At 44.8% G+C, this 72,089-nt stretch overlaps 1 protein-coding gene and 1 long non-coding RNA gene across 2 annotated transcripts in view; both read left to right on the forward strand.

Moving 5' to 3' along the window:
* The first annotated feature begins 23,536 nt into the window (after positions 1 to 23,536).
* Positions 23,537 to 58,236, forward strand: LOC146170959 (uncharacterized). The gene is made up of 17 exons (XM_084586617.1): positions 23,537 to 23,548; positions 29,693 to 29,713; positions 30,166 to 30,216; positions 30,740 to 30,767; positions 30,846 to 30,978; positions 31,076 to 31,166; positions 31,258 to 31,403; positions 31,655 to 31,725; positions 32,995 to 33,068; positions 33,169 to 33,269; positions 37,048 to 37,165; positions 42,271 to 42,421; positions 43,488 to 43,524; positions 53,182 to 53,221; positions 53,329 to 53,421; positions 53,637 to 53,753; positions 58,008 to 58,236. Exons 1-16 carry the CDS (start codon positions 23,537 to 23,539, stop codon positions 53,673 to 53,675), a joined length of 1,206 nt encoding a protein of 401 aa, XP_084442743.1. The 3' UTR covers positions 53,676 to 53,753; positions 58,008 to 58,236.
* A 13,188-nt stretch (positions 58,237 to 71,424) lies between these two features.
* LOC146170960 (uncharacterized) overlaps positions 71,425 to 72,089 on the forward strand; it is a 1,492-nt gene continuing 827 nt past the window's right edge. Inside the window, exons 1-2 of the long non-coding RNA XR_014703030.1 lie at positions 71,425 to 71,823; positions 71,991 to 72,089. The exon at positions 71,991 to 72,089 is cut by the window's right edge and continues 45 nt beyond it. This is a non-coding gene — a long non-coding RNA (uncharacterized LOC146170960). The remainder of the gene's footprint in view (positions 71,824 to 71,990) is intronic.

The following is a 72,089-nucleotide window of genomic DNA, read 5'->3' on the forward strand; positions in this document are numbered from 1 at the left end:
GGTGAAGTCATCGGTCATGACCGGACATGATGTCATGTGGTGACCTCAGTTCTGGTTATTAGACATGACTGGATGTGACGTCATGATGATGTCACATCCGGTCATGGTGACATTACTGCGAACACATTAAGCTGCACAATAGATGAAACAACCTCCAGCTTAAACAGCATCACTGTTGAAAGTGGGCGTTGTGCAGTCTAGTTGAAGATTTGGGCGGCTGTATACGAGCAAGGAACTGAGTGCTGTGATTTAACTTCCCAAAATAAATGCCACTGAGTGGTACTTTTTTCTTAATACAGGTCATACATTTACTAGAACCACCTTACTCTGTATTTGACAGCTGTAAATGCTGCAAAAAGCAAATTTTCTAAAGTTGAGAATTTTATTCTGGCATGGCTTATATTCTCCTCCAAAACAATTTTCTTGGGTTCCTTTACTTCTAGAAAACTTGGGATATTGTTGGAACTACGATGAGAACAGCAAATTTTACAGATTTGAAATTAAAAGTGTATGAGAACATGCAAGATGGCGACCATGGCACAAACTTTTTTTTTTCCGCCTAAAACAAGCTGGGCGTAGTAACCCAATACAGTCCTTTTCTGAACTGAAGGCGGTCGAACATAAAGTTTGCGTCAAATGGCATGATATGGGTCTGTGTGCAGGCTTCACACAACTCATACCCTCAGGCAAGTTCAGTAAAAGAATCTGACTGCTGAGCTGCTACCCGGCACAACAGAACCCAGAATGCAACCTAATCCTACGTTAGCCTGCATACTTAATATTTTTGAGACAAAGCATTCATAGAAGGTTGAAAAAACTCGTACATGCAGAATGCGATCAAAAAATCGAACAAGTTTCATGACACGCATGCCATTTTTCACGGCATATCACACAACTTGGAAGAAAGTCGACAACTGCACTTTGAAAGCAAATTTTTGTGAAAATGTACAACACCACTGAGAAGGAAAACAATTGAAGCAGTTGAAACAAAAAAATTTGGTAGCGTATGTGTCGGTGAACCCTCAATGTATATTAAAGAAAGTGAAATCAATGATCTTCGACACTAGTAGAACCTGAATAGCGCTGTGTGATTAAGGCTGTCCACAAGTGGCAATAAACAAAGTTGTTAAAATCAAAACAAAACCAAACTTGACAGAACTTGCACCAATATCACGGCTACGCTAAAATAAAATACACAGACACCATATAACCACTGTTCACAATACAAGTTCTACAAACCTGATGCGAATTTTTATATCATAGCTGTAACGATACTAGCACAGTCTGATAATTACAGTACACTTAAACAATCACTCTACCTGCCTCTATGCATATATTGTATGCATATAGGCACTATGCACATATTGTACTTGACTACAAAGTTCAGCATGGTAGTTAACAACCATGCACATGAAACAGCTCAGGTATTGAAAAACCTCTTCCAATCATGTTCAAAACCAATATATTCTGATCAAATCAACATGCAAAATGTAAATCTTTCGTAAAAATTTTCATTTTGCACACAAAGACAAAGGTAGCTTTACTGCACATACTGTAGCACGAGTTGAATGCTCCGGGTAAATTTTCATAGTGCTGCAGGGTTTTATGTGTTTATTATATGAACAATGCAAAAAAAAAAAAATCGGTGAACTCCATAAAAGGTGCCACATTAGAACAAAAATTAGCAGTGCTATGCCTAGATAATTCCACTGCAAGAATGCATCTGTGCTGACTCATGTTCTGTTGCCATAAACAAAGCACAGTATGTGAGGAATACAAGGGATGGAGGTTTGATTCCCAGTGGAGACAGAGTTTATTTATTTTATTTACCCCATTAATCACACGTGCTCTGTGCTGTCGTACAGTACAGCAAGTAACGGCACATGGTACCTTATAGTAAGACATAGTTCATGCTGGTTACATCGGCTGTCATGCAAAGATGTAATCAATGCAATTCACACTTTTTGTAGTGGCTTGAAATTGTTGACTGCGACCCTGAGCGGTTCGCATGTGAACACTGGCAACCACTGTGATTTCGTAGTTTCGATGACAGTCGCCGCAGATGATGAGGGGAATGTCTGGTGCCCTCACAATGCATCAGCCATCTCGCAGATAAGTGCTGCCATTCAGCGCCACCATTGCAATTCTTGTTTAAATGGCTATGGGTTGTACAAACTGGAAACTCTAGCAGACTAACAATCTTGTGCATTCGCAATGCCGTAATAACATTGCGTGGGTAGTAATTTAGAAAAAATAAATACATTCACAGTTATAACTGGTTCACTGGACAATATTTTGTAAGTAATAATTCAACAATACTGCACAAGAATTTTCAAAACTCGTCTGAGCCTCACTAGGGCACCTATGAATGTCGTGCAGCCTTGGTGGATGGAACCGTGACAGATTATTGTACTTGAGAATGTAGCCATTAAATACTGTCCTTTTTAAAATGCGTGATAGAGCGTTACACTGCAGTGCACAGGTGTAGAACATAAAAACAACATGGCTGCAGCTGCGAGCTATCAGGTGGCTGTCACACATACTCCATGATAGTAAATCAGGTATAGGTATCTTCCATGGGGCAGGTAGCTAGTAGCAGGCTAGGCAGGCAAACAGGGTTCGTCCATGGCTCTGGTCCACCAACAATGTGACAGTGCTGCAAGTCATCTATACTTAGGCAGATCACCTAACATGCAGACAACTACTGTAAAGTCAAACACTGAATTTACAAAAAAATTAAGTTGATAAATGAAATGTACTGCCTTTGGATAAGCGCAAGAATGAGAACAGAGGCAAGCCATTTGGCAAGCCTGTTTCGATGCATTCCCTAAAGCCACATCTCTATGCTGTTCTGACCAGTTTATTTGTTTTACAAGAATACACTAGGAAAGAACCAAGCGATCCCACATTACATCTACGTTGTGCACTACAGTTATAAAAATAAAAATCATAGCTAATGAGTACGTGACCCCGTTCGGTAATGAAGTACATTTACTTTGCTGGACAGCGTACCACTCGTCTCGGGACTGACGGACAGCGTGTCAGGCCCTTATCATTTGCCAAAAAAAAGCGAAGCTTAATTTCTAGTAAATCAACATTACACACGTCAAGAAGCGGTCAACACGAAACAGTTCTATATTCAGTTATAGTTTGCAGTCTGCAAACTATTACCACAGTTTTCATGCATAAAAGTAACAGCATACATGCAGCATGTGCTGAAAAGGCGCGTCCGATGCAAGTGCAAAACTGACGTTTGCCTCGATGATCTTACGACTGCTAGGGAAAGCTACATGCCTCACATTCACGCTAAAAATTAATTCAAAGCACTTCTGACACAAACGTAAGCCTTCGATGTCTCTGTAGTCACAATGCCTAAATACTTTCAACGGAGCGCTTTATTTAGTTCTGCGCAGGCAAGCTCAGAAGTTCGCTCAGACAACCTCAAGTGCAGCAAGAAAGTAACCTTGCTGCAATGTTGGGCAAGTTATACACAGTTCAACGTCCCGAAACAAATCGTTCCCAGTTAATTTCACACAGCGATTCGCGGAAGAATCGCGGTTCTAGCGTAGGCACCGTGCTTACCAGCATGGCACTCGAGTACGTAAACGTTCCACCAACGCCTGTTCCACAAATCAATATAAACTCATTTCCTTCCAAAAAGCAATCAGCTGGCTTTCTATTCGACTTACCAATGTGATGCTCACCGTGCGAAGTGCGTCGCCTGTGCTGTATAAATATAGCCTCTATAGTATAAACACAGAACACAGCCATCCATTTTATGGTTCGTTAGCATTAGCAACAAATAGATAAAGCGCAACACAGGCTCCGCAAAGCACTGGAAGGAGAATAACCAGAGTCAATAACGCGTCAAACATTTTTTTAAAACGTTTCATGTAACGCGCTTCAACCCATGGCATAATTTAGCGGAGGGGGCGATGATGATGATAATGACGCACTCACAATCGTATCTAAAATTGTTGCAAATGAAACTATACAGTTTCAGTTAAACAAAGGAGGTGGTGACGCATAAACTACAAGTGCGAATTTTAATTATCTTAAGGTTTCCTTTTACTGAATTAATTTTTGTTGGTATTGGACGTTTTCGCCACCTGCAGCGCTGTCATGGCGCTGTCACTAGTGTTCCTGTATATGCTCTCTGCGGGAGCATATACAGGAACACTGTCACTAAAGCCCCTCTAGGGTGCCTCGATGCGCGCCCGCTCTCGCATCAAGGCACCCTAAGCCCCTCTATCTCTGGAAAGTAGCGAAATTGTAAGATCTTTGCCGCCGTTTCCCTCTCCCGGCGCTTTCCTCCTCGCTCCTCTACGCTCCCCTCTCCAAAGAAAGAGTGAGGGCGGGTTTTCTGGTTTGTCGTTGGCTGCCGGGCCCGTGACGTGATAAACACGTCACCTTACGTCATCAGCGCGCGCAAAATCTTGTTTTGCTTGTTTTTTATTTTCTCGCTGCCGCCATTAAACTGCCTCGTCGTACCGTTCCTATGGCTTGCGCGCGTGCAGGTTCGTGCACGCGATGCCGTGCTGCTGCGCGTTTCAGTGTTCAAGTAGAACAGAAACAGAACATAGAATAGTAGAACAGAACGACTGCCGTGCTTCGCTGATTACCAACACGGCACCGGGAAGGTTAATTGAGTTGAAGAACTTTTCACAGTCTCACATGTCACTGACGAACCCATCGCCAGCTGTAATCGAAACTGTAAACATTGCTGAGAACTTTTTCCGCAGTAACAGAGACGGTCTCCTCAAAAATTCAATCAGCACTGCACAACTGCAGGCCCGGATAAAAGATAGCATTTCATTGGTATCTTGCTTCCCAGCCTGCCACGATGTTGTAAAAGAGATTGTGAGTATTTTCGTGAAAGTACGGATCCAGATTTTTGTCCGAGATGAAGCCTCTAAAATATCTCCTGTGACTAGTGGTAAATGCGGTAGCAAAAGCGTAGGCATGCGGGTCGCTGCAGCTCAGATTCGGTGACAGTATGCATTCGTAATTTCATGTTTTATTAATTTGAAAAATTTGAAAAATTTGTGGAAGTTGTGGTTTGAAAATCTGCATACAGTTAATATTTTGCCTGTCGCCTGAATGAATCTGTAAATTGTTCAAAATTTCTGGTAACTGCTTGCATTTTTTAAAGATATTCTCGTGCATATCTGAAACTTGTAATCATCGAAATTAAAATTGGATTGTAACGTGTGTGAAAAATGTTTCTACGAAAATTATTTGCTTGCACTTCGTTTTCATATATTTTCATTGCGTTAAGGTTTCTCAGCATCTTCCAATTGTCTAACAGTGTTTTTCTGTGCATTTATTTTTATTTGAAAATGTGTGTTTTCAATTAATGTGCCTGCGCCATAGGACCCTTGTAAAGCGACCAGTGCTGTGTCAGTAAAATCAAAGATGCTACTTGGTTCCAATGTGCAACAGTGTTTATCGCTACATTCCTTCTGTATTTGGAACTGTGTATTTTGTATGCGCCACATCTTACGACCTTTAAAGCAAACCAGTATTGTGCCAATAAAATAAGACCCTATTTTGCATGAGTCACTTTGCTGATCAATTGATTTTGCGAAGAAATAGAAGCCACTTTTTTCACCTACACTGCCTCTGATTAGCAGCTGTAGGAACACTGCTTCGTTTTCTCAAAGATGTGATTTGAAAATGGAAGCATACAACAATCGACGCTTTTGCTTATAGGTTAGCCAGAAGCGATCGATGTTAGAATTCGCCAGTTTGCCGTTCACGCGCAAAGATGCAGAAGATTTCTGAAGGGGCCATTGGCTCTCATTCAGGGTCATCTATCTGTCACCCAACACAGATGACACCATCATTGCCTGCTCAGTTTATTTCTCGTTCTTGATGCTTCAGAATACCCGAGTGCGATGCTGAGTGCAAACATTTCTTGCCGTTTTGAGCGTGTCTTCTCCTTCCTTCTTTGTTATTGCGAACAATATGTGCCGCTAAAACCAAACATAACATTTTCAAATCGATTAGTAGTTACCTGTGCAAAGCAGATTTAAAAGAACGCTTTAAAAGGCAGCACAAAAAGCCCCCGCCATTCACTATCATTGACCCTTCCGCGGCGCCCCTCGAGCCCAGGCAGGTTCAGCGTGCCGTGCGCAGCGCTCCCGCCGGTGGGAGAGTGAAATCAGAGGAGAATTGAGGAGGAAAGCAGCCGAAGGGAGGAGAGTTTCGCTACTTTCCAGATAGAGGGGCTTTTAGCTGTCACTCAACCGTTGCAACGGCGCGCCATTTGAACCGGCTGGTTGTAAGGTGCTCGCACAAGTCTCTGCAGTTCTCTCGAGTTCTCTTAGTTCAGCTCTCCCTGCAAGTCTCTCAGAGGCTGTACGACTCATTTACCTTGCCAAAAGTAGCTTTTAAACCACAGTTCAGCAATGCGACACTACAGCCATTCAATGAAGGACTCTGACTACACTTATTCCTAGTCTGGCATTTATTTCCTTTGCGCATTTTCACTCTGTCCATTCATAACAAAAACTTGGAAGAAAATCAAGTGGCTAAGTGGGCTTCCCACAGTGCAGTTACATATCTATAGTTATTTCATAAATTGGCAACAGAGTTTTGATTCATCATCATCACTGCCTGCACTAGGTATGCTGAAGGGAATTAATGGTCTGCAATCATCGCTGCTTCATGAGTTAGCTGCAGCCGCCAACCTTGGCTCATTTGCTGACATTATCTCTTTATCCCAGTGTCTGGTATCCCTTGCTTGTTTCACTCCCTCGAAATCTAATCGATTAGCTGAAAAGCCCTATTTCCTGGATTACATGTCCCACTCTAATGCTTCTTTTCAGTTTTCTGCATCTTCATACTCAAAGATGTGCACTATGTGCTGCAATCTCAACTGCAGGTACTCTACTGCAAGATGCCCAGCACTCTGTGTCCTATGGTATGGTGTTGCGGCAGCATAGAAGTACCGCCCAAACAAACCATCACATGAGGACCTGCTTATGCCCTCAGAGTTTTGGACCAAGGACGCCACCTGCCTAGGGCAAATAGGGCCTGCTCATTTCAATAATAGCTTATTACTACTTCCTTGTTATGATCACCTTGAAACTGTACTTTAATCCACATCTGTGTTTGTGAAGGTTTTCCAAATTATTTTACTTTCTATAACCTGCTACACTGTCCTTTGCTTAGGTATTTTAAACTTATGCTTTAAAATCCACTTTTCAGCCTTTCAGATGATTGATTACATGATAGCAAGCTGCCTTTTATTACATTATATGTACAGCACCTTCCAAATTTAGTTTCACCTCTTCTTGCTCTTGGGGAAATGTTTCTCATGGTTCAGATTCAGAGTGACTACCTGGCTCAAAAACATTACTCCCTTCCTACGTCCGAAACCTTCCTACCTATGTGCAGCAGTGACTTTGTGGCTATGCTTTCGACTGCTAATCCTAAGGTTTTAAGATTAAATACATGGCTACATTTTGGCAGAGGCAAGATGTAAAGACACCTGTGGGCTATACAATGTCAGTGCATATTAAAGGACACGAAGCAGTCAAAATTAATTAGCTCTTTCCCATGCTTGCGGTCTTTCATAGACCGCATTAGGTTTTGGCATTCCCGATCCCGGTGTGCCATGAATACCTCTACCTGTTGTAAAGTATTGCTCTCATCACAAAGAGTTGAAAAATAAACTTTCATCTTGTAGCTTCTTTAGGTCCTTGAGCATGTGCTGTTATTGAGGCAGTGGGCAATATTTGGCTGGGGCCTTAGACATGCAATAGCCCAAACCAGATTCGAAATCGAGGAAACAGTTTAGCTGAAACAAATGTCGATTTCAGTCTCATCGACATCAACTGCAATGCCCGTTCTCTTTTTCTACAGGAATATAATGTAGACATGATGCAATGCTGTTCTCTCAAATGTTTTTCGATTGTCATGGCTACTACAGTTCAAAATAATGAGACCAAAGAGCACAACACACAAGGAATGCTTATTCGCAATGGAAGCATTTTATTGCAAGCTATGAAGTAAATACATCTGTCGTGAAGAACAAGCAAAAGATTGCAAGAAACCACCAAAACAAAATTTAAAACCCCATCTAGAAAAGTAAAAATCTAATGCCATGTTTTCATGGAAAGCAGCCATTTTTCAAAAAAGGCTGCTCTTTGAAGCTACTCACAAAATTATTTCAGCATAAATTCTCACTTGCTACAATCCTCTTTTTTTCCAACTAGACACAAAGTCTGCAAGACCTTGTGTATAAAATGTCACCAACCAGCATGCAGCTGCCATGCCATCAGCAAAACCATGCGCCCAACTGCTCATTGCACACCGGCCACAACTCTGCACTGCCTTTGGGCAAGTGGAAAACAGCTGCAAAGCATCTTAAAACCCATCCACCTTTTGTTTCTATTTAAAGGTGCTATCATTTCTCCTGCTTCAATGATTCCTTTCATTTTCAGGTAAGATTCCATAAACTGAACTTGTTTATGAACCACCCTAAATTCGAAAATGTGTTCAAACCTGCTGTCTATGAGGCAGCGCCTTCAGAATGCGCGATGGCCAAAAATACTTTTGCAGCAGACTCGTTAATAACAGAGCTACAGCCATCAAAACTGGTATGTTTCTCTCCTTCCCTTCCGTCACCAAAGAGTCTCTCCCTCCTCCCTGGTTGACTAGCCTCCACAAGAGACAATACGCGTAGGGCTGGTACATGTAGGCTCCCTAAATACGGGAAATGCGGAGCGCCATCTCTTAGTGCTTTGAGAAACTATGCCCGCCATGTTGGTTCGGTCAACAAAATGAAAACACTGCCCTATGCCGGGTAAAAACAGCTACAAGAACACATCAAATGCAGTCATTATGGCCCCGACTTTTACAGGCATTCTTTTTTTTCTTGCTGGTTGGTTTGTGGGGTTTAACGTCCAAAAGCGACTCAGGTATGAGAGACGCCATAGTGAAGGGCCCCGACAATTCCGACCACCTGGAGTTCTTTCTTTAAGGTGCACTGACATCGCACAAACACGGGTGCCTTGCTTTTTGCCTTCCATCAAAACGCTACCGCCGCAGATTTTTTTTTTTTCTTGCTTTCTGCTACCCAAGCACCACCAGTGACCTTTGTTTGAAGGTTGAGAAGTGAGCTTTGGCTCATCCAGCTACAATGCCAATAAGAAGGAGGAGGGGGAGAGGCTGACCTCAATGGGTGGCTGAAGCATAGGTGCGGGGCCTCTGGCCTTTCTTAGGAAACCAGGCCTGTGCATGTATGGATGTTCTGTGTTTTCTGTACTCATGGTTATGCATGGTGTACCATGGCTGGATTCGAGTGGCGACGGTGCGCTCTTTATGACCTACGCATGGAGGATGCTTCCTGTCTTCTACAGCTGCGAAATCGTGGCACTGTGTGGCATTGACGCGTCTACTCAGTGATGCCGTCATTTGGTGCGCAACAAGCTGGAAAAAAGAAAGTGGAGGCTGGCCAAGCCTGCGGCTGCAAGCCTGCACTTTCACCCGGTTGTGATTCTTGCCAACGAGATGTCATAAACTTGAGCGTTCAGAGCGACCTGCAGTGATTTTTGCCGCTGTACTGAGAGTCATAAATGATAGGTGTGCCGGCCGTGAGCCATCCTTACAGGCTCTGGCTGTGTATCAGCATCTTGCCGAAGAGCCAAAACCAGGGAAAAACTCGCATAAAATATAGCTAAATTATTGGAACAGAGTTCTTTTTTTTTTTTTTTTTTTTTGTATGCAAGCTTGCCATAAGGCATATTATATAAACTCATGTAAATGGTTTTCCGTGAGGAACCGGAGCAGGCTCCCGCTCTTAGCGTTGTCGGTGAGCCATTTAGAAAAGTCCTCTTCCCTTGTTGTGGTTAGTCCCACTTCACGCAGAATCTGTGTCCTTGATGCCCTTGTACCTGCACAAGTCCATAGCAGGTGGCGAACATCCACCTCTGCAGCTGGTGTGGAACACTTCGGGCATGTGGTTGGTCCGATGTCTGCTTGCGATTCCCATCGGCATTTTACCGACGGGGTAAGGGCCGCCCCAGCTCTTATCCTTCTAAGGGAAACCTCCTGCAATCTCGTTAAGTTACGAGGGAGTGGGAATGTACACGGGGGAATGAGGGCACGTGTACTTTTCCTTAAAGTGGATGCTAAGATGGGAACAGCGGAGCGGGCATCGAAAGGGAGCCTGGTGGGGGGCGCATTAGTGTTTGGAACTTCGTGTGTGAGGTGGTCAACTTTTCTCTGCTCAGCGTTCTCAGCATTGTCTTGTGTCCAATGTATCTGGATGCTTATCTTTGTTTTCTTATTGAGTGCGTGGATTTCCTGGGTAACACATAGCGTCTTCGTGACTTTCTTCAGTTGTTTTATGGCGGCTAAGGAGTCTGTATAGATGTGGGCTTCTGTTATGGAATCTATTTTATTTATGGCCTCCATAGCATCACGGATTGCATAGAGTTCCATCATAAGCAGGTCCGGGTATTCTGAAACATATTCTTTATGTTCCTTTAGTTCGCTGTGTGTTGGACTAGTAGCTGCTGTTCTACCGCCATTTTCTATAATTGATGCGTCTGTATATGCAATGCAGGTACCTGGAAGTGCATCAACCAGAGGTCGAGATGCCAGCTTTTCTTTGCGACGAAGCCGAGTGGTCTTGTTTGTCGTAATAGTCGTGAATTCCCACGGAGGGGGGTCTGCCATTGGTGGTGTTTGAACTGCCACTTCGTTGTACAAGGATGCTATGGGCGTAACATACTTTCGCTTCATATCCCTTGTTGCCTCTCGTTGTTCGATTAATTCTGTCAACGTATTTATCTGTGCAAACTCTTGGAGAATAGGGATAGGGCTAAGTTTTGGTAAGGCCGTGATAGTGCGCATTGCGTTTCTATTTATTGTTTCCAATTTGCCCATTGCCGCCTCGTGAGTCTTTGGAATTGGGCCTGGTATAGTATCCTCGGCTGTAACACTGATTGTACAAGACGTCTTGCCATGTCCGCTCGAGCCCCTCCTCCCCTAGACGAAATGCGTTTTATCAAGTTTAAGGAAGTCGCAGCTACTTTTTTCACCTTATGAAGCCATTGTGTTCCTTTGCCGGATTTGTGAATTTCTAGGCCAAGAACTCTCAACTCGTCCACCTCTTCCAATGCCTGATTTCCAATCTTTAGGGTGACTCTTTGCGTTGCCAATTGTTTTCTTCTATTCTTGTTGGCAACATGAATGTAACCGGACTTTCGAGGTGATAACTCCAGAACAAGTTCTCCATCACTCGGAAATTGATGAAAGGAAACACCTCAAGTTTTTCAAACTTGCAGGCGTGTGCACGTCGTTCAGAGGAAATAAAGTTCAAATGTGTGGCAGAAAACATACGTATGGATGAAGTTAGCTTCGTTACAAACTAGCCGCAGAGTTTAGCAACATAGGTGGCAGGCAAAGACAAGGGTCGGAAGGCTTTCCTACTATCCTTATATGAGAATGGTGATGAATGTCTCCTGTTATTTCGAGGTGATGTTGCGCACGCCTCAGAACAGGAAAAGCAGTTAGTGAATGCGCTGTTCAAAGTGCACAAAAAGTGCAATAAGAGCAGGTTACCTTTTTTTTTTTTTTTAATTTGCACTAACAACTTAAAACAGGTCAACGACCAGCCTGACTTGCAGACACGTGAAGGCGCCCGAAATTTCGGTACATGTGCAGAAGCAGACAGAAATGTGCCCAAAAGCGAAAAGATGCCGTCACACTGGCATATCATTTGAAATAATGCATGTCGGCAAAACAGGTACTCCTTCTTGCTCGGCCACTAATTGTAACAGGCCTGGCAGAACAGGCCCGAGAGGCCAAAAATGCTCATGTGATAAATTCTGTGCTTCTGTAGCCATGTCAATGCATTTTTGACAGTTCCCCTCATATCATGAAGGAAACAAAGTTACAGCAGGAAGAAAAAAATCAGCTTTTGTGCAGCATAATGGGACTGATCTTACAATAGTATGCTGCTACTTGCCTTACTGCAGACTGATAACCCAAATCACTGTTGTATTCAGATGGTAATTAGCACATGTTGCGCACTGTAAGAAATAAGACAAAGTAAGTATTACTACGATCAAATGTGCTAAATACTGTTGCTTGAGCCTACACTGCATCGCTTTTGTGCACACAGAATTGAGACTACATAATTTTCTAAGTATTTTGCGCACTCCGTAAACTGAATACTTGAACGCTTGAAGGCGTGAACGGAGGTGCACACCGGGCGCTGCCACAGAAGCGAGTGACCAGGTTTGGGTAAATCCTGCACACCCTTCACGAGGAAGAGAGCACTGCTTGCCTAGAAGAGCTGCCATTATATCTGCAGCGAATGCGCAGGCTGTATGAAAGCGCGTGCCGCTGCCACTTGAGTCCAGCCGTTGGTGTATGAATAGCACAGTGCACAGAACACTCTGAAGCATGCATAGACAAGGGCAAGAAACTAAAAGCATTCTTTCTTGTGGGAATGTATGCATGAGTGAAAACGAAATGCAAGACGAAAAAGTGCGTGACATCACACCAAGTGACACCCCTCGCCCATCAGTCAGAGAGACACCAATGGATGCAGTATCTGTTGGTGCCTCATCGACAAAGTTCGATGGCCAGCGCAAAGGATGAGGAGGTTTGGCTGTCTGAAAAGGACCATGAGAGTTTTGGTTTGCATTTTGTTGCTTTCCAGTGTGTGCATCGCTGCAGTATTTCGCAGAGACCATGTCCGACGCCTTATCGGGCTTGGTTAAAATGTCAGCCTGGTCAGTAGCCCTTGAATATGTTAGCTCTCTTAAATGAACAATCTGAAATAAGCAAGGACATAAGTTGTGCTGGCCATATTGTGGACTGCTTTCAAGACAATGTGTGTAATGCCAAATAATCTGAGAAGTTGAATAAACCGTTTGGGGTGCCCTGTTTTGTTTTCTAAATATGCATTGTAAGACCAGTTAACACAGCTTGGCCACCCAACTTGTGCACACCAGCTAACACAAAGCTTTAGCTGCGCTACACTAATCCCTCTGTCACACAAACACTTCTGATCCTCATTGAACTCAGTCTGCATTCAGGCTTTCAAGAAGGATTGAAGCATCCGGTGCTACACGGGCGTTTTCAGCGAGCATTGAGAAATTTCCTACGTGGTCCGTCGTCTGCTGTCAGTCGCAATGAGTCTCAAAAGGAAATTTAAGATTGGGGTAATGATTGCACGATTTCAGTGTACACAGCAGCATTCCGCTTTTGGCGCCTCAGGTCACCTAACCTATCTTCCCAGCGGTCAAATGCTACAGTGCAGTTTCTCTTCCGCTCCACAGTTTCCACGCTGACGCAGTCGAAGAGAACGCCACCTTAGCTTCCACTGGTGGTGGACTACGGTGTCAATATTATAAAATTAGCCGTTCTACCAATGTTCTATCATGCCTTTTAATACATTTATGTGTTATTATGTGCAGTTCTATTGCATTTATTCGTTTTCAAGTTTTAGAGCTCATTGATGACGAGGGTGTCAATGACCGCTTTTGAGTGTGCCTGAAATCTCGAGAGTGATTGAGGAAGCAACCTTGAGTCAAGCAGGCTCGAGCTCGACTGCACTTGACAGTTGCCGTGTGACAACCTCGATCTACAATGAGTTGAATGTAGATCCAGTTCAATGAGGATCGAAACTGTTCGTATGAGATCGGTTTAACTCGCATCTTGCAGGAACAAGCAGTCTATATACACCTTTCCAATAAGTGTTACTCGGTGCCACCATATTGTTCGCTCCTCCTCTCTGGACTGCTGCAAACCGGCTCTGCTTCCACTGTGCTAGCGCCAAATGCACAAAGCAGTCCAGCAGGTAATATGGTGACACCCCGTGACCACTTATTGGAAAGGTGCACACTACTATGACTATGCTACAGTATGCTAAGGAAGTGAACACACAAAAAAGCCAGGCAATCATGTTACTCTGGTAACGAATGTTTAATTGTGGCTGGCCTTGCATATGGCGGGCAGTAATGCATGTACCCCTGTCTTCGGACAGGACAGCAGGGTTGTAAGCATCTCCAGCAAACACTGTGCGGATGTTCGTTTTGTTATAAAAATCTAGGAGACACTTGAGATCTGTCTTTAAGAGTATAGCATGGCAGCGTCAACAGCTCCCGTCTGCAGCTTCCCTTGTGGATCCTTGATCGCATACATGCACCTTGCTATTTTATAAATGACGTCTTTAAAGAACTTTGCTGCAACCTACAAAAAAAAAAATGTAGGAAGTGCTTAAGAGTTTTAAGATCGCTAAGGCGAACACAACCCGGCACCAGAATTAGAATACATGACTAATAGGTATCGTGCAGGGAATGCAGCCTTATAGTTGCGCACATCAAATGACAGATCGAATACCACACGCCCATCCTCCGAGGTCCTGTGAATAAGTGCATAAGTGGCCCGAGTATGCATGGGGTTGCCATTACCCTCTTTGTCACCTCTCCGCGGCGGTTTGCACAACCAGGATGCCTCCTTTCCTCCTCTCTGCAACGCGGCAACAGAGCACGCACCTGCCAGAGCTCTTCTCACGCAAGTTCCAGTATGAAGGACGTTTCTTGATGACAATTTCTGATCACACTTTCTGTACATGACGCACATGAGCCAATTAGAATACAGCTATTTAAATGCCCTCTAAACACGTGAATATTATAATATAGGCAACCTGCAATGGAGTTTGCTGAGACATGTGGCGCCACCTGGCGGCCGACGGGAGCTAATACTGAGTCGGCGCAGAAGCAGACGCCGTATATGTTGCGGCCGCTGTGTTCCTTCTGCGTTCGCGTTTTGTTATTCCAGTGAGTGTGATTTACTCATTTAGTGACTTCAGTGGTCTCGTGTGATGCTTCGACTACTACGGATGTGAACAAGAATAAAAATAAGCGCAAGGGCGGCGAGAAAGACTACCACAATCACGAAGCTTGCTGGGAGAACCTGGGGAGAATGATGAGAGAAGGAGATATTGGCTGCGAGAGAGTAATGTAACTGAAATTTGTTTTGTTATGGGGCCATTGGCGTACAGACGCCAAGAAGCTAAAATAAGACGATTGCCCGTGAGCGGAGGAAACGGTATAAACTTCTGACACGGGGAGTGTCGCACGCTGGTTGGGGCACACTACTCAGTACGCGCTGTAAAATTTGGCGTGTACTGGTATATGCTGTGCAAGATCGAGTGGCATACGTCCAGAAAATCAACAAAGCCGTGCAGCCGCAGCATCGTATTCCAGCCGCATTTCAACGGAGGCGAAATAAAAAAAAAATGTTTGTGGATCTGTGAACCGGATTTCTAATGCGGTGTCTATTCGGAACCACAAAGCCAAAATATCTTCAAAACTTCCAATTACAGATTTCAATAAGCATATTTATCTGTAAATTAGTTCTTAAGGTGCTGAAAAAGTTGAAGTGGCGGAGTGTAGAGGCCCGTGATACTGTGTACACTGAGAATGGAACTTCGTTCTATTGTTCCGCGCCAAATATTTCTTGCACCGACTGCTCAAGCTACTCAAGAGTCTCTTGTCTCAGACGATAGAATATTTCATCATTAGTAACAACAGTAAAAAATTCTAACTCTTAACGACCTCCGTTACGAAAGCTTTGCCATTGAGTGCCAGCATTTCCCGCCGGCTTTCCCCAAGCTTGAGGTACGGAGATACAAAATGCATGCCAGTTATTGTTGCTGTTAAGGGCTTTATTTTTCCAACGGTGTAGGAGGCCCCCTACTCCCCGCCCCCGGCACGCACAGTTTTCGTTGATGACGCACGCTACAACCGCACAGTGCTTGCAATCGCCACGACATCCGTAGCGGGCACCGCACCATGCCTCCTGTAACTTCCGCGGCACTGTCGAAAGGTGCACCACGAACAAAAGTGTTCGTCATGGTATTAAACTTTAAAGCAAAACCGCGAGGAAATTATTATGCTGCTGTAATCAAACAGCAAGAACAAAAAAAGAAGAAACGGCGATCAATCTCTTCTCAGGTTCTCTCTGCACTTTCAATGTTTAGGTATGAGGTGTGAACGCAATAGGTGAATGAAAAGCTACGTTTACAACATTTTTCATTCATTTAATTATTTCTTAATTCATCATCACATATCCGACTAATGGCCTGAGAGAATAAATTTCGTTAAAAAAAAATTCCGTCTACTCACGCGACATTCAAAGCTGTGCGCGCGGGTGTTCCGTCGCGAGCGGCGCGCACTTCGCGGTGACGTCGACACCGTTCACGTTTTAAACATGAGCATTCTCGAACAGGCGGTGTCCTTTCGTCAGTATTGGTTTTCGGAAGTAGCTATCAAGACATTCGATTGCCTTAAAACTGCAGAAAATGAGAGCCGAGATGCTTCTAGCCGTACAACGCGAACGCAACCCGACCGCGCCAGCCTACTCAGATTACTCGGCGCCGCCGTTGGCGGCGCTGAACGCTGCGCTCCACTAGCGCCGCCTGGCCACTGCAGGTTGCCTATAAGCATAATACATAAGATAAATTCTCAGCACTGGGTAAAATATTCACAAAGTATTGTCAAACATGAATATAAAAACAAGAAATTGTAATAAAATCTTGAGGATATACAAAAGGCACAAAAATGCTCATTTCTTAAACTACAGCTTGGAAATGAAGCTTTTTTTTTGCCTCAACTCCTTCAGCACCATGTAATTTGTTTATTAAATGAAATATTTACACAATCTTGCTATTAGATAATACTAAAATGCAGGTATTTAGATGCTCAAATAAATGCCCATGTTTTTGTTTTGGCTTTATACATAACATAAAAAACTTTTTCTCCGAAATTTGCACAAAAAATCCAAAAAGTGAAAGAAAAGGGGGCATGAATATCAAAATAAGACAGCAAAAAAAATAATTCAGAATACTAAAAATATGCAGTTGTTGAGAGTCTCATGTACCTATTCTCCAAATCACACTAACAAAATGCAGCGAAGCCCAACTGCCAAGGAAGTAATAATTCACGTTCTGAAGTTCATTTTGAAGGTGTGCTGTTCTCTCAGAAATATAGCTAAGTTGCTGAAAACACCCATTTTTAAGCTCGGCCTTCCTCTACTCATTTTACAGTTTATAGCATTGGCATTTCCAAACCTTTCAGGATTTATGACTGGATTATTTGGTGACATGTTTTCCAGAAGGTGGGAGAGTTCACCATCAAATTTGAAAATCTGCAATAGGAGCTCGGTGTTCAAACTCCACTCGATTTGCTTGAAGAAGTTCCACACTTTCTGATCACACTTTCTGTACATGACGCACACAAGTTCTGGAGAAGCCATATCAAGTAGTACCAAGCTTTCATTGCTGTTGAAACCCAGCGAATGGAAACAGAACAGTGGGAACACAAAATGAGCACGTGTAACTGACCAAGAGTGATTAGAGATTGAAACTAAGCTTTTCTTGGCCACTAGCTGAAGTTCGAGGCTGACATTTGACTGATTCATCATCTGAGCTGAACTGAGAGCTAGTAAAATTGTCTTCAAGAGACTTCGCTACTGCTCTCATAAGAAGAAAACTATAGTAGAAGCAGCAGAATCGTGTGAATGGCGCCAAAGACCTCTTTATTTCGAATAATTTTTTAAATGTCACACTGTGCCAGAAAGAACAAAAACAAAAAAACAAACTAGCTGCACACAAACAGAAACTATCGTTGTCACAATTGCCTCACTGCGGTAGTGCAGTGGTTAAGATGCTAGATTACTGTGCCGAAGTACCCATGTCCGAACCCGATCGCTGGCGGCTGCTTTCGATGCAAACGAAGTGGCACCCGTGTGCTGTGTGATGTCAGCGCGCATGAAAGATCCCTAGGTGGTCAAAATTACTCCATATACCTCCACTACGGCACCCATTTCTGTCTTTCCACTTTGACTCCCTCCTTCCTTCCCTTACGGCATAGTTCAGGTGCCCACAGAAACAAGTGACAGATTCTGTGCCTTTCCATTCCTGTGAACTAGTTACTATAAATACTTTTGTCATACTATCTGCCTAAATAGGGCTACATGTTCCAAACACGAAAATTTACGTCTGCTAGTGTGTGAGAACCATCATTCATATATGAACGATTGGCTTAAAGTGGTCCTGAAAGGTATAAGCCCTAATCCTTTAATTTGTGCCGGTATTATCTCACACATAATCATCAGCATACAACCATAATCTACCACATTGTGCCCAAGACCACCCAAAATGGGTATAAAGCTCTGTTTTAACCGAGCTGTATGAATGTGGAGTTGCATGTCTGATACTAGATCCAAGGGTCTCGGAGGGTTCTATTCCACCTCACCCTCTCACCTCAAAGGAGCTGCCTGAGTTAGCAGCTCCAGATAGCGTCGTCCTCTCTTTTCTCGATCCTGTGTCTCTTTTGCGCTTTTCCACAATATGAGCTCCAGCCAGTTCGGCCATATCATGTGGCCTCATGACATCGCAGAACCAGACAACCAATCAGTGCATGGCCATGTCACCTGCCAAAGGCATGGTTGTGATTTTTCTCAAGGGTGACGCCTCTTACGCTACCGCAATAAAGCAGCCATTCTACAATAAGTCACTTCTTGTGGAGCACTTTTCACCACTGCTGCTGCATTGTATGATATGGGCAGTTCAAATTATGTCCCTTCTGTAAAGAGCAGTTTGTTTGCACAGCCTCCTATCCGATGTGGATGTAGGCTACAATCCAGCACACAACAGCGGCAGGGCAGATACATTAAAAAACATGGCAGCCCTTACGAAAGCCAGCTGCTCCTTCAGCTCATACTTTTTTACTTCCTCCATGACCAGCATGATGTACAACCTGCTCACATTACTGCCCGTCATCCTGACTGCTTCAGCTGCTGCTGTGACTGCTTCAGGGCAATGTCATCAGCAAATTGCAGATTACTGAGGTATTCTCCATCTACCCTTATCCCTGAAGGCATGTCACCTAGCACATAGTACAATAGATGCTGTCAAGAGAGTACAAGAAGTGGCCGATTCCATGTCAAGTTACCTAAGACAATGCCATGTTTTAGACACCATCACACACGGATAACTTTTTCTCGGAGAACCACATCTGTGTTACCTCCACAAGGGATCAAGTTTTCTTCTATATGACAAACTCTCCAATAAATGTCAGGTCTGTTCAGGTATTAATCCGATACTTTAATTTGCAAGGCTAGAAGCTAGACTGGCAAAACATTGCAGTCACACATTTGTGCTTCCCACCTCCCCCCACTGCAAATCATGTGTTCCAAACCACCCAGAATGATTTTCAAATAATACCATATCAGCAAATGCAAGGGTGACAATATTACACAACAAGATTAAATACATTGCAAGCAAGGTGTTTTAAGCTTAACATAGAGCACGCTCTAAACCTGTGGAAGCAGTGAGGGTCACACCAGTCGCAGCTCACTGCACTACTGAGGTGGCGGTGTAATCGAACTGGCGGAGGGAACTCTTTCGTCGGCACCAAGAATTTGTTGCCTCTGCAAATGTAAATAAATGAGAGTAATACTGCAATTACTTGCATAAATTCAGCAAACTCACTCACAATAGAATTTGGTTCGAGTAAAGCAAGTGAGAGTGCCTGCTGCAGAAGGAAAAAGGTAGTAACGAGACTGGCTGTCAATGCTAGCACAAATACAAATATCTAGCACACTTACAAAACACTGAAATAGCAACAAAGAGAATCCAAGTTAAATCACTTGAGCAGTAAGTGCCCAATATGCTGCGGCTTGCATGGAACTGCAATGGAGACTGCTTATAGCAGCAACCGCCAAGCTCTTTGGCAGGATTACGAGGTACTCGCAATGGTGCCTCACTCTCCCACAAAACATGCCAGCTCAGATTAATTATTGCTCTGTTTTCAAATAAGCAGTCAACGGCCTTGGCAGCAGCTTGAAGCCAAGCACTGCAAACTATTTATGTTGGAGCAGGCAAAAGATATATATATTAGGGAACTCTGCGGTAGCAACATGCATCCAAAGTGTTAAATCTATATAAACAAGCTCAGTGAGTTCCACCAATGCAGTTATTTCGGCAGTAAAAGGACAGATATTGTCACAGGCATGAACCTATGCTAGCTGAGGAGTAATGAAGTCACCCTCACTGCTGCATACACCGAAATGAGTACTTGACAGTGGGCGGTCTGAGCAAATAAGCACATGAATTCGGTCATGTATATGACCATACTTTTGTAGCCATTTCATCCTGTGCAGTAGGCTTGTTGCACTTCGAGGCTCATTCCGCACAGGGCCAACTTACGTTTAAACCATCTCTCAGCTGGCCCGCAACCCCCCTTTTAGTAGTCCGCAGATATTACTCATGTATTGCAGCACTACCACGTATGGTCTGTACAGATGAGTGCCACTTACCTTCCAACAGTTTTCCGAAAGAAGCCCGACACTTTCTATGGGCCGAGCCGCTCCATCGGTTGAAGCTGCGAAGAAGGCAATAAAACCTCCTGATTATAAACCAGCGCGTTCACGCTGGCGCAAGCAAAAATGCCTTATGCTGCCCAAACAAATATAAGCAACTCAGAAATAGTTTTACGTTATCTTTTAATCTCCTCATATGTCCCAATACTCCAGTGCATCCGAAAGACAAGAGTAACCGATCGGTGCACAGCAGCAGGTATTCTTTTTTTTTTTTTCGAAGAGTTTGCCACAAGGCATAAGTTGAGAAAGGGGAATGGGATGCAGGAGATAGAAAGTTAAAAGAAGGAGTGAAGTCCAGTTGTGCTTATGTATTCGAGAAGGTTGGCAGTATAGCGATTGTCCATTGTCCATTTCTCATAATCACTATCGCGATTCCACCGCAGGCCCACCTTCATGATTATCCGGTGCCTAATATTAGTCGTTGATGGACACGTCCACAACAAGTGACGCACATCGCAGACGTTAGGTGGAGTCTCACAGTGAGGGCACCTGTCAGTCACTTGTAGATCTTTTTCCCGCCATCGATGTCGAACAGATGGGGTCAGAGCCGCCCCTGCCCGGATCCGGCGCACTGTCACCTCCTCCTGCCGAGTAAGACTACGGGGGAGAAGGTGCGAACACGGAGGAATGAGAGCGCGTGTTCGCTGACGCAGAACTTGCAAATCGAAAACGTGGGACAGGAACGGATCTGGGGGAAGAGGGGAAGGTGGTGGATCGTCTGATGTGTTTATATGCGTCATAGCATCTGCTTGTATGTTATGTGGATCGCGAGCATGGCCGCGAATCCAGTGTATGCGAATAGGACATGGGTACTTTGAACATAGAAAATGTATGGACTGTGTTATTTGGAATGTGCATCGAACGGCCTTAAGCTGTTTAAGGGCAGTGAGAGAGTCTGTGTAAAGATGAACTGCATTGAATGTAGGAACTGGTGGAAGGGAATGTATGGCATTGTAAATTGCTTGAAGTTCCAGTGTCAGAGGGGTGCACGTATCCGCGGTATATGTCACGTGAGTGTTGAGATGCGGATGAGAGGGACTATACACAGAAGTAACTCCTCGCTCTGCAGTACGTGATGCATCGGTATATATAATATGCACCCTTCAGGCAGATGTGCGGATGATACCGACGGGGAAGCAGTGGGGCGATTGTCCGTGAGCTGGCAGTACGACCATGGAGGTAGTGTCTTTAAATGATGTAGTTGTAAAGACTGTTTGCGAGCTCTGTTTGCCATCCGCTGATCAACGAGTTCAGTGAGCGTATTTAGCTGGGCATACTCCTGAAGTACTGGTATGGGTGTTAGGCAGGGAAGATATGTAATTGCACGCATAGCCTCACGATTGATGGCCTCAAGGGAGTCCCACTGTCTGCGGGTGAGACGTTGAAACTGTGCCTGATATATTATACGTGGCTGGAGGACAGAGCGAACAAGCTGGCGGGCCGTGTGAGCACGCGCGCCGCCAGAGCGCATAGCTATGCGACGAATGAGACCTAAAGTAGCGTGAGCGGTTTACGGATGGCTGTCAGCCACGGGGTGCCAGTCCCAGAGGAATGAAGAAGAAGACCAAGAATGCGAACGGTTTGTACCTGAGGAATTGGGGTAATATCTATCATAAAATTTATAGTGGGAGCTTTCTGTAAGCCAGCTTTATTTCCAATTCGAATGAAACAGAATTTTGTATGCGAAAGAGTTAGGCCGAAAGGAGGGAGGCGAAATGTCAATACATCCAGCGCATGCTGCAGGGCCGCCTGATGGACAGACGTATCTGGGTGACAGCACCATAAGGTTATATCATCGGCATACGCAAGCACGCGTATAGAAGGGATGGCCTCTAGGGCTCGAACAAGTGGAATGAAGGCCACATTAAATAATGTAGGGGCGAGAACGGAGCCCTGGGGCACTCCTGTGTTTGAGGGGAAGTGACCAAAGGGCTTTCCATGGACACGCACACTGAATGTTTTATTTGTTAGAAAGGCGTGAATGGCGAGGAGAAACCTGTGAGGAAGACCAAGAGTTTGTAGGGAGGCAAGAATGGCTGAGTGAAGGATGTTATCATATGCCTTTGTTATATCTGTAGCGATCACAGTTCTAACAAGATGACTGTGCGGAGAGTGGTGAAGCATGTCAGCAGCCAAAGTAGCAAGACCGTCCTCCGTTCCTATTTGCGGGCGGAAGCCAATTTGGGATCCTGGATAACAATCATAGGATTCCAACCACCACGATAAGCGAGTGGCGAGAATGTTTTCGTAAAACTTGCAGATTGTTGGCGTCAGCGAAATTGGACGAAGGGCCGATCGAGAGATACTGGAGGATGACCTGGTATGGAGTTGTTCCAAGCGCAATGAAACGAGATCGTGGACGCCATTACGCAGTCTCCTCGTCTTCTCACGCCTTCGCCCGGAGACTGTCGCGTGATTACGCCGCGTCAATAATTGAGGCTAACGCATGCTTGCGCTGCCATGCAAAAACTCGTTAAAGAAGCTGCAAGGAAGGCGATGGCAGAAAGACGACAAATGCTTTACTTAGAGTTCGCGGGCATGTATGTACGACTCACCGCAGTCAGTAGGACTGCACCGAGGGCTGCGCCCTTGAATTTAAGGCTATAATCCACGAACTGAATCCGCATATCACCGAGTTTGCATTTGCCGGGATGATGGCCCGCATATGCAGCAGACCGACGCATGAAAGACAGCCTAGGGTGCCTAGGGCTCGCAAAGCGCAAATGCTCGTTGTCTGAAAAGCGCGCCAGCCTTCCTTCTTTGGGCCATACTTTGGGTACAGTGCTGTACTGGCTGTACCACTGTACTTTGGGCGGCGGAGCATCTGGCTCTCTGCAAGTTCAGGTGTTTTGCCTCTGCTTGGAGCGCCATACATGGCCATACTGATGTATAAATAAACAGTTTTTCTTGTTATACCAGCTACGTCTACCATATGGTGCCAGCGGCGGGATAACCAACGCAGCATAACACCCAGAAGGACAGCGAGCCCAACGTAAGCGGCCGCAGCGTCATGCCAGACACTCGCGGCGCGAACGGCTCGCACTCCGAGAATGACGTTCAACCCGCTCGCCGTGGAACTACCGACAAAGCTCGATTTCAGCAAGCCCGAAAATTGGACACGATGGCACCGCAGGTGGGAACGCTACCGACTCATCTCCGGTCTGACAGGACAGGACAGGACAAGACGACGCAAATCAACACATTGCTCTACGCCATAGGCGAAAAAGGGGAGGACGTGCTCTGCTTTTGAAAAGCATTTCCTACCTGAAAATGTATGTCGAGGTGGCTATAGTGAGATTTCGCTCGTTGATGGTCTGCTATTCAAAGGCGACAGAATAATCATCCCGCCAGACATCAGAGTAGAGGTTCTGGAAAAACTCCATGTAGGCCACTTTGGCACAACGAGGTGCCGAGCGAGGGCAAGAGAATGCATATGAAGGCCAGGCATAGGCAAGCACATTGAAGACTACGTGGAAAAGTGTCCAACTTGCAGAGAGCACAGAAAGCCAGAAACAGAACCCCTGCTTCTAACACCATTGCCAGCACACCCTTGGGACACAGTCGGCATGGATCTCTTCACGCTGGAGGGGAAAGAGTATGTTGTAGTAGTAGACTACTACTCCCGATTTTTCGAGCTAGAACAGCTGCCGAGGACAGCTACAAAAAACATAGTCCTAGTCTTGGAGCCAATGTTTGCACGGTACGGTGTTCCACGGACAATACGCACAGACAACGGGCCGCAGTTCCCATAGAGTTCAAAGAACTAGTGCATTACTGGGGAGCCTCACACACAACCTCAAGCTCTTACTACCCGCAGAGAAACGGTATGGCTGAGAGGGCTGGGCAGACAGCAAAGCAGCTTTTGAGGAAGTCTTCCAACATACACGAAGTGCTGCTTGCCTACAGGGCCACACCCAGCGTGGAAGGGTTTTCACCAGGAGAACTTTTAATGGGTCGTCGTCTAAACACCACAGTACCAACCACCTCGAAGCTGCTAGCCCCGAAGTGGGACGACAGCGAATTCAGACAAAATAATGAAGCCTACAGAGCTTGTGCAAAACGATCGTATGACACCCGGCACAAGGTACGGAGCCGAGAGCGCTTACCACCAGGCACAGCGGAGCTCATCCTCGCTGGAGCTGCATCACATGGCGTGGTAGCACAGCCAACATCAGAACCAAGGTACGTTGTACAAACCGACAGAGGAGAAGCAAGACACCTGCAACCGTTGCAGGACACGAGCTCCACAAGAAGTGGACGTGTTTGTAAGCGTCCAGAACACCTGGAGCGTCCTCACTTAGCGGATGTACTCTTTATTTTGCCTGCATCAAGTTTGGTGAGACGTTCAGCGAGACGAGGAGGGCCAGTCGCAGGGGGGGAGATCGCTGCAGTCTCGTCATCGAAAGGTCGCGTGCGCCATGCCTGAGCGGCTCGGTAAACAGTGATTGCGATTACCACAGATCTAGCAGAATAAAAAGAATGAAAAACGAGCAACTATGAAAGTGAGCAAATGGGCTTCTACGAGGAAGCAACGAAGCTATCCGGAAATGGGACAGCTAGATTTCGGACAGGTCGACGTAATTCAATCATAGAGGAGTAATGAGGGCGCTGTTTCAGACTGGCGCGCATGAAAAAAAAAAGAGAAAAAGGAAAAAGCTGAGCGCGCGCTGCCGCGGAAAGCTGTACGAATTAAAATCACGCTACGCAGAGAAAAAGTAAACGTATATAAGAGGCCATGAAGTCCCCGGGAGCACTCTGAACTTGCCAGGACGAGCGCATGAAAGTCGATGAGGCATGCAATTGTATGGCTGGAAACTCTCATAAACTTTCTGATGAAGCGAATCTGGATTTGTTATTGACTATTAAGAGTAATTAGGTAAAATCTTTCCGTTTGCTACTTCGTGCTAGATTCATTCAGTTGCACATGCGATGTGCACGAGCGGGTCGTACATTTATACGAAAGGAACTTCGTGGTGATCGACTTTTAATGCGCATGTTGAAGAACTTTTCTAGGACATTGCATCTATTTCTTTGAACATTTTTCTCAATGTCGCGTGCCAACGCGCTGTTTAGATTTGTGCTTGCTTCCCTAAAAAAACAATGGTATGTTGATATTACACCTAGTTAAGGAGCGCTCGGTTCCATATTAATGCCAAGGTTCATGCGGAAGCATTGCGTGATGGTCTACATAGGGAAATAGCAAGCAATTTGGCCAGATGGTTAAACGTCAGTACGAAGACGTGAGAAATGTTCGAAACAAACCATAGGGAACATGACGGCACGTGCCAATCTGAGTCGATATTATTATGCAGGCAACACCTCACACCTGAACCACACTGCCAGCAGCCTCACCTGGATTTAAGCTATATCACTGCCAGGTATGAAAATAATTATGGTTAGCTGCCTCACGCCAAAAAGCTTCATAGGGAACGTGCATTTGGGACAGAACATATTTTTGTAGATACAGTGTTTTGCACTTAAGACACTGGTCTTTACTGGCACTGTTTCTCCCAAAATCATTCCTCGGCATAGAGTAGCATGGCAGTACTTTTTATCAACAAGCCACGAAGGAAGGACCACGTAGGCCTTTTTTTATCCAAACTGCACAATAAAAACGTAAATTTGACCTCGTCCGAATTCGACCAATTAGTAGCCTAATTTGAGTATGGCCAGTTCAATGGTGACCTCCAAATTTAGGTGGCCTGTACCCAAACCTTTGTCTCTCTGGAATGAAAATGGACATGATGCCCGTTAACTCGCCAAATGTTTAAGGAGGCGGCCCACCTAAAATGGAAGTCACCAGAGAGTTGGCCATACTCAAATTAAGTTATAAACACTAATTTCGGTCAGATTCGGACCAGGTCAAATTTTTGGGATTCAGAGGGCCGAATTTCAGGGGTGGCCCTCTTAAATTTGGAGGTCACAACTGAATTTCTCATACTCAAAAAGGTCGTGCACCAACTTTGGTCAAATTCGGACGAGGTCAAACTTAGGGTGCCCAGAGGACTAAATTTTAGGAATGACCCAGCTAGGTTTGGAGGTCACCACTGAATTTGTCATGCGCAATTTAGGCTGGACACCAAATTTGGTCAATCCCGGTGGAGTGGAGCAGTGGTTACGGCGCTCGACTACTGTTCCCAAGGTTGAGGGATCGAATCCCGGCCTCGGCGGCCGCATTTCGGTGGAGGCGAAATGCAAGGCGCCCATGTGCGTTGCGATGTGAGTGCAGGTTGAAGAACCCGAGGTGGTTAAAATTTCCGGAGTCCTCCACTACGGCATCTCTCATAGCCGGAGTCGCTTTGGAAGTTAAACCCCACAAATCAAACCAATTTTGGTCAAATTCGGACGAGGTTAAACTTCGGGGGTCGAGAGGGCTAACATTTTGGAATGGCCCACCTAAGTTTGGAGGTAACCACTGAATTCGCCATACGCAAATTAGGTTGGACACCAATTTTGGTCAAATTTGATCAAACATTCAATAAATGTTTTAACCACCACCACCACTACCCTGATGTCCCCAGGCCAGCACAACCCAAACTGCAGTAAATGCGGTGAAAGAGCGACATACGATCACATTCTCGAACTGCTCAAATGATCCACCTGCGGTGGATTAATACAGCCCCCTTCTCCTGAGCAGTGGGATGCCGTGCTGGTCAGCTCGGACCCGAAGATTCAACTACGGGCCGTCGAGCGGGCTAATGAGGTCGCCGCCAGCCATGGACTAGCGGCCATCTAATACGCCTCTCCTTAGACCTGCTTGAGCGACGAAATAAATGTTTTGCATCCGCTCCAATCTCTATTTTCTCTTCTGTCCGCATGAGGCAGCAGAGTTGACTCAGCTACAGAGCCAGTAGCAGGCCCGTGCATTTTCTTTTCCTTCTTCGTCTTCAGAGATCTGCCCCATACCACAAGGGCAGTGAGAGGGCCTTGCTAGGCTGCGTCCCACATGAACCTCGTAAATGCTTTTCAAGGCAGGCCTTTAATGGCTCATGCTGCCGTGGACAAAGTGTGTCCCGCTACTGCGGCGTTCTGATTGGCTGAGATGCGTCCCTATAATCACACTTGAACGCGCGGTAAGGAACGCCGCGACAGGAGCGATATTGTACCGACCAAACACACACTTCTCGGAGAAAGTGTGATAGATACTGTGCCTTTCCTTTCCTGTAAACCAGTTATAATTATATATATGTAGCACTGCAACGAATGCCGACAAGAGGCTAACGATGGGAGGCAAATTATAGGTTAGGAAGGGTAGGCTTCCGCAAGAGACATCTAAGAGACCCTCTAATTTTTTTTTTTTCTGCTTCTACAAATATCACGCTGTCGTCGACTCTTTCCTCATAAAAAAACAATTTGACCCCGACAACACGTACGCGTTCTGAAAGGATTGTGTGTGGAACCACGTGTCGCGCAGTGGTTAGCTCGAGGCGCGTGCTGAAAGACGAGAAAGATTATTGTCGATGTGGCCTCTGTTCTCTGGAACCACTCGCCCGGATACGTCTCGCCAGAGGTGCGGCTCGTATACTGAAAGCTACCTACCAGCGTGAGTACCCGCTGTGTGTGCAAGCAGTCTACCCTTGACTCAAACTGTAATCCTGTATGCAGATCGGAAGGGCCTCTAGTTGCTGGATATCTTTTTGGCTATGCGTTCGCGACCACACAGTGCTGATTGCCGTGGTGCCGTCTTCCGAGTACATACTAGACAAATTTTGGGATCGTGACCCTGAAAAAGCGAATTTCCCTGCCTGATAAATTTATTTTAGTGAAGCGCTAAGGCGAAGGAGCACTTTGTTAAGAAAGAAAGAAGGGAGATAAATTTATAAGCAAACGAAAAGTACTGCGACTCAGAAAACCTCAGATGCTCGCTCTCCGCTACGGAGTTCAATGGTTCAAACACACCGCCAATTTGAAATTTGACAGAGATGTATAAGAATGCAGTAACTTAAGAGCCTCGATACGTTTTATTTTACACTGTGGAATTATTTCTGTAATGATCGATTGTGTACATACTTTTAATTTAAAGAAGTACACCCCAACAGCGAGAGACAAAAGAACGAAACCGAAAACGTGTCCAGAATAACACGTATGAAAGGTGTTCTCAGAAGCGGGATTGTCAGCGACAAGAGTAATTGGCATTTGTCTGTTTTTATTAGCTGCTGCATGTGCACTTTCGTTTTAGCTACAGTAGCGTTCGACAGCGTGTGGAGTGCGGAAGCATGTTTATTAGATTTGATAGGCGCGTTTTGTGCCGTTGACAGCAAATTTCAGTACATTGTAAACCGTTCTCTGTTATTTTTGCTAGTGTGAAGGCAGAAAAAAGTAATTTTATTTATGTATATTTCTTTCTTGCACGTTTTTAACACTTTTACGGGTCACTTCAGCAGGTATTATTGAGTTACGCAGTTGAGCATTTTAGCGAGAGCCTCGTCTGTAGTGAGCTGGAAAGGCGTTTTCCCGCGTTTAAAGCTGACGTTTCCAATCCCACTCATTGTGCGTGTTGTGTTGACAGTGGTGAGAACGTCTTGTAACTGAACAGAATATACAAAAAAATTGTGGCCTGTTCTCCCCGTGAGTGATCCCAATCTTCCAGGACCAGAAAAAATTAAATCAAGACTTCGCGGTAGTTGTTTTCAGTGTATTTTTCACATGGTTTGCTACGATGACGTGTTTATAATGACAGCGCTTGTCCTGTCCGTTCTTCTCCTCCGTGCACGTCTTTTGCGCTGTTTTTCTATCATGTCACCATACCAACTCGCCCAGATGTCTCTTCTTTTACAGTTTATAATGATTAGGGTTCAATTACGTAAATACGTTGTCAATAGCACTGTTACTTTGATTGACGGTGCCACACTTGCGCAAAGCCGTATCCCGCGTCCACGGCATGCAGCATAAGCATTAGATAATAGTCGTGGAATAGTTGGCTCTATTATCGTATGCCATCTTCTGAGCCATAAATTCTGGTGTGCATGCATTTTAAAGAGCATGATTTAACATAGGTGATCGTCGCAGTATGATGTGATGGCCCCTTTGGTCAAGATGAATTATTGCGTTGAAAGCAGGCGGTTAGTTTTTAAACTGAGAACATTCCAAAGATGCACCATTTCTAGCCAGTATTTATACTTTTTTTTTTTTTTTGAGCTTAGCGTGGGTACTGCTTATCAATTGCGAATGGCTGTTACAAAAGGCGCGTGGTTTGTCGAATGGTGATGCATCGTATGCCCACTGTAAACCTATTCCGTTCTGAGCTTGCATTTTTGAGTTCGAACACTGTGCAAAGAGAGCAGTCTTTCCACCGCAGGTAAGCTTGCTAATACATTCCACTTGCTTTGACAAGTGGCTGATTTCTTGTGCATAACCAAATGTGCTCCCTCAGCTTCCCTATGTAATGTCCATAAAACACATAAATGAAAGCACTCGCTCAGTGCCTGATTATGCACATTCTTTATCAATATTGCACTGCGAAAACCATTCCCACTGCAACTGGAACCTTTGCAGTGACGGAAAGATTTTCTATTTTGATTCTTGAATATGCATCATAAATTACTGCATATGTTGCACTGCTTAGCCTTATTTCTACTCACCAGCAGCTTTGTGCATGTGTCCGTGTGCTCTTGTCTGTGAAAAATGCTTATTTGGCTGTGGAAAGTGCATTCTCATAAGCCAGCTTGAGTAGTTGAGGCCTTGTGCAATGAAGCATTCTTTGTGCCTAACATCTGTTTGCATTTCTTTTTTCTTGCTCCAATACTGAAGACAACATCCCAGGCATGTGGTGCGGGGACTGGAGCCAGCTTCCGCAGGAAAGTATGCGCTTCCTTGGCTCCAGCACCCAGAGTTCTTCTGCCCTTGAGGTGCACAGGCGTAACCTTCTTATTTTTTAAAATTATTTTTAGTCAAAACACTGTGGAACTTGTACTTCACTGGTCGGCTACACTTGAATAAACTTCCTGGCTAACTGTTATGTAGTGACTTAGGATGATTCACATTAAAAGCAAGGTACTCTGTGGCCAGTCACATTTTACCGGTTTTGATGCCAGTTTGTTTGCAAATTGCTGTGAAATATTGTTTACATGCCAGGCCTTTGCTTTGTAAGTGCACTAAGTTCAGTTTATTATCAGGGAGGAAGCAATTGTATGTACTTTGAGCATTTTGGGCTGGTGCTGTGTTGAATATGCCTCTTAAATGTCAGACAGAATCACCGGTCATGGCAACATGTCTTGCTAGCTTTCGGTGCTATGAGAGAGTGGATTTCTTTTATGTGCTGTGCCTCATTGCACTGTTTCTTAACCATCTGAAATCAATGTTTTCTTCTTGTGTGTGCTTACAGGAGGCTAAATCATTGCTATACACTTTAGGTAAGTTACAGTTGCACTAGGTCGATTCCTTCTTTCTGTAAAGGGCCATGTTTTGGAGAGGCTCTTGTCTTTACACAGGGAATCCAGAAGACTGGAACGATCATCTCGTCAGAGTTGCTTGTCTCGGTCCTTACCTTTTCGGTGTATCGTTCTTCAGCAAAGATTGTGAAATATGGGCAAGAAGTTCTGGCATTTACTATCATCCATCCAAGTTAGTGTTGCCACTATTTTTGCAGTACCTTGTTGTTGCTTTTATTATTATTTTTTTTTGTCACAGGATTCACACTTTTTTTTTTTTTTTTTTCCAGGCTTGCCGACGATACCGTCAATGCCGAATTTCGGGAAGCGATTCTTGTTCTTGACACACTAGCGTATCATGTTTCATTTGTACTGGTGGTTGTAAGTAGCCTTCGTTTTATGAATGCGGCTTGACACAAATTCTCATTTTGTGCTTGCCTCTAAAGCCTCTGCTTTGCTATGATTTCACCAGTGCAAGGCACAGGAGAATGGCTCACCGTATCCTTCTATTCGCATGGCTGACAAGTACAAAGTGTTTCTCGACGAATTTGACAAAGAAACGTATTACGAAAATGTGAGGTCACTCGTTGAGACATCAGACTTTTTTAGACTATTCCGGTGAGTCTGAACCTGCACATTGTTTGGGTTGAATGAAGCTTCTGCTTAAGAATGCCAAATAATTTCTTGTATCCCATTCTGCTCTGATGAATTTTGATCCTCTTGTGGTGTACGACAGATAATGAAAGCAGACTTCTGTCTTGTTCACGGTTTACAATGCCTTTTTATTATTATTTTTTTTTAATCTTCATTTGTTTTTATTATGTGAATAGCAACACTATGTTTCCCTGCCTTTCTTTTCTGCATTTTAGGAAAAAGCTGACCATTTCATTCCTGAGAGAAGAACAAATAATTGGCTGTTTCATGATTGCTCTGAAAGTGTGTAAGTAATTGCAGAGTTGAATCTCAAGGTTGGTTAAGTTATCCATGGTGTTTATTAGGAAAGAAGGTTTTTAAGATACTGGTAGCCGCTGGAGACACATCTAGCTCAAGGCCTCTTTGCACATTTGCAGTGTCTCAGCACTGAGGGAAAGTGATGGCCCTGTAGTGACCTCTGACTGATGCAGGCATATACGTTGGTAGCCCTAGTCATTCTCCTTGCGGTTGCCACAATTGATAATTTTTCTTTCGCACCATACACAAGGAAAACGAGGAGCTAGGGCAAATAGAGTAGGCTAATGCATTCCATAATGGACACCTTAGAAGTCCGGGCAAGTGCCCCAAACTATGCATGAGCCCTTCCTGTAACTTCACTGCTAATTTCGCATTTCCGTGCTGCTGCAGCAAAGTGCCCTCCCTGCTCCCCACCTTTATCATGCGCCGTGCCCTAGCAACATTCACCAGCCCCATACAGAATCCAATCCAGTCCTACTTTGTAGCTTGTGTGAAATGTGTGTGTGAAAATACTGCAAGTTCTGAAAGACATACCGAACATAATGTGATGCATAGCTGCACACAGACTTGTTTTACTTCAGTAAATGGCATATTTGGAATTAGCTGTTCTCTGAATGTTTCATAATTGTTACTTCATTAATGAACTTGCTTGCTTAAAAATGTTTTGTCTTGCCATCATCAGCCTGACTGTATGCCCACTGCAGGGCCTCTCCCATTTTCTTCCAGTTTACTCGGTCCTGTGCCAGCTGCATCCACTTGACCCCTGTGAACGTCTTAATCTCATCCACCCACCTAATTTTCTGCTGCCCCCTGCTAAGCTTACCTTCCCTTGGAATCCTTGCCTTCCCACTTATTGGCAAAACCCAAACGTTCAGGACTCCTTTTAGAAACTGGCCTTGTAGTGGAAGTGGCGGACATTTGCGGTTGCCTCTGTCCTATTCATAAGCTCAATGATTTTCATACCACAAAACAAACAGCGTTGATGCTGACGCATGCGAACAGCTTTGTCGCCATGTTAAAATCACAATGATGAAGGGCACGACAAAATTCGTGCACTTTCGATTTCGTACCCAATTCTAATGCGCATGCTACTTGATGGTTTATTTTTCGGAGAAAAGGTGCACATTAGAATCGGGTAAGTACGGTAATCGAGGGCGCTCTAGTACTCCATCCCTCACAGCCTAATATGTGTGTTGCTTTTGGACGTTGGAAACCACAATTCGCAATTTATTTAAGACTACCTACTTCTCTCCAACAGCGATCGCCCATTGCCACGGTGCCCTCGACACGATACTGGCATACATAAAGCGAGACTGCGAAAAAAATGGAGAGGTAATACACAATTATTGCAATGTATTCAAATTCTCTAGTTGCCTTAAAGGCGACTTGTGAAGGATTCACACTATGAATACCTCATTTACTGTTGTTGTAGGGAAGCCGAGGAGATGAGCTTAAAAAGTTTGGAAATCAAAAGTATAAGGAAAAATCGTTCGAAGCGGCATGTGAGTACTACACCAAGGCAATCGCAGAAATGTAAGTGTTTAAACTTATTAAGCTCTTCGTGGTGTATTTTGTTATTGATGGAAAGTGTAGGCCTGCAGATGAATTTGTCGAGCTTTATTTTATTTTTTTTTGTTTCCTCTTCCTGAGTGCAAGATGGCGTGCTAGAACCTTTCTCTATAGTAGTTTTCTGTGTTGTAAATGTTAGTTTGACTTAAAATAGCAAATCTAGGCTTAATTGCACCTATTATTTAGCCTTCAGGTGTAGTTGGAGGAGAAAATTTGGAATTACATTCTTCAGTTAACAGTACAGGTGTAGTAGATTTACAGCATTGCTACGCCATAAGATGGTTTCCTTAAAGCACACTGATGAAGGCCTTCATGGCACATTTCTGGAACTGCTATTCAAGGGCAGTTCCTGAAAAAAGTGTATGCTATTGCAGGCAGTAAGGACAAAAAACGTATAAGGCTGGTAAATTTTTGCATGCACTGTACAAGGATTGCAGATATGCCTACATTTTTCACGGTGATAGGTTAAAAATAAAGCTTAGCAGTATGGTCCTGTTTAACAGAAACATAACACTGTAACTCCCATTCACTAGTTTGAGTAGCAGCTTGCAAATCTAAAGAAAATGGGCCAAGTTCAGGAGCTGCGTTTTCAGATAATTGATTTTGTCGTTAATTTTGCTTCTATGTCATGCATGTGTGATATTTTTAACGGGGGTTGGCTAGCACGCTTGGTTTGCTCAATTACACATGGCAGTGGCAAATTAAGCATCATAAGTGGCTTATGAACACATCTCTATTCATTTCAAACTGTCTGTGGCATCTCTGAGTGCTGTTCTTGCAGTCTGGTCTGGGACTGCTTAAGACACGTGGCTCACGAGAAGGTGCCACGTTTACCATATTGAAAATTCAAGGTTGATGAGCATTGCTTTTATTTTTTGATCAATCTTGGCAGACTAGACAACTGAGTCATCTTAAATGTACGGTTATAGGTGGCTTGTTTGTCCACAGGTTTCTGCACCTCATCTGTGTTACTACTGCAGCCATTGCATGCTCACTGGAGCAGATTTTCTTGCATATGGATATGCTGTGTTTTGTGTATCAGTACCTTTAACTTGGGCCATAGATTGTAGTGGAGTGCTAGGGGATCAGTCTTCTTGGTGCCTGCATTGTTCTGGTATAAAGCTCAGTTAGTTGGTGAATTCAGCTAAGTATAAAGACTTGGGCTAGCTCTTTTTTGGAAAATAACACAAAAAAGGAGCTTCCTGAGAAGGGCAAAGAATTTAAAGGTGAAAAGAATTGGGCTTGCTCGTTTTGGAAAATAACACAGAAATGGATGCTTTATTAGGCGTATGAAAAATTTAAAGGTGTCTTGAAATGTTTAAAAGGCCCACGCCAAGCACTCTTTGTGCTGTCTGCACGGCGGCTTACGCATTACTTTTATTCACTGCTTTCGCAGGATACCACCACTATGATTTCTTGGTATTACTAAGATACAGTGGAGACCACTTACAACGTAACAGATTATAGTGAGGAGCCTGTTATCTTGCAGTTTTTGCTGGCCAGTGGTCTGCCCCCTATGGGACTTGATGTAAAGTCATACTGGTTTATATGGTCATGTGAAGCGAAATGTCTGTAATGCGCAGTTTTCAAGTCTGCTTGGCGACAGCGCGGAACAGCGAGTGCACTTCCCTGCACAGCAGAGTACATCGCACCATGTGTTTAGGGCGCAACACAAGTGTACGCTCCAGGCGTGCTTTCTGCTCGTTTCTTCAGTCTCCACGCATTGCTCCCATCTTGCACAAGATTACGCAGCAGCCACTTTTTTCCTTCTTTTGCTTTTCTCCTTTCCATGCATCTGGGTTGCATCACGTTTTCTTGCCATGGCATCTTAAATGCTTTCTTTCACTCACATATCGCTCTTTTCGTAAAAGAGTGAGGGGTTCTTGCTCATTGTGATAGTGTCTTCGTTCAAGTTTGGTCGCATGACAGCAGCACTGCATTTCTCTCACGGCGGCTAACTGAAACGCCAGCGTGCCGCTTGAACAGACACTCTGCTGGCTTTTTGGGACGTGCGCTGAACGATTTGTGAGAGGAGATATTTCGTGGTGACAAAGCGCTCCCACCCTAGCAAAACGGAGCTACACAATGTTGTGGGCTGCCTCAACAGTGCACTAAATACTGTCAGCTTCACCGCGAGACTTGTTTACCAACCAAAAGGTCTCGTTCCAAGACACCTCGCATTCTCTGTGGGAAAGAAGAAGAGTCAAGTGAAATTCTGCATACCGCGTGTAGCGTAATTGTGGAGGTTAGCGCGACTACCTTAACGAGCATCATAAGTGTATGCGCAGTTCCGCGGCAGCGGTCACTCTAATTTTCGCGGTGGGCATCTGCACGGTATGCTAATCTAAGCGTGCAGCGGACTTAGTAGCCTGTTTTTCATTCACTTATAAATAAGATGTTTGTGAAAGGGAATTTAGCTGAAAATGAATGGTTTACACTATATTACCAATGCTGGCACGGGCAGAGGCAATATCTATAACTTTTGGGTAGCCTCATCATAATATATGTATTACCAATGCTCGCACTTAAATATCAGTCTGTCATATTAAAAAATCTGTGCATTATGTCGCTTTATGATGAGGCTGGCATGATTTTGCATCTTCCTGAACTACATGTGCGTGTGTGGCTTTTGCCTGCTTTGCTGAGCTCCAGGCCTGTGTCATGAGTTGTGACCACTAGATGGAGGCAGCCCTACCAAAATTTAGCAGATGCTTGTCACTAAACCTACAGCAAGTTGCACCAACATGGGGCAGCAAATTCACAGGGATCGCCGGATCAAGAACTGAGTACTTGTGCTGAAATAGGGTATCACATGAAAAGACTGCAAACGAGTTTTACGGTGTGATGTGTGATTCATGGCTATTATGAAGATGCTTTTTTTTTTGTTGTTCACAAACAAATTCAGGGACAATGAGGGGCTTCATTACGAGGTACATAAGAAAGGAGCCAACAACCACTAATACATCTGGTGCTCTACTACTGAGCTGCGGCGACAGCTTTTGAATCTTACTTTCTTTGGTGTTTATGTTGCTTGTAATCTATTCTTGGGAGTGTTTACCACTGCCACCCCCCTGCATAGTGACGTTCCTGTGAGTTCCACATAGAAGGTGATCTAAGGGGAAGGGCGGCAGGCTGTAACAACCCTCTTACACCATGGAGGAAGGCGACGCTGGCGAATACTCTCAAGAATAAGTTACGTGCTGCATGAATACCTTACAAAATGAAAGATTAAACAGACGTCGCCGTAGCTCAGTGGTAGGACACCAGACGCGAAATTCAGAGGTGATAGCTTTGGATCTGACCGGAGAGGTGTTTTTTTTTTCTTTTTAATCATTTTCATAATTACACATTACTTCACACATTTGGCAATGTACATACACGCTTTCCTTTGCATCAGTGGCTGTTGACTCCCTTAACGTTCCTTTATTTCAGTTACTGTTGGCTTTTTTCGCATCTGGCCTGAGATTAGACTGTCACGACATAGTGGTGACAGTCACACATAAGCCCATTGTGCTTTTGGCAGTATGGGCTGGGCAACCCTATATTTATTCCTTAAGTGTACATGCTTCACATTGCACATGCACATGCAACTTCAGTCACGCATAGTCATGACACCCTTGCTGGGTGGCAGTTTAATCGCAGTTTCATGTGTCATCTTGTTGAGGTGCTGTGATGTTTTTGCCTTTTATCTGTTGTAGCCTGTTTTGGTGACTTGCAGCTTATTCTTTCTTTCTGCCGGCAGGCGTTACAACCATTTGTTGTACAGCAACCGGGCACTGAGCGCTTTTCAACTGCAGAAGTATCGAGAGGTGGAACTGGATGCACGCCGAGTTATCATCCTTAACCCTAACTTTAAAAAGGTGGACATTTCTTTATTTTATTATCTCACACACATTGTAGTGAAAAGGTAATATTTGTGAAGGGGCTGGGAGGGACGCTCACTCTCCAAGTAATATTTAACTTGACGAAAATAGCCTGAACCCCGTTTTGTTGATGAAAAAAGTGTAAGAAATGCCTGGTTCAAATGGAAAGTGTTAAGAAGGTCTGATTTCTGCTTTAATGCTAAGCTTACTTTGTGTTATCTCACTCAGCTGGGAGCGATGTGTGACTGTGTGGATATGTGCTGCATGAAGGTGTACTTCTCTTCTTATTGGAAAAAAAGTAAACATGTAAATAATGAATGATCAGTTTGGAGCGAGCACGAAGTGAATAGCTGTTTAGTTCAGATAGTATTGAAGCAAAGCAGATATTTTTAAATCAATGCTTATAAGTAGTTCATCACTGGAAACGAAGTAGCAAAAGACAGAGGCAGTTTTGCCAAAAGATGTTTGCATAATTCCTTGAGGCACAGTTCTACCTTATTGTACCATATGACTATATCATAGTCATATAGCTCTGCATTCTTGTCTTCATCACCTTCGTCTCTTGCGCCTTCTGTGAGGCCAATGTAGTGCGGTTTCTGCCATAGCGTGCACTTTCGCATCTTGGCTTTGTGCCTCATCGGTTGTCGAAGGCTTAGTTTTAAAACATGGCTGCCATGCCGTGTGCATATGTGATGTGTGCTGATATCTTGAGTGGTGCAATTTTACAGCGGTGTCTGAGCAAACGTATGATGATCGGCTTTTATATTTATTTTGCTCAATTCTAGAACATTGAAATACTTTAAAAATCTTTGAGGTTTCCAATAATTGCCACTTAGTTTGAAGCCAGAATCAAATACTGTGTTCGCTTCAATATTTGAAACTTTCGAATTATTGCACAAGCCTTAAAAAAAAAAAAGGCATTTTGCTACATGGATTGAAATTGAAGGGCAAACTGCAAAAGAGGGATAATGCGTACAGTGGAACCTTAGTGGCACAGATCTGGCAGGATTGCAAAAGATAATATGTATCATCCAAAACAAATGGAATTGTAATGCAGAAGCACATCGATGCCTGCCACCACTTGCTACTCGGGGTGTATACCCTGCAACATCGTCAAAATCGCGGCAGCATTTTTCTGGCCAAGAAATTTCACAAATTTGTGTCATCCTAAATGGTAGCAACCATGCTTCTTACTGTACTATCCTCCACATATACTTAATGGTAACTACTGATAACTACTTGGGGATCGGGGATACAGAGCAAGAGGGAGTATGTTTGTTTTGGCAATAATGTTGGTTATCTGTAGAATGCATGTTGTGAGTGCTATCGTGGAAATGCACACAGACCTGGAGATGAAGATAAGCATGTGCAAGCTAACCTTGTTATAGTGAACACGGATATATAGTGAATTATCGGATAAAAGGCAAAGTTTGGTCGCTGCATGCTTTATTTCTGCAAGAGTTCTATGTGTATAGCAGAAAAAAAAAAATATAATTTTACACTTTATCAGTTATACAGAAGCAGTCTTTTGCAATCAGAGGGCAAAAAATATCTAAAAGAGCCGGAAAAAATGTTCAAAAAGTCAATATTACGGTCATTTGAATTGCCCACCGCCAAACCGTGTTTAAATTGCATGCCGTGCCATCTAGACGCAGCGACAGAAAACTAGCATCAACAGCTGATATGCATGTGGCCACCACGTGATCAGATAGTTGCCTTGCCAAGCCTGTACTGAGCCGTGCGCAAGGCAGTTTTGCTCAAGGCGACCATAGAGACAGTACGGCTGAGAGTGGGCACAGGAAAAGGACATGAAAGCAGACTTTTAGTGCTTCGCTCAGCATTGTGTCAAAAAGATTGGAAGACATCCACTCTAAAAGCACCGTGAAGAATGATCAGAAGTACATTGGCCTTGTCACCGCCTTAACTGATGCTTCCTCCGAATGTTACATCTGAAGATTTCATTAACACTGTTGATGAGTTTTGTTGGGGCGCTATGGTTCTCGAAGTGGCCGACCATAAATCGTTGATTAGCTGATTTCCGAAACCGATGCAAGTTGTGCTTTTCACGAGAAACCGGAAAGAGATCAAGCTGTTAACAGCTTAGAGGCCGTCAATTGGCCAAGGCTGTGCTGTTTCTGGCCAAAAGCACTTGTACACTCATCACTACCAACTAAGAATCTTGTCTGCTGATCTTGTTTGTGCCGTCACTCTAATTGACTAAGCTATTTTTGTGAGGTCACAACCACATGACCTCACACGGGCAGTTCAAACCAAGTCTGGCATAGCTTTGTTAATGTGTAAGTCTTTACTACAGGTCTGTCAAGCTTGCCAGATAAGAGAGAGTGGATTGACCTTTACCTCTTGTGCTTTCACACTATAAAGCGGATTAGAACTAGTCTGGTTTGAATTCAGGTACAGGTTTTTCAGAGGTGGAGCATCTGAACCATTAAACGACTGTGGCGGGTGCTTTTGCTCGTTATAACCAGTTCTACGTAGGATAAAACATAAGTCATTTGATGCGATGGGTCCCAGATGATGCAGCAGACTCGTGGCCTCCACGATCAAGAGCGCCGTTGCACCGGAGCTGATTTCGGAGGCCACGGTTAAACTTTCGCCATTTGACACTGCAGCTCCCAGAGGGCACCTTACGTTTAGCTGTAACTGCAGCTTCCGTAGATTTCACACTATAATGCGTTCCAGATAACCCCTCCAGTTTTTAAAAATACAGTCAAACCCGAATATAAAGAACTTGGATAGAGCGAATTATGTTTTATATTGAACACTCGAATTTCCGCTAGCATTATGCATATAAAATGTATTTTTCATAACGAACTACGCATCGCATATAGCGAACTCAGCGCGCGCGATCGATCGCCAAACGCCCGCCAATGGGCGGGCCTTTGTGCCGGCTCCGAGTACTCTCCGGGCAGCCCATGCCGCCGGGCCGTAATACTTCTACCACATGCCGATGTCAGATGGGAGGGGGGATTGGCGACGGCTCCGTTCCCCAAGGTCTCACACAGCGCATACGTCGAGATAATTCGCTGCGTTGGCCGCGGCGGAAAAGAGTCTGACCAACGTTGCCGCGCATTTCAAAATTCCGCGGAGCACCATTTTGAAAAACCAGTCGGCCATCAGAGGCAATGCACACCACCGCAAGCTGGCTTACGACCAAGTAGAGAAAGCGCTGTACCAATGGTTCTTGGACGTTCGCGCGCGAAATCTGCCTGTCTCTGGCCCCATGCGGCAACAGAAGGCAAAAAATTTTGCCTTCGTCCTGGACGTCGAGGGGTTTACGGCGGGCAGTTGTTGGCTCCAACGATTTAAAGACCGCTACTCCATCACTGGAAAGGTGGTTGCAGGTGAAAGCCAAGCAGTGGATGCTGAGAGTGCTGAGAAGTGGGTGCAAGACGTGTGGCGTGCTGTCACGGAGAGATACGAACCGTGTAATATTTTTAACACCGACGAGACTGCCTTGTTTTGGCAATTAACTGCTGCCGAGCAGAACCTTGGCGGTAAAAAATGAGAAGTGCCATGGCGGTAAATTGAATAAGGCCCGAGTCACCGTTCTTCTTACGACAAAAGCTGCGGCCGCTTGTCATAGGCAAGTTCAAGTCGCCTATGTGCCTGCGAGGATGCACTTCACTCCCAGTCACATACAACTCAAATTCTAAGGCCTGGATGACCAGAACGTTGTTCGAAGCGTGGCTGCGTGGCTGGGACGAGGAACTTGCAATGAGCGGGCGCAAGATTTGCCTCCTCCTCGATAACTTCTGCGCACCACTGCGGCGTCACGCTGAAGAACATCGAGCTTTGTTTCCTGCCACCGAATGCTTCAGCGGTTTTGCAGCCGCTGATCAGGGGATCATCTGCGCTTTCTAGCTGGGCTACAGGAAACGCGTTATGAGCGGCTGTTGGCGAAATTGTGGGTTAACGACGAGCTCAAGATTAATTTGCTGGCCGCAATAGAAATGATTAACCGTGCCTGGCAAGACGTGAAGCAATCCACAATCCGCAACTGCTTCCACCATGCTGGACTATGTCAAGAGGATGCAGAAGCTGGTAGTGAAGCGCGCACTGCAAGATAACAGCGATGTTGCCACGCTGTGGGGAGAACTCGCTGATGTTCCGGACGCTGTGCCCGAAGAAGTTGCCCTATAGGATTTTCTCACTGTTGACGACAATGTAGCCGTGACAGCGAGCCCGTTGGACTCGGAAATTGTTGCCGACATGCTGGCATCTGGTGCGAACTAGGAGACCGAGGAGCCGCTGCCGGAAGACGATCGCCCTCGCCCGACATTGCACGAAGCCCTCGTTGCTACCGATCTGCTGCGCCGATACTGCTCCGGAATACAGGGAAGCGGACTGGAGTTTGTGGAAATGATGTCGCGTGTGGAAAGTGTGATTCTCGCTGATGGAGTTAAACGCAGTGTTCAGGCGAAGATCACTGCCTACTTGTAAATAAGTGAGCATTTATCTGCAATAAATTTCTTTTGTAGATTCATGGTGAGCGGCACGGTTTTTCTTTAGTTAGTGCGTTTTCGCTGCGCTGTTCTGGACATTGTGTATAACGAATTTGGTACTGAAGTTCGTTATAAACGGGTTCGGTTATAGCGAAATACTTTATATAGCGAACAAATCGCGTTAAATTACGCAGTCCGTTATAACCGGATTTGACTGTAAAACTGTTCGATGCAGGGGGCAATGTCTTTTTTTGTGTTGAATTTTTGCTTGCCGACATGAATGAAAGGCGAAATTTCATTTTTATACCATTTCGCAGCTTTGTGTGGTCCATATTACAGTACGCTTTTCTTGGGTTTATTATAGTTCATTTGTACGCGTGAATTTTTGTGTGTGCTTTTAAGATGAATACCGGATGTAACGAATAAATTTTGCAGCCCAATCAGACTTTGCTGTAACGAGGTTCAACTGCAGCTGGTCCTGCACTAAGCATGCTACGTCTTAGGTTGTCTACAAAATAACTGAGATTGATTCTTAGAAGCGTGAAAGGCTACTGAAGATTTCTCAGTGTTACACTCTGCAGTAGCATGTACTTGCGGCGGTCTTATTGAAATGCACCGAAAATGTGTGTTTTAACACAGGGCTACTTCAAAATGGCTCAAGTCTACGAAAACCAGAAGCAGAGCAGTCGTGCAATGAATGTGGTCGAGTACTATATCAAGCGATGCACTTTCTTGGCCATTAACATCAGTCGTGTGGTGTTGGACCTCCACAAGAGGCTTGCTGAGGCAGGCAAGTGCCAGTCGCTTATTAGTATTACGAAAAGTTGTTTTTGCTTTTTTTCTGCTCAATTCTTTTTTTTTGTTGGAGTGAGGATGTGATGTCTAGTTAATCATGCACAGTTACAGGCTTCTTGTATGGCGGCTTAGTTAAAATTGTCACAGAGCTGAATTTCGTGAAAGTTCTGTTCATGAAATCCTAATCTTTTTGGGGCCCTGTTGTTTGTTTGGGAGCAAAAAATGGTGTTTTTCGCCGAGAGATGTGGATTTTTAAGCAGCATATTTGTTTTTTATCTTCACTGGGTTAAAACTTACAAATTTTGGTTACTGCTGGTTGGAGGAGGATGATTGTGGGTGCATCTTCAGATTTCGCTCTTGCAGGCAGCGTAGAGAGGTGGTACCTGTAGCTAATACATTTTTTATATATATATATATATATAGCTTTTATGGCTTGTAAAGTTTCCTTTCGGTGAAAGTAGCCTCCTTGCAATTAGAATGTGGCATTGAGTCAGCTTGATTGTGTCCTCGACATCTGTTGAATCATATTCCGGGAAGATCTTTTGTTTCAGCTTGTCTTGTCACCAACGCAGGCTTTTTTTCCTCCGTCCTGTGATCCGATCTATTTCTTCATTTAGCTTGGCAACAACACAAATGTGTTTGGAACAAAACAAAGGCAAATGCATCTGATGGTCTAACGAGTTTGTGTTTTAATAATTTAGGGGAAAAGGTAGCGACAAAAGCAATACCTATGGGGATGTATCACACATGCTAGGTTATGTTGGAAGCCATGCATAGCATGTTGCAAAGTATAATCTTCATGTTGTTGACTGGTATGCATGCCTAGTAAGTATTAATTTCTCTGTTCAATTTTCTATCTTGGCCTAATGGAGGGTTTACAGCCTGAATGCGTGTACTGAAGTAACAATAGTTGTAGTTGGAAAAAGTTGCACTCGTTGCGTTGCAGTTATGAACAGGCGAACAATAAACAGGAAAGCTCTGCCACATCTAACCGTCATAAACTTTGTAAGAAACGTATCAACTCAGCTGAGTGTAAGTGAATGTTTGTTGTTTATGTCCAGGAGAAAAAAGCAAGAATGGAAAGAGAGACGCGAAGAAGTAAGTTCCTTGTAAATTTCAGCTTTCTTCTAGAGGTGTGCGAATATTCTAACAATCATTCATTGAGAAAATTTCCAATTCTAATTTCTAATTTTAATATACTATTTATTTCTAATTTTTCTAACTTCTATTCTAATATTTCTAATAATAACATTTTAATAATTAATTTTATTTTGTATTTATTTATGTATTTATTATATATATTATTTTGTATATGTTATATTTTTCTATATAATATATTTATATTCTATTAATTAATATTAATTATTATTTATAATATTCTAACATTCAGAATTTTGAATACTCGAATGCACCAAAAAATTGTCGAATTATCTGCAATTTCACCCCACTGTACGCTTCACTGCGGTGCTTGACCGTGTGGACTTGTAGTGCCGGCAAGGCCTTATATTTACAAAAGGGAAGGTCCCGCCTCACGAAACGTGATGTGGTTGTTTAGTGAAGAGGGGCGTTCCCCTTTCGTGATGAGGACCTTCTTGTGGGAAAAAAAAAACATCATTCTGACTTTGATTCATCTCAAATGCACACAACTACCGTGCAGGTGTTCAGCTAAAGTTACTGTCACATAAATGTTTTTCAGCAGTATTTTCAGCCCGATTTAACTAGATTTTACTTTTTTCGGCAGGGATATAGCATCTCCACCCGGTTTCATGCAGGTTCTTGTACAGAAAACCAGCTTACAGAATTCTGTATAAATTTATACTGGATTTCTCAATCGAGTACACACTTCCGGGCAATTCTAGTGTAAATTTATTTGCAAGTACAGTAAAACCTCGTTGATTAGCTGAAAGAAAAATGTGGGGAAAAAATCACATTTTCCGGGAGAATGTGTCATCCGAATAGCCTGATATTGCAAAGGAGGTACAAATATTTGGAATTTACTTTCACGGCATAAGAGTGTAGATTAGCATTTATAGACATCCAGTATGCACAGCTCCTTTTTTAGCTTCGCAGAATTGAGTCCCTATTTGCATTGTCCTAAGCGCAAATCCGGTTCGTAGAAGGTAATGGCGAGCCAGGATCATTTCCTTGGTTGTTTCTGGATCCTTCGCTCCCTTACATCAGTTACATGTGGAGAAGCCATCACGATGGCTTACAGTTGTGTTTTTGCTCATGTCGCGTCCCCCAGATTCAGCCCGCTCGTAAGCAGGTGAATGGTTGTCGTTATCAAGTGGTTCACTCCTATGCCCCTAGGCACCGCAAAGAAGTCACTGCGTTGCTTTTCATGAAATTTTCACGGGAACGGGCACCTCGTATGTTGGCTCGTTTGTTTTCTTTGATGCTGTCCCTTTGAACCTTGGCAGTGTAGGAAAGCAACTGGGGCGGCTGAACACCGCTGATCAGTTTTTCGTGTAGCGAGGGCTCATTAGCATATGTCCGGTTGATTGCAAAGCGTGTTATACGACCACAGTTTGTTGGAATTTTGAACATATAAACCAGGAAGTACCGTATTTACTCGCATAATGCTCGCACCACTAACATTGGGCATCAAAAATCTGAATTGTTTTCCCTGCATAATCATCGCACCACCAATATTACCATCGCGAGAGTCGTCTGCTAGTAGTAACAAGCGCCGTCTTTGGAGTGCTACTGAACCTAGCTGGCCTCGTGTGCACGCGCTACCAGACGGCGATAGCGTGCTGGTGTAGATCATCATCGCCGGTTATGCTAGCCTTTTTTTTTTCCCCTCCATGATGCTCGTAGTCGTCGCCGTTTTGCGTGGTTTCTCCGCGTCTCATTGTCATTGTTCTTTCGTTCCGTCCGTGTTGCTTGCTTTGTTCCACCGTCTACCGTGTTCTTGGTGCCACATCGCGGTGGGGCGGTGCGCAAGTTATACAGCTGCTTTTAAGCTGAAAGCTTTCGAGTACGGGCTACAGCATAGGAACCGTGCTGCCAGCATGCATTTCGACGTCAACCAGTTCTGCGTAGTGCGCTACTGGAGACAGCGATTGCTGTGCCGATACGGACTCGGATCAAGTCTCTGATCGAGAGTAGAACTGTATAGTCTGCTGTGAGCATTATACCACGGAATGCGGGGAGTAATGATGAGGCTGCGTGCGGTAAATAAAGTGCTTTTGGTGACCTTGTACTGCTGCTTGAAAATAATATGGTTATAATTACAATAGCTGACCTAAGAATCCAGATTCGCACCTATTTAAATAATCTTTCAGCGCTCCAAAATATTTGCTCGAAAATTTTCCCCGCATAGTTATCACACCTCCCCAACTTGGCATCAATTTTCCGCGAATAAAAGTGCGAGCATTATGCAAGTAAAGCTGCATTCGATTCAGCCGTGGTTCTCTGCACCGCCGGAACCGGTTCACGGTGCGCTGCACCAAAGCGCTCGATTCACAGCATTCCCTGCACCACTGTCCGCGATTGATTTTAGGTGCAGTCGTGGTGCCGCTGTGGTGCAAAGAACCACGGCACCCTCCGAGGAGGAGGTGCAGAAAAGTGGTGCACGTGTTGACGGCGCTAGCAGACGACGCGCGCTGCCAATGAGATGCTTAAAAACATCGATTATCGACTTAGGGACATTTTTTCCCGTCGTCGACGGATCCGGCGTCATTCTCTGTGAAATGGCAAGTTCCTCTAAGGTCTCTCGTGACAACCTTAATACCCTCTCGAGTTCAAAGCTGAAATATCTGGCAACGGTGCTTCAGTTGTACGGGAACTCGGTTATTGCGGTCTGTCCGAACCAGTCAGTCTCGGTCTGAACAACGATGTTGCCTCGAAGGAAAGCACGGCGTAGGGCTTCTCATCCTCACTGTCGAAGGACTCCAGAAATTCCTTAAAATTGACTTCGACGATGTTGTCGTCCACGACGTCGTGACGGACCGCGAAAACTTAGGCCCCAATATAGTCTGACGTAACGCATGCGCGCGCGCACGTCGGCGAAAAACCGAGGTCTATAGTCCAACGTCACGGCGTGATGGACGTAGCGAGCGCGAGCCGACGCGGCCCAACGTCGCCGACGCGCAAATAGAATCTCGCCTATTTCTCGTCGACCACGTCAGACGCGTCGGCCACGCATCCCAGCATTCCTCACGCGCAGTGAAGATGGCGGCTTGCATGTAGACAGCGACCGCGCGCGCATTTCAGACACTGTTGCGGAAAAGCTGCTAGAAGGCATTCGAGGGCAGCCCTGCGTCTATGATACCAAGCGGATTGACTACAGAGACGTTCAGAGGAAAGAAAAATGCCTGGGATGCAAACTGTCAGTAGAGCGGCCGGGCACAGCTGTGAGTTCTTCGCTGCGGTGCGTGTGCCATACACGTTTTAATGCATTGCTCTAGGAGGTGTAACGATGGTGTTGTTTCACTTATATGCAGTACATTCAGTGGAAAAATAGCAAAATCTGTGGAAGCGGCTTCGCATAGAGTTGTGACCTGTACACGCCGGAATCGAAGGCCGTACTCGATTTGGCCACATGGAACGTCAGCGGCTCAACAACCAAGGAATTTGCGAAATTTATGGAATTCTACAGAAACTGCGGCCGGCCGAAAAAGTGATCCTCATTACTGTGTAATCTTTAACTCTTCTGTATTCGTACAGATACTTAAATTATGATTAGGTTTCAGTAAAACACGCACGTACACAATCATCGTTCCGTCTGTAGCCGTCGTCGACGCGGGCTCAGACCGTTGCTGGGCTGGGCGTCTCCACGGCTGACTGTACATGCTTTGTGCCGTGTGAACATTCGCAGTAAACACACCGCATCATTGCCTTGATCACAACAATAATTAGTGCCTCGATAGGCAGCCAGTTCGTCCCTGTAGGTGACCTGTCGTCTGCTCGAAAATGCACACCGAAAACGTACCAGCCCTAGAGGGCGTCTTGTGCGCATGCGCGACGCGGCACCGGGCACGCCAGCCGCGCCAGACTGTAGAAGCGGCAGTTTTTTGACGCACCCGTCGTAGTCGACGTGCCGTGGCCGACGTCGCCGACTCAACGAGTCGCGTCGAAAACGTCAGACTATATTGGGGCCTAAAGCTCGCGGCGCACGGGAACTCGCGAGCAGACGACTAGCTCGTCTGAAGTGGCGCTGCTGACGCGCTGCAAGCTGCACCTGCACCTGAACCACAAAACTGGAACTGCACCTCACCGGCACCCGACTGGCACCGGCGGAACTTTTTCAGAATTGGTGCCGAGAACCAGTTCTGAATCGAACGAACCTTAAATACGGTAGTCTTATCCGGGAACATATCTACTTGGACCATATAAAACGGGAAATAGTATTAACAGGGAATATGTCAGCGGGGACATGAATTCTGAAATTAACAAGATGTTAATTTTCCATTTTGTTCACTGATCAGATATTCGATTCAATATTTGAAGGCATTTTTTTTTTCCATATTCGTGTTCAATTCGTATTCGAAAATTTCGATGTACGCACATCCTTACTTTATTCAATTTCAGTATTGTGCATTTTACACTGTGTGTCTGGTGTGTGCTTCACTTGGACTATTTGCATAAGTAGAACAAAGGTACATTTAAATTTAGCTTTAACGAAGTTGTGAAAAGTCCATGATTTTTCGTTTTATCTACTTTTTGTCGTATGTAGTTTTAAGAAAGATTCAAGATAGCGGCCAAGTCACGTGATCATAGCTACAGTATTGCAAATAATTTCTTAGCTACCACGAGACCACCCATGCAATGGAATCCACCACCTGGTCCACCATGTATGTCATGATTCCCCAAAGCCACGTGACCCGAAGGCCCTCTGCCACCACTGCATTACCTATTGTGCTGAGTGTTGTTGCGACAATTAGAAGAAGAAAAAAAAAAGGCACGGTCCTGCGACTGGCTCTGTAACTGAGCCACCTCCGCTGCCTCGTGATGACAGAGGGAAAAATAGAGAAAGAATGAAAAGGGGAGAGAAAGATACGTGTCTGTGTCGCATCAGCCGTCGTCCGCCACTGAAGCGGTGGCTTTGGTGGCTAGTGCAATGACGGCTGCCTCATGCAGACAGAGGAAAGAAAAGAGAAAGGAAGAAAAGGGAGAGAGAAAGACATGTTGCAAAAGCCGTCCGTCCGCCAGCGGTGGCTACGGTGGTTGGTGCAGTTACGGCCTATGACAGGCTAGCAGCGGAGCCTACCATTCCCAGCCCTGTAGGGCCAGGAGCAGCTACCCCTCCCCCCCCTGCTAGGCTATTGACAAAGCCATATACTCCATCTGGGAAAGGGTGTGTGTCGTCACTTGCAATCACCATTGGTGGCAAAAATTGTAGTCCACTCGGTTGAGATCCAATGTTCTGAGTAGTGTCAGACGAATCGGCACGGTGTGGTGCACTGAATTGTTTTTCAAGTTGGATCCTAACCTGTAAGAGATTCGCACAGACGACCTTTGGTCCTCGAAACCATAATGGGGTGTGACCTTCGTTGGGGGGGGAACCAGTAGCGGTAGAGGGGTGCGGGTGGTTCCAAACAATCAGCTTCAGTTACGTGGTGTGCACATTGGTACTGGAATTGCGACCTAGGAATAAATTGTGTAATACTCGAGCTAACGCCATTAATCATACACCTGTGACGGTCGAACTCTCTTTCTTTATTACTTTTTTTTTTTTTTATGTGTACTCAAAAGGACAATGCAGAATGGAAACCAAAAAAGTAAATCTAGGAAAAACTACTTTTAAAGTGCTTACAGTAAATCCTTATTACTTGAAGTTATAGAAGGTGTGAAGTGTTTCACGGTCGTGCTGAGGGCGCACGTGACTGCAGCAGTAGTACCCAGCTCAGCCTTGGCTGGTACAAAGAGACTATTAGTGGATTGGGGAGAGGGGATGTGGTGGGGGATGGCGAAGGAATCTCACCGCCATATTCACGAACACGCCTTCACTTGAACTTCTACTCCAAGTGGCCCTCGAGGCTTGTTTTTGTTCCTTGGCTGCTACTCGACCGCCACTCCACTTGTAAACATGGCTCTCGCTGTGTGTACTTCGTTCTACTTGTATATCAAACTTCTCACGAAAGCAGATGCTACGGGGATGTACCGCACCTTTCTCTAAAAGCATAGGCTGGGAGTGACAGCTACCCCGGATTTCTGGCACGTTATCGTTTTACGGGTGCGGCTGTGGCTAGCTTCCTGCTGTTCCTGCCACTCACGCCGAGCATGGATAACCGTGATCAGCCGCCAACACCAGTGCTGTAGTTGATCACTGCATTACGCTTCTGTGGTGCGGGCACATTTCAAGTCGTCGCCAGAAAAGTGGACAACTTTTCAAAGCCTACAGAGTGTAGGGTTGAGGCGCGATTTGACCGTTAATGGTGAGCTCGCCCGCAGCCAGACTCAGTCGAGCACTCCTTCCGTGGCTCGCCCTGCCCTTTGGGGTCCGCAGACGGGGACGAACTTGTGAGGGAACAGCGTGTTGCGTGCAATGAGCTGGGGGGCACCGGAGGCCCAATGGGACTGTGCGGACATCTGTGCTGCACCCTGCACATCAATGGCTTGTCTGACGAGGGTACGTAGTACGTCTTCGGACACTCGACATTGTCAAGGGAGTGCGTTGGTGTGCTCGTCTTACAGAGGGATATTCGCGGCTGACGAAAGGCATGGCTTTTCAAGCACATTTTCAGTTAGGGCTCTCAACTTGTTTGAAAACTGCGTGCTGCATTTGCTTCCGGAGAGTTGAATTCAGTGTGCATGAGATGAAACGCATTGCAAAGCAGCACGCATGTTTTCACCGCTCGTCTCCTGGGCCCTATGAAGGCAAGGGCCATGCTTGTAGGAGTTGGTGGCTTTTACTTTTTTTTTTTCTTCAATATATTTTGATGTCTGTCAAAGCCTGGCAATAAAAAAAAAAAAGTCTGTCAAAGCTTGACAATAAAAAAAAGGCAAAGCAGCAAAGGGCAAGCATAGATCTCACACCAAAAAATAAGCCGATTTTTGGATTGGAAAACATTTATTTCGTCAAAATGCAGATGCAGACTGTCCGCTCTAGATGACCTCCAGTCCATGGCTAGCGGCGACCTCAGTGGCCCACTCGGTGGCCAAGGCTTGAATGCCCGAGTTTGAGCTGACCAGAATGGCCTCCCATCGCTCAAGAGAAGGAATTTGTACTAGATCTTCCAGTGGAGGTTGTTCTTTACATTGCCATAGTATGTGATCATACGTGGCTGATTCGCCACAGGACCTGCACGCGGGGTTAAAGTCATCCGAGTACATTTTTGCTAATAGGTAAGGGCTAAGAAAGGATCTTGTCTGGAGTCTCCTCCAAGCGGTCTCCTGTGCCTTATCCAACGTTTTGTCAGGTGGTGGAAATTTGTGCCGTTCCAATCTGTAATGACTTGTGATATCGTGAAAAGATGCCAGCCCCTCCTTGGAGTAACCCATGGATACGAAGGACCCACCGACTCGGTTGACGAAACCTCGAGCCATGTTGTGGGCCGCCTCATTTCCCAGATTCCCCGAGTGAGCTGGCACCCATATCACCTCAATTTCTCTGTATGGTTGCCTGGTCAGTTTCAGTGTTTTCTGCGCTGCAGTTGAGATTCTGCCCCCTGCAAAGCTACGGACAGCAAAGTTAGAATCGGAGAAGATTGTATCAGCGTCGGCGCTAGCTATGGCTAGTGCCACAGCTGCCTCTTCCGTGGTTTTCGAAGATTTTGTCGCTACAGACCCTGATGCCTGCAGCCGTCCGTGCACGTCCACCACCGCCAGTGCGAACGCTCCTCTTGTTGCGTATTCTGCCGCGTTAACACAGACGGCTCCTTCGCTTGTTGCATATTTTTCGTGTAGAGCTATTGCCCTAGCTTTCCTCCTTCCTTCATGGTAAGAAGGGTGCATAAAATAAGCCGAAGTATTCACACCATTTCTCAAAGCCTACGTCATGGTCTGCGTAAACTCTCGTCATCAGCAGGGACTGTTGCCAGATGCAAATGCATTTTTGGGCATTTTTCACAGCCGCCTTTTTCATCCAGCTCACAAAACAAGTTCTACTACGCTGTTAACGTCGATAATGCTGGTGAAGGTTGTTTAGAAGACCCGACATGAAAAAATGAGTTTGTTACACACTCCAGCATGCAGTTTTCGGGCCAAAAGTTCTCCTTAATCTCGTCCCTGTATGCTATTTGCGCTGCTTCGAGTGGAAGGGGTATTCTCGAGGAGACAGAGGAGGAAACGCCGAGGGGCGTTCGTGAATCCGAATCGGCCCTGGAGTGGAGGAGCGGCTGTTCGCTCTTCTACACGGAGTGGAGGTGGAGCGTCGAGTCGAGGCGTGTTTGTGAATGCAGGCGTAAGTCTGCTGGAGGCACCATTGCCAGACTAGGGGAGTGCGCGCACGGTCGCACCGCCACTTGCATGGCAGGACAAAACGTTCGAAACTCAGCCAGCACCCAAGTTTTCATATTTGGAATTTTAATAAAAAGTCTTGCCTTATAGTATATAGACTGAGCACTGTAGTTTTGAAGAAAAGAGGTTTCATAATTACAATTTGGTACACTATTTCTAGCAAAACTGTTCTGCAATCTATTACTTTAGACAGCAAGTTTTCATTGCGCAAAAAAAAAACGAAAAAAACTGGCCACCTAAAATTCAATGTTCCATTAAGAAAACGTTCCAGGGATCATGAACACCAGCATATATTATATGTGGAAATGATTGGTGTGGGACAGAATGTCTGAGAATGAGGCGTTTGATTGTTCTTGAAGAGTAGTAAAACTTCCCTAGTGGACTTGGAAAAGCCAGGCATGTCATGTCATAAGCCAATTGTCACTTCTGGCTCCGTAGGAGGCCAGCTCATTATTATTACTTTTTTTCGTGGTACTTCATGTCCGGTTTGGAGCAAATGGGACTTCAAAGTTTTTTTTTCTCTCTCTCAGAAATGGTAGTGCATATTCCGTTTCATACATCAAGTGCAACCCTGCCGGAGCTAGAGCTCTTGTTTGCGTTTCTCGCATTCGCGATGAAAAACAGTGCCCGCTCTTGCCGACAGGAAATAATAGTTGTTTTGCCTGCAAGTCTAATGCATCTTACATTTGCCGTCAACTTCATAAAAAGCATTTTTTTTTAGGGAGAAAAAAAATCGGATTCGGTAATTTGTGTGTTTGTTTGTCGTTTTCATTCGTGTCGCGTTTTCGCTGCTCCGCAACCCTGTCAGCTGTGGCCTCCGCACTGCACATCTAAATGGCTTCAAAACAGCGACCTTGACTGCCTCTTCGAAGTGGATTTTTTTCTGTAAGATTCGTACTGCGATGTGCAAGCACGCGAAGCAAGTTATTGCTAACGTGTATGCTCAGAATAGAGCCCATTCCCACAGAAACCACTCGGCCACAGAACGAGCGGTAGTGATATGCCTCCTTTTTTTTTTCTTGCGGACTACTGGTGTAGCTTTCGCTGCGTTGCACCTGATGTATGAAACGAAGTATAGGTATTCAAGTTTATGAAAGAAAATGTTTGTTAGGCTGTTAAACCAAAATTGTGGCTCGCTTTCGTTACTTTTACATCGTGTTTCTCTTGCTGGATTTTGTCACCTCATCAAAACGAGCTGAATTCACGTCTTGCTTCAAGCGACACAGTTATGTTGTCCGTAAACCTTGTGCCAATTTTTTTTTCCGTGGCTATGAATATTTAATGACACGGTCATAATGATTTTCATTGCCTCTGCTCTCAAGACTGAATTAAAATGATGCTTTCTTTCAGTAACCATTCGGCAGCTAACAAGGCAAAGACTAAGCCAGCTGTAAGTTATTTTATATTTTTTTATAATTTGGGGGGGGGGGGGGGGGGGGGTAAAGTTTACGTAAGTAGAGTTTTCTAAATGGCTGCACCTTTCTTGTTTGAATCAAGGTTCCAGACCTGGTGTTGGATTCGGACTCTGATGTAGCGACAATTCCATCTGCCACTCAACCCAAGGCCACCTCACAGCAAGCAAGCACATTGGTTTGTTTTACACACACCATCTCGGGCTATGGCCAACAGTATGCCTGTGTGTGTGTGTGTGTGTGTTTGGGGAGGTGGCGGGGTACCAAATTTCGCTCCTGTGTGGAAAATAATTCGTCTCACTGTCTTTTTTTTTTTTTTTTGCCTACTTTTTTGTAGAAACTGTTGTGCTTCCTCACAGAGTGCAAGAAAACGTGTAATTTCTCAACTTGCAGAAAAAAGCTGATAGTGACGGGCACATGTTGGACTTTTAAAAAAAATCCTGCGAGGACTTGATTGGCGGCCTGTACAAGTCGGCACTACAGGGTTTCAAGACTGTGCTGGCGGAAAAGGTGAGCGGCTAAATCTGCCGTCTTTATTCCTTTTTGTGATGAAATTATTGAGGTGTGCAAGGAGACTGAAGGCTTTGGGCAGATGTGTGCCTTGTATAGTGTGGCGTTGTGTATGTCTTCATAGTTCTAGTCTATATGCCTCTGTTAAGTGTGAGAGGAAATAAGGCAACACCGAAAAGCTCGCTAACTGGATCATTAATTTCTAAATCGGGATAACGTGTACCGCTCACACTGTCGTGCCCAGTGCCCGTACATGTCTATGGAATCTGACGCTCATTAATGGAAAGGCAGCTGTGCAAGTTGCCAGTGATGCATTGTCTACTAAAAGCCTGTGTACTGATCCTCATGGCTAGCACTCGGTCAAATATCCCTCCTCAATACTGAATTTTATGGTGCAGTGTTGCTTGCGGATATCTCTGATGCACGCACAGTGGCAGGCATGACGGTGACTGAAGGGCCCTGTCTGCAAGGGATTATTTGTCCGCTAATTTCACTATGCTTTCCCGAGCTTTGAGTCTGCCCTGCATCGGCCGTGCATCGGCCAGCCAGCCAGCCAGCCCAGCTGCATGTCGTTTGTATGTTGCCTGGAGCGTCGCCCGCCTTTTTAGGAGGCATTTGTCTTCTCAAAGCATTTTCCTTGCTCTCATCCATACCATTTGTCCAGTGTGCTGAAGTGTTGAGGGCTGTTCGCTTTTAGTGCTCTGCGACTCCTTCACACGCAGCTGCACCACTGCTACTGTATTACTGTGAGCAATAAGTCACTGAAAACGAGAGCACTTTGAACAGTTCTTTGACATCCTCGAGTGTGCTCACAGCCAAGCATTTGACGGGACTGTGAAAGACTGTCATATGCCGTGTAGTTTTATCTCGAAAGCAGGTGGCCATTGCCCAGGTTTTCTCTGAATTTACTGTAAGACTGTGCTGAATCGGTTAAAGCGAAAGAACTTGCAGGAATGTGTGACCCTTGCTATCGTCCTCGTTATTTTACATGTGCTGAAATTTCTAATTTCCTTTTTGCCTGCTTTCACTGTCTTTTGGCACTGAAAAGAAGACCAAAATCGATCAGGGAGCCTAGTTTGTCACTGGCAAACTGAAGTGAAGAGAACTGGTCTTGATAAGTAGGACTCGTGTTTGAAGATAACAATGAGCCTCCAAGGCTTGAGGGGCCTAGAAAAATAGCGCACCCCGGCGCACAGTACGAGGCGACCGCCGAGGGGTTTCCCCAACGCAGCGGCGCCGCATCGATTGCAGCACCCCTGTAGTAAACCATGAAAAAGCGCTTAAATATGTAAACGCTAACAATGCTATTTTATTCACCAAATTGTGTTATTATTGTATGAAACTATATGACTATATGTATGAAACTACAAAGGGTGTAAACCATTTTCTTCAGACAACACCTTAGGCAATCCAGGCTGAGCTGGGAAGCCTCATTTGAACTTTCCGCGCTTTCTGACGTTTGGTCTCCATGGCAACCAAACGAGGCACAGAAAATATGGTGCATTTATCGTTAAAGTTTGGTAATGCGGGCATCTTGAGGCATTGCACAAGCTTCGTATGCCTTTTGTTTGCCATGAATGCACAATATCATGCAGCGGTAATGAAGAATCGGAGCTGAGGCAAGCGGCCGCCATTTGGCGAGACGCCACCATGATGCCATAACCCAAATAAATAAAGCATTTATTGTGGAGGCTATAACTTCCATATGACAGTGAAACATACTCCATTTTTTAAAAAGAAAACACCTTCTGATATATATATATATATATATTCTAAAGTTAAAGCTCAGCTACTTTGGTCAGCTGATGAGAAGAGAGGAGTCGCTGGAGAAAGATTTGATGTTGGGAAAGGTTGAGGGTCGCCGGAGAAGGGGTAGGCAGCGAACACGATGGTTAGATGGCATCCTCGAGGCACTGCAGATGAAGTTATGTGATGTTAGGCAGATAGTGAGAGACCGGAAAGCGTGGCGTGACATGGTCCATAGGGTCACGAAGAGTCGGACACGACTGAACTGAACTGAACTTATATATATATATATTATATATCGGTTATTTATGGTTGTGCAATTACGTAAGGAAGTTTTTAGGTGCATTTCGGGAAACAGAAACCTTTTATGGCGACGTCTGCTTTTGCGCCTTCGCTACTATGGCTCACGGTGGCTCACCGTGCTATGGCCAAAGAGGTATTAACTCTATGGCTATGGCCTTTCACCTCGAAATGATGCTGCTGATGATGAAAAAACATCATAGTAATGCTAATTTATGCATCCGAGAAAAACAGACTGTCCCGCAACAAGTAGCACCAGTTCAGTCCAGTTCAGTCGTGTCAGACTCTTCATGACCCTATGGACCATATCACGCCACGCTTTCCGGTCTCTCACTATCTTCCCAACATAACATGACTTCATCTGCAGGGCCTCGAGGATGCCATCTAACCATCGCGATCGCTGCCTACCCCTTCTCCGGTGACCCTCAACCTTTCCCAACATCAAATCTTTCTCCAGCGACTCCTCTCTTCTCATCAGATGACCAAAGTAGCTGAGCTTTAACTTTAGAATTTGACCCCTCCAATGAACAGTCAGGGTTTATGGTCGACAATATCGACTGATTTGCTCCTCTGGCCGTCCAAGGAACTCTAGAGTGTCTCCGCCAGCACCACAATCAAACGTGTCAATTCTTAGGCGGTCAGCCTTCTTCACAGTCCAACTCTCGCATCCATACATCAAAACTGGAAAGACCATAGCACAAGTTATAAAGATCTTGGTTGGCAGTGTAATGTCTCTGCTCTTTACTAGGCGGTCAAGGCTAGCCATGGCTCTCTTTCCCAGAAGCTGGAGTCTCCTAATTTCATGGCTGCAGTCTTCTTCCGGGGACATCTTGGAGCCCAAGAAGAGAAAATCTGTCACAGCTTCCACTTCTTGTCCCTTGATGCTCCAGGACGTGATAGGACAAGACGCCATGATCTTTGTCTTTTTAATGTTCAGTTTAAGCCCAAACCTCTCACTCTCTTCTTGTACGCGCATCAGAAGTCTCTTGAGTTCCACTTCACTTTCTGCCATTAAAGTGGTATCATCCGCATATCTAAGGTTGTTATGTTTCCCAGCAATCTTCACTCCAGCTGAAGACTCGTTCAGACCGGCCTTCCTCGTGATGCACTCAGCATATAAGTTAAATAGGCAGGGCGACAGTATGCAGCCTGTTATCACTGCTACTAACTGTTTATATTTTTGCTTCGTAGCTGCTACAGAGCATACATTTCCTGCTCTATTACTGCTCCAAAACACATATTTTACTGCTCCAGGAGCTGCTCCAAAGCCTATTTTAGGCATCCTGAGGTCAACATTGGATGTTGGCTGTAATACGGTGGTCTGACGTGGCCTATTCAACTTTGTCAATTACCTGCCTAGTGTTATGTCATATTTTCTGGATGGCCACAGAGCACAATGGACCATAGGGAAGACCTTTTCCCAGTTGTCCCCTGTGTGTAGGTGACCCAGGAGGGCCAAGATAGACGCACAGTGCTAACTTATATGTACACTCGGCAGCTCAAAACAGTATTGTCTTGAAGGAAACAATGTTAAAAAATTAATTGCAAAGTACTGGTCCACAGCACACACACAAACACAAAGAAAAAAAATTAGCAAAAAAGAAAGAAAGGGTCAGTAGTGTTTATTGCACTACATATTAACTAATAATCATCTATTCACTCAACGCCTACAAGGATGTTCGTTTCGACACATCTCGTGTTTGATAAAAGAAAACAATGGAGGACTTATTTTCCTTTGAAAAATGAGCAACAGTGTTGCATTATTAAAAGCAAGAAGAAACGATACCTATGTCATCGGTGTTTTACTTGTACTTACTTTTGCACTTCACGACTGGCACTCTCATTAAAGTAAAATATTTTAAGATAAATAGAAAATGATTATATATGAATACTGCTAACGTAACCAAACCGTTAATAATCAAAGCATGACTTATGATAAAACACCTGTGTTGTTTGCTAGCTATTACTCAACAACAAAAGCACACAAAAAGCGGTGTGTAAATAAAAAGTAAACAAAGAAATTGTTATTCTTTTTGGTAGAAACTCCTCCCCCCCCCTCGAAGAAAAATATAGTCTTGGGACAGCCACTGCTCAAAAGGCAGTGCCCCAAAAGTTATCCAAGTGGCCACATGTTACCTAGGTCAATCACAGATTCGATCCATCATTCAGTGCTGAAGTGTGCATATGTCTTGTCCATCCCTTCTACAGCATCCGTTTGCACTGCCACATTCAGGATGAAGAACCAACAAGTCTGCACTCAGAATTCACACAAACTAATAGGGGAGACCATAGTGCAGAAAAGTGCAAGGACAAGAAAGCTGCTTCGCAAGTTTCATTCACTGCTGTTTGATGAGAAACACGGAACCTCGGCAGAAGCTGTAGTGCTGGAGAAGTAGAACAGTTGCTGTGTGGTATAAACGGTGACCTTTAAATAAAATCTGAGTTGATATCTCATTTCATCTACTTTATTTACATTGTGCCTCACGTTTCAGCACTAAAGGTGCGGCACTCATGCACCAGCTAGCCTGCAAAGATATTTTTGCAAGATGTATGCGTTGCTTATAAAAGTATGCATATACCCCGTGCCCTTTTGTGCAGTAAAATGGGGCGGGACATATGCACATTTTATAATGCAATTCATACATCGGTGAAAAATATGGGGACCCTCAGGAGAAGGTGTGGTTGCTGGTGAAGACAAGTGCCAGCAGTAATACCTACTACAAAACTCTAAACTCTACAACAAGGAACACTAGTGAAGTATACATCACTGTAACCTCTTAAAGAAACACTGTTAAGGACACTCCAGTGTCCCCTAATTTTTTTCAGTTCTGACAGCTTCATTCGTTCCCCTGTCCAGTCATGTTCTGCTTTTGCATAACACTGTGGTGTTTTTAACTTCAAGGCTCGAGTTGCACCATTCCCAAATGCGTTCAAAAATATGCTGCCCACTATTTAGGTACCTCCCTGCCTTGGTGAGATACTATTTACTTGAGGCCAGCGTTATGGAATAAATGACCCCTTGTGTGCAATGCTATGAAGCACTGTTGGAGTCACTGAGCATGCGATGGCTGCCGTCTCAGTGTCTACTCTCCTGCAGATTCTGGAAAGCTTATCAGGTGCAGAAAAAGGATCTTCACTCTACCCCTGCTGCTGCCAACTTTCTTGAGGCTGTGAAAGAGCCCCTGAAGATGCACGATAACTGCTACTTTCTCTCTCTCTTTTTTCTCTGACCACTTTTCTCAGTTTACTGGCTTGTCTGTCCACCCTTTTTACCAGGTGTTCAACAACTGACACTGAGAGTGAAGGCTGGTATCCTGCTCTAGAGAGGCACTGCATCATTGAGAGTGATGATATTAAACTACAATTTCACAATTTCTCTCTAGCCTGCTCGCAGTGCACAGACTGGAAGGGCAGCAAGGATTGCCTCTGTTGCCCCTGGGCTGAAGGGCTCAGTTTTTGAGTCCCTTTGAAAAATGTAGTGTTGTCTAAAAACCTCACTAAATTATTTTACGATACTTCGTGTGTCAGTACTAGCTGTTTGAGGCACTTAGGAAACATAAAAACATACCTATCTTGCTTAAGCAGAAAAACATTTCGTGCCATAGTCAACGAAAACTATAAATCATTTACAAGTCTAAACGCATTTAGTCACTAAGGTGTGGTGCTCAATTGGCGACTACGGTGAACAATAGTGAAACTACAAACTAAATGTGATGGTGGAAGGCAGCTGTAAGTTATAGTGAAAGAGTGCTGTTAAGAGATTGTTGGTATATGAATATGACTCGAAGCTGCATTAAATGAAGCAACAGGTAGGGTGCCTCAGTAGCCAGCTGCTTTCAAGGAGTAAACACTGCTCTCTCTGGCAAGCATGTTGGCTCCCACACTCGATCCTGTTTGGCTGCACCGACCACTGTGCATTGGTGGGCTGTTCGTGGTGTGGTGTGGTGGACAGCAGAAAACTACTGCTGTCGCGCAGAATTCCACAAATTTGGTGTTCTACCAAGATGGGATAGTACCGGAGATTATTGAAATAAATCGGAATTAGTTACATTAAAATATACTGTTTTCTAGGTCATCTGCTAGAAACTCTGCACCTTATGAGCATTCATACTTTTGGGCAATGCAAGTAGCATATTCTTTGGCGGTTCATTGACGTCAACGCCAAAAAATACTGCAAAGCTGCACCTTCTCACTGGTCTGCAAGAAAATGTAGAAATGAGGAAAAAGAAGTCGTTTCAGTGGTGTGGTGAGCACAGCGTCAAAAAAATTTGATGTTTTATTTTATGGCGACATGTCCTAGAGGCTGTTCTGCTTGTGCTGACAGCAGCGGGAATGAGTTGCCTAGATGGACGAATGTGGACTATTGGAACTTGGTTTTTGGTGGAAGCTAGGAAGGTCGCCCTTGATCGTCTGACTTAGCGAATGCCACGGTTACACTGCCCATAGGTCAGTCTTGGGTAGCTCATCCCTCACGGCTGTTGCAGTTTGTTGGGACAAGTTGCTGTTTCTTGGTATTTGTCTGTGCTTCCATGATGACCTTCACTGCTCACGCTCAAGGAGTTTACTACGCAGCACTGTGAATGTGTCAACAAACGCCGCTAAATATGTCTGTACAGGAAGTTACTGGTGCGAGACAGTTATAGTTATTGATAATGGGTTTGGCCTTTCCTTTGAGTCAGCTTAAACACTGCAGGCATAGGCTGTGCCTTAGCATACCTGGGCTTTTGATCCAAAGGTAAATGTGTAAAAAGTCAACTGTGCAGAAACTTATCATTTGCAGCTCAAGTTCCGTGCTACTGATGTAGCCATGGAACTGGCCTGGTGAACGGTTTTCATGTTCATACTAGTGTGGCATCATTTTACGCAATTTGGCAACTTTGTGCTCTATATTCCAAATAGAAAGAAAAGAAAAGCATTAGTGACCACAGTCAGTTCTCAGTGCCCTCCCCTAGTTGCAGTGTAAATTAACCAAGTAAGCCAAGCCTTTTCGGTATTTGGCCCAAAAGCATAATAAGCTAGCAGAGTCTTAACTGTGGTGGCGAAAGCAATGTCACTTGAGAAAAAAAACGGCTAGTATTGCACGAATTTGCACAGTCCCTTGATTCTGCATGCAATGAATTGTTATAATTGTTTATTCAACGATGTAATGAACTAAGCCGAGCTGTTGCCAGGTAAAAAAAAAAAAGACTATTTATGAGTTGTGCTTGTGACAAATTCCCTTTCTGAGACGGTCATTTTGCCTTATTTTTCGTTGTTACTTCATAATTTGGCTAAAATGGTATTCAACACACTGTGACAGGCCATTGGAATAATTAATTTGATTTGGTAGCACAGTTTTAGCACCCTTTCTGCATTTGGCAAAGTATGCTTTCATTGCTCTGTGGGAAAATTAATCTGCAAAAGTCATGTGCCTGTTACTAGCTGGATTGATTGGGTTAACAATATTCTAAAGTTACCTGCAAGTACACATTGTGTACTTATTCATCCATTCTTGTATCATTTTTTTCTGTAAATGTCTTCTAGCTTACGCTTGATATATCCTGTTCTCATGCATATTCAAGGAAGAAAGGGGGGTACAATGCACAGTTGCCAGTTGAATTTGAGCGTGTATACACTGTTCGTCTCTCCAGCACTACTTCAATGCTGTCACCGTGAACTGTTGTACACTTTTGCAAAACACATGGTACATTTGTTTCAGGCTGTACATCGTACCGGCCCATTCTTCATGCAGCTGCGCAAAGCCTGCAAAGGCCATATTGCAACATGTTCAGAAGCCCTTCTGAGAGTCCTGCAAAGCCATCAGATTTGGATTTGGGATCTGAAAGCCCTCCGCTAAAAGCCTCAACTTCTTTTCTCTGAGAGACCCTCCGAGACACAGCAACAGCACAAAAGGAACAATGATGAAAGACACAGGCAAACCATGCAAACAAACACAACTGGTTATAACTAAAAACAATGGGAAATGGTTAGTTATTCTGGGCCATTGAGTATTATGTAGATTTAATGTTTTCAACTCGTTGGCCGAGCACGCTCATCAGACATATCACTTCAGTGGCCGACTCACGAGCTGCTCGGAGCACCCTCTTCAAAAATACTGGCAGAGCAAGCATGAAATGCTGATTATAGCATGATTATAGTTACATTAATGCTTTGTGCTCTTCAAACTGCACAGTACTGGGAAAGAACTATCAGTATTATAAAGGAAGCGAAGATAATGGAAAAACACACAGCCAGCACTGATTGCCAAGGACATGGCTTAATTGAGTACTGTGGGGTTTGGAGGGACTGGCTGAACACACTCACGCCGGGAAGCCAGCCACCAAGGAGTACCAGAGCGATGGTGTACAAAGCAACTGGCACCTGAGAAGGTGACAGTGGTTGCTGGTATGTAACATTACTCTGTTAAAACTTGTGGACATTAATTTTCCCTCCTTCATTTCTTCCTTGCTTTTTCGCAGAAACATTCACATTCTAGGGGTTCAAGACTAGTGTGTGTCCAAGTCAGCTAGGTGAATGGTAATTAACTATTTGTTCATCCAGGACCCAATCCAACCTGGAGGATTTCATTAACTACACAGTCAACATCCAATAAAGTGTGGATAAATGTTTTGAAGTACAGTGTGTTCCACAATTGTATGCGCCCCGTAGAATACTTCTCCTTGTAAAACTGATGCATTGTTCGAGCTCAAATTTCGCACAAAAATGTCATTTGATTGGCAATATACTGTCCTCTACAACATATGTTTGGGTTACTTGCCTGACTCGATCACGGCGCAGCAATCCACTGTCCCAGTGATGGCACTGGTGAGGCCATCTTATTTTGTTTGTCTCTGCTATAGAAATTTCACAAAGGGAGGGAGGCCGGCAGAGACTTTTTTCGCTTTGCCATCCCCGCAAACAATGTGATCGAATATTCAAATTCAGACTGAATCAAGCAATTGCCCCAAACAAATGTGGTATGAAACAATACTGCCAAGCAAATGCCGCTTCTGTACAAAATTTGAGCTCAAACGTACAGTTCTCCAGTGCAGCTGAGAGAAGCATTCTACAATATTGATGTAATTGCAAAACATGCTGTGTGTTTAACAGTGTTTTACTGGAGACATCTGTTCCAGAGAAACTAAATTGCCAAGTGGCCTTACATTGCCCCATGGCCCCTCTTGCGAGAGGTCCCTGTCTAATAATCACACTGCGCATGACCCCAATTGCAAAATTTCGACGAACGTAAAGCCTTTTCCTTTACCATGGCTGAAATAACACAAATCACTTGTTTGTGATTTCTGACTCGCCACCTTGAAGTGTACTTTGTGTGCACAAAACCACAAAAACTAGAAGAGTGAGCAAGAAAAAATCAACACGCTACCAGCAGCAACCACGCTGCACCACTATTCCAAGTACTGCAATAAGTTAAAGCCTACTGTGCACAGCTGCGGGTATACTCTATACGTTCTGATTTATACGCTGCTGTTTGGCAGTGGCAGAGTACATGATGGGCACCAAGAGAAGCATCAAGCATGATGACAACTACTATGATTAGAAAAAAAAATAAAAAGTGTGCATGAGAGGGCAAATGAAACTTTTATTTCAAGGTCAAGATATGAACTCCATGATTCCAACTCACATGATTTACTGCGTGTGCTGCTCTTCCCCCGTTCCAAACAAAACTGTGCTCATGAAAAAACAAACAAACAAACAGGATCCATGTTGCAGTGGTGACCCGCCACCTCAAAAAACAGTTGCTTAAAGCTGTTTCCGCTGTTACTCTATCGCAGCGCAATGAAAAGTTCCCGACAACGTTTTTCTTTTGATTATTTTTTTTCTCTGCTGGGATGTCTAGCTTCGCCCAAAGGCTATATTATATACAAAGGCGTACTCCGTAAAAAATAGAGAGAGAGAGGTAGAGAGAGAGAAACGCGTACAGTTACCCCGAGCTGGTTCCTCCGAAGCGCAAGATCGCCCGTGAATCTGCAAAGTACGCAGACGAACAGAAATTGTCCAGGCACCTGGGTCTTCCACACGGATATGCTTTTTCACTCAATTTTTCGCTAACATCAGAAAGCGCCTACCTAACTAACTGAGGTCGTACTACCAGATGGCGCGAGCATCGTCCCGCCTCGTCCGCCATGTCGGAGGTCGCCGGTGGCATCGACGCGCGTCGGCTCGCGCTGTTTCAGGTTCGCTGTCAGGTGCCCGCCGTATATTGGAAGTGATCCGCAAAGTTTTATCAAGCTGGTAAATACGTCCACATACACTTTTCTTTGTTGAGCCCTTTATGGGCACGGAGTTTGCAGCGATATTTTGATGCTCCGGGACATAACACGCTGTTCAGTGTTGCACCAGGCATCACCCGTGCAACAGCTCGACAGCAAAAGTGGCCGGTTACCCATTTAGCGAAAAACGACTTGCAGCTCGTTAAACCCGTTGTTGGCTGCCACTGAGGCAGAACACATCGTGAAAAGACAGCGAGCGCATTAAATTCTCCAATTCCAGAGCTGGCATGGCAGCGAAACACACTTTTAGTGGCGGTAGTCGGCAAACTGCCGAAGCTTCCACAGGCGCTGTTCCAGCAGTAAAGCGAATCAATGCAGTTGCTTAATTTGGGTGACAGAAGGTTGAGAAAAAAAAGTACTGTCATGTCCTCGCAGGATAAACGACCCACCCAGAGAGCATGTTTTACAAATTTAGTATCGGCTACGTAGCTCTGCTCGAAATGCACATAACCCATGGAACCTAGGTTCGCAACAACGCGATGTACCGTCTTTGCCAAAAGTAACCAGGCTGCTCCGAAGGCTGCCGGAGCAAGCGCGCGGCCGTGTGGCGGCGTTGCGCTCGCTGTAGCTTATCGGTGCTCGTCAGCTCCGAGGGTACAACAGCTGACGTAACTTCGCACCCTCACTCTCGCCCGTTGGATGATAAAAACTAGGCGCGTATGATGTGTGGGCTGCGGTTTCACGCGTGCGAAGCCTGGTTGTGCCCAGCGAGGGCGCTCAGTATAGCGACGGGGCTGTTATATTTTCTCTGCAACTGCGGAAAACAAGAAAGCAGGTGATAGTAGACACGGTGAGCTCTTGTTCGTTTCTAGAACGAATATGTGCTAGATTTGCCAGATAATGCTGCTCTGAAATAAGGGTTCCGCGAACGAGAAAGCAGTCATGTGCATATAATGGCTAAGCGTGAGGAAGCTTTCATTATCGTTTGTTACCTATACCAAAACTTCATCATCATTATCAGCCTGACTATACCCACTGCAGGCCGAAGTCCTCTCCTATATTTCTCCAATTAACCCGGTTATGTGCTAGCTGCATCCACTTGACCCCTGCGAACTTCTTAACCACATCCGCCCACCTAACTTTCTGCCGCCCCCTGCTACGCTTTCCTTCCCTTGGAATCCAGTTTGTTACCCTTTTGCTACCAAAACTTGCCTACAAGCAAATGCAAGAATTTGTTAGAATCAAACATTATTCTTATTTATACACAGCCTCCCCAAGGTACTAGCACAATTTTGCAAGCCTAAAAGAGAGATAACCCAAGCATCCTTGGCCGACCATTTACGTGTGGCCGACGTTCGGAAAATGGTCGGGAGCCTACTTAGTCGGCTAGTAAACCACGGCAAGCGGTCGGCCCGGAGGTAGCCGCCAGCCATTTCGGCAAGTAGTTCGCAGCGGGCTTTGGCCCGACTTTTTGGCCGGACTAAATGCCGGGCACGGCGCCAGGTTAATGGCAAGAGTGCGGCAATGCGTCGGCCCGACTGTTGAGGCGGTACATTGAAAAAAGGTTATGAAGAGCATGACTGCTACTTTTTTTTTAAATTTGCCTGTTACTCGGCTTTGGTTTTTCGCGATGTTATGTAATTTGCGCTTAGTATGGAACAAAATGATACATGCTATTTATTGTAAATGTTTTGTTACATTAATTAATGCTATTGTTTGTTTAGCTTGTCGCTCACATTTTTAGTGAACCTTATAGCTGTTAGTAAAATTATTTACCGAGTTCTGATAAACAGCACGCCACAAGGTGACCGCGATTTCATGTGTAGATCATGTCATTATACATTATACTGTTTGCTTATTACGAAGCGCAGCTGTAGGTGATGTAACATCAGTTATATTTTTGGCGCACAAGCTCCCGTACACCCCATTTAGCCCGTATCACTCACTGAAATTCGCTATATGGCAGCTGGGCACTTGAGTAGACGCAACTTCGCATTGTAAGGGAGGAGAAGGCTATTGTGTAAAATAAAAGAAGCGGACAGAAGAGAAAAAGCACACGGGGGGCAGAAATTATGCGTAGGGCACTGGCAAGCCTTGGCCGCGGCGAACGCTCCAGCAGGCAAGCAGAGACAAATTCTAAAAACACTACTTCGCAGCAGGAGAAGAGAAATGCGTACACGGAGGGAGACTCGGACGAAACAAAACCGACCTCACGCTCGGACGTTTCGAAGGAAGGGCGGAAAAGAGGGGGAAAATGGGAAGGGCGGGGCAACTGTGTCACCCCCGCAGCTCGAAAGTTGGTGGCGAGCGTTCCTGACTGGGCGAGAGAAGAAATGTATACACGCCGACTTTGAAGAGAGCATGCAGTTTTGTGGTATTTGTATACTATTTTTGAAGGAGCTCTTTTCGAACAAAGTTGTCTTACGATCAAATACATGAAGAAAAAAAAACGAAGGAAAATGATTATTGTCCAGGTTATTAATCGCATACTGTTTTTCTCAAAACAGTCTGGTAAAGCTAAGAGCAGCGAGAAAACAGGCCAGCGTCCTTGTCATTTGGTTTTGTTTCTTTGCGTGTGGCCCATTCATCCTCTTTTACGACCTGCCGGGGTGGGACGGGCGGCTCTTTTCATTTTTTTTTTTTTTTCGGAAGTCGGAGGGGCGCATTTTCGCAGCGAGCGGTCCGATTCTACACCGGAAACTAACCCCCTCTCCTCCCCCGCTTCTTGTCAACAGTTCTTGGAAGACTCGGCAGCTTGTGCTCGTGGGTGCGTGCGTGCTTTCAAGTTCGTTGCAGAAGTGTAGAGCGCGACCAAGAGACGATCTCGAGCGCGCGAGGACGCTGTACGTGCGAACGAAATGTTGGAAATGCAAGCGCGTTTTCCAAAGTTGCGCGTTATTAGTTAAAATTACAAGACAGTCAACTTTGTTACCTTCAATAACTAGGCGCTGGACAACCAGACCTCTCTTTCATTCGCATTTATATATTGTCAGGACAAGTGACTGTAATAGTTTTCAACCGCTGTATCCTTTCAGTAACTCCGCCAAGCCATCCTGAAGTAACGCGCTCCTCCGGCGCGTTTGGACAAAAAAAAATCGAAGATGCTCCGCTTTTTCTGTTTTTCTGTTTGTTTGTTTTTTCCTTTTTTCTTTTTGCTCAATAATGGGAGTGTGGTTTCATAGGAACGATACAGTTGATTTTTATTTATTTTATTAGTATTTCGCTTTTGTTTTACAGATTGTTTTGAATTATGGCTTCTATATTTTCTTGCTTGTTACTGTCCACTCCTGGTCCGCGAGAGACATATTTTCTCAACGCATCCTGCATATCAATATGAGTTTGAGACCCCTATGTTATACAGAGTGATTGAAAATTAATAATATTTATTGAGAGCTACACGAGGTACGCGCAATAAAAGAAGCTAATTGAAAAGAATTCTTTCCTGAAGCAGCTGCCGCAATTTCGGGTTTTTGTTGTGGCTTCAGACTAATAATATGGAGAACTTTTAGTTTTAAGGCGTGAACATGTATCGGAAGGGATTAAAGCGAATTATCTGTCGTACGTACTAAGCCGAGAGATCGCTTGTAGAATAGCCCTGCATGTGGAAGGAATGCTGCATAGGTCCAGAAACTTAAGACTTCTGCTTGAAAAGTACCGGGATAAGAGAGTAGAAACGATCATGACGTCATAGGCGTGAACTTCAACCATTTACTTAGCAGGGAACCAAAGAAATCTTATTGATAAACATGGAAATAGCAAAGCACACTGGGACAATAAATAATGTTTCAGTAAAACAGCAAACAGTACCGAACATATAAGGTAGCGGCAAGAAATATATAATGCAGTGAGTTTCTGGTCACACGTTGTATATCAATAATGCGCAGCTGCAACAGGACTCCCTCGGGAGCTCTGACCACCTAACAAATTTCCAGACAGTCGATTGCTCGATCCTTTGTGCTCACACATATACGCGTGAGCCGCAGGCTTGCGTCTTTCAAGACAAGAACCGAGTTCAAATCACTTCGATGTACAAGTGACCTTCCTGAGTTTGATGTGCCGCGTCAACAACCTCCGGATAAAGCTTTGCTCTCCAAGAGCTAACAGATGGCTATATCTAGGTGAGACGCACTAGCATGGGGAACAGTAGACAACGGGGTCACCGAAAGAATACGATCGACCGCGTTCCTATTCTGCCAAATGATCAATCCCACGGACTTCACTACACGTTGTTCGAACGCTTCGCGCGGCCTTCCACTGTGCGACGAAAAAGCTCACGGCGCTAGGCAGCGGAATGTCCAAGCTGCGACACAGTCCTTAAGGACACGTGTGTGAGACTCGACCTGACCAAAGTTGATACAGTGCAGATCAATATGCCAGCTGTAAAGCCTGTTTAATTTGGTGGGGATCGAATACGCCACACTCAGTGCGCCACCGAAAGTCTCTTACAGCATGCGGGAGATTGGGTGCAACAGGCGTCTCCCACTTCGCATACCTTTGGCACATATGTGTAGGGGCGCAGAATAGCAGAGCGCTTCGCAGAGATTAGATACTGCTATGGCTATCCATGCTCCGTCTACGAACATCTCCTCTAACTATGCGAACACGTGCGCCTGCTTCCCCTGACCATGCACTACAAACATCTGCCTTCTACTTCCAAGCCAGTATAAAAGTTAAGGCCGCCCAACGTAACCTATGTGATCCACTAACTCGGATACCCAATAGCGCACAACAAAGGGCATAATGAAGACAAGGCGGAACCCAAATAGGCGCCACCACCTAGCTATAGTGAAAATATAATCAAAGTAGATTGACTTTGCAAGAGGAATACACAAGAAAACACGTGCTAAGCCATGCAGGGTCGTATCATTGGGAGGCTGGATCAATAAACAATCAAGGAACACAGATGTGGGAAAGTTGGCACCTGTGTGCACTAGGCTTTATCAGAAGTATCGCGCATACGTTAATTAGCTATAACTTTAGGATGAACAAGATGTCCGAGATTATTGAGTTAATATCTATCCCTAGTGTGACTATTGTGACTCATGCACGTACGCACGCACGCACTTACGCACGTCTGCAGTCGCACAGAGTAAATTGTTCCACGACCTTACACAGTGGTACGATGGAATAGTTAATAATAATTGAAAGAAGGAAATAAAAATTAGGGGGACGCTCAAGCTTCCCCTTAACGTTTGACGGGATACAACGCCTTCTCATTCTTCTCTCTATCTCTCTATTTCGGTGGACAACCGCAGTTAATTGCAAATTGGTTATAGGAAAGTAAAGGCGCAGCATCTGTCACAGATCCCGGTGGGAACCTGGACCGCATCTGCATATTTACTACCACATTCCGAATATTTCAGACAAAACTCGACGATACTCAAGCGAAAACCGGGTTAGCGAGGTGGCTTTTGGACCAAATGAGCTGTAGCGCTTCGCATATATACATATATGCTGCACTCTCGATAGACGAAACTCGGGTATATTGCCGACATGAGGGTAAATGGAACAGCTTGGGACAAATATTTGCCCGCCTCAGCTAAAACACGGGGATTAGGAAAGCTTTATTCCTGATATATCAATATGCCGAGGCCGACTGTGTTTATCCAGAACACAAATGTGGTCCTGATAGTTTTCAAATAAAAATGAAAGGCACGCAAAGAGCCTATCGCCCGGACGATTCGCCTGTCGAACGTAACTTCCTGCGAACACAAGCATTGTGCAAAAAGTAACATTTGGTTCTTTTGAGAAAATTCAAAGGGATTGCGTTTTGAGAATCCCGCGCAACATGACGAGGATCGATCGGCTCCTGCACCAGTGGCGGTCTACATTGTTAAATTCTTCAACGTCAGCCTCACACGCAGAAATATGGTATGAAATGCCAGAATATATATAAAGTTCCTCGAATCCCCTTTTCCCCAGCCGCGTATTCACTGCTGCTATAATATATCATTAAATAACATTGTCCATATCAAAGTAAAGTCTCCTGCAATACCGCAGGTTTCCCCTCTACATTCCATGAGGCAGTCGGCTTAGCAGGAGAAAAGTGGAAAATTCGTATCATTGAAACAGCTATTTTTATGCAACATTGAGTTATACCGCGTGCATGATATATATTGACACTATATCATTTGAGCCTGCTGATAGAAATATACATTGCGCAACAGGAGGTGAAATTAACTGTTATTTATACATATTTTGAAATAACGCTTTAACCGCGCGCTAATTGAGCCGCGGCGGGTATGGTACACTCTGTGGTTGATCGCGAGTTGTCATGAACTTATGCTTGAATTTGTGAACTGGTAGGCGCTGATTGTCTGTTTGAAGCATACTTAGTATTAAGTGCCTAAGATTTGCGCGGTAACTGCTATGAACCTATGTAATTGTCCATTTTTTTTATGCTTAAATGGTAACCTCTGAATTTAAACAACCTCATCATAAAGTTAACCTATAACATAACTCTAAGCAAACCCACGGTAAACCGAAGAGATCACGTGCCTTTAAGGTTTATATGTTAACCGTCAATTACTTTTGCCAGTGCCCTCGAAACCTATCAATCCTAAACGCCCTTAAATTCGTTTCGCAGCCTCCGTGAGTTTACATTTCGTACGGGGTCAAGAAAAGAGGCGGTGAGCTTTTATGAGCTTTCATCCGGATCCGGTGCACTTCGCCCTGCGACCTTCTACTGATTTTCATGCATCCCTAGAACAAATGGACAAAATATATTTTTGTCAGAAACTTGCAGCAGTTACTATGTGATTCAATCGTTATTTACCAGCTTGAGCTCGAAGTCACGGGCTTTAGTCGAGCTGCAGAAGCCGCATTATGATGGAAACCAAACGCGAAAACGGAAATGTGGTTTGCGATTAATATGACAGCCCGAGGGACTCTAAATAACCCACGTACTGCTTTGGGAAGTATAAATCCGCATGGACTATGTAATCTCTGCAAAAGCACTCATAATATACAGTGTTCTGCAACTTAACCGTCTTGGAAAAGTTTCCAAGACGGTTCCGATAAAGTTACTGAACACTATATACGTAGCCAGGTCTTGCTGTTTTGGCTAAATGAAGCTGCAGGTGTTCTACTGCCCCACACTTGGTTTATGTGGAAGATATTCGGTTAAAAGAACATTACATACATTCACTCCAAGCCATATTTTTTTCATGCAAAGAACTACAGCCGCTGGTATCAAGACGGGGGTTCTACAGAAGCCGTAGAAAAAAGAAAAGAAAAGAAAAGAAACTACCTCGACGCTTCTTGAACGACGAGGGAGGGGGGGGGGGGGGGAGGGGGAGTACGTGAAAAAGAAAGAAAACTGCTTCTCGCTGCGCGGGACCCGCTGCCCCCATCGGCCCATCTCTTTTCCTTGCGGCAAAGCGGAAAGAACCACGGGGAGGCGAAAGGCATCGAGGCACCCTACCGCGGGGGGCGACAGGAATGCCGAAGCAGAGAGAGATAGCGCGAAAAAAAAAAAAAAAAGAATTGCATGCACCGCACACAGGGAGATTCTCGCTGCTTTTTGCAGCTTCTCTCCCCCCCTCCTCCCTTCTTGAGGTCACATGTCCAAATGGCGGGAAAACACATCCCGCGCGAGCTAAGATGCGCGGCCGCGGCGTCACTCAGTCGACGGCCAGCCTCCGTGTGGGCGCGATGCGTACTGCCTAATCTTATCGTCCGCTTTTATTTCGCGCAAATTCAATCTGTCTCAACCTCCTGGTGCAGTCAGCGTTTGAAAAGAACAGCCCATATATGCAGCTGATGATTGCAGCCGCTTGTACAGATTCTTCGTGCCGAAGTTCACCAAAACATGCGTAAGTACATGATCTTTCGGTCTTGATCAGAGGAGCTTTTTGCTAGATTCGATATTATACTGAACATAATAATGTATTGTTTTGGAGCATATGTTCGTCTTGTTATATACCCCTTGCATCTTTCTTCATATATATATATATAATTGGTGTGGGCGCTGATCGCGCAGGAAGACTTGCTGAGCCGTTTGGAAACAAGGCTGCGGCTGGCTGCGGTGGCAGAATTGGCTCATTTTGCAGTCTGGGTCCTTCGGTATCTCCTGCCCCAA

The sequence above is a fragment of the Amblyomma maculatum genome, unplaced genomic scaffold (assembly GCF_055883805.1).
Source record: "Amblyomma maculatum isolate TAMU_Amacu unplaced genomic scaffold, ASM5588380v1 scaffold_24, whole genome shotgun sequence".
Classification (NCBI taxonomy): Eukaryota; Metazoa; Arthropoda; class Arachnida; order Ixodida; family Ixodidae; genus Amblyomma; species Amblyomma maculatum.

What these genes read in the sequence shown, in the direction of transcription:
- LOC146170959 (XM_084586617.1), top strand. An exon ending in GAGCAGTCTTTCCACCGCAG is followed by an intron (nt 29,714 to 30,165) that starts GTAAGCTTGCTA and finishes CCAATACTGAAG; the next exon opens with ACAACATCCCAGGCATGTGG. An exon ending in ACTGCGAAAAAAATGGAGAG is followed by an intron (nt 33,069 to 33,168) that starts GTAATACACAAT and finishes CTGTTGTTGTAG; the next exon opens with GGAAGCCGAGGAGATGAGCT.